Source organism: Protobothrops mucrosquamatus, unplaced genomic scaffold, assembly GCF_001527695.2.
Source record: "Protobothrops mucrosquamatus isolate PMUCROS unplaced genomic scaffold, P.Mucros_1.0 scaffold_168, whole genome shotgun sequence".
NCBI lineage: Eukaryota > Metazoa > Chordata > Lepidosauria > Squamata > Viperidae > Protobothrops > Protobothrops mucrosquamatus.
Window position 1 is genome coordinate 706,779 of NW_015386244.1, and position 67,175 is coordinate 773,953.

A 67,175-nucleotide genomic window follows, 5' to 3' on the forward strand; every position below is an offset into this window, starting at 1 on the left:
CACTTATACAGACACCCCCAAACACCCCATCATCTAACATCCAATAGAGGGGGCTCCAGACCTGAAAGAACAATCAAGTGTTGGTGACTTTCCAAAACACCAGCAGGATGAGAGCCATTTTGATCTCAACGTAGCATGTGGAACAGAGGTGTCACATCAGCATACCAGCACATGCCCTTAACTACCTACACCAATTCATTGTGGACCAGTTGAGGTTTGCAAGTAGTCTTCAAGGGCAGCTCCATGTATAATTGCAATAGTTGAGCCATGAGATTATTACAGCATGAATGATTGAAGGGTGTCCCAGTCCAAAAAAGGATGCATCTGGTACACCAGATAAAACTAGGCCTGGCTGCAGTTGTAACCTGCCCATCTGAAGACCCAAAAATCATATACCATTCTTTAATGGGGAGGTATAATCCCATTCAAAGTCGAAGTTGGAATATCTTCAGAACTAGGTAGCCCCAATACCAACAGCCAATCAGTTTCAGAATCAGATGGTTCCCTCCCCATCCAGGTCCATATAGCCTCCAGGCACTGAGACAGGAATTTGACTGCCTCATTTAACCAATCTGGAATCAAAAAAATCATAATTTGAATATCATCAGTGTACTGTGACATCAAACTGCAATCTCCTTATATCCAGTAGTTTTATATAGATGTTGAAAAGGAGGAGAATGAGTCAACTCTTCTGGCACCCCACAGCAGAGAGAGCCCTAGGGAGTTGACATCATCACTCCAAATAGCTGATCCTGAAGGAAGAGAGTATTGCAAAATGGCACTCCATTCCAATTTCTGGAGCTCATGCACATACCTTGGTCAACAGTATTGAAATCCATGCAGATATCAAAGAGCATACACACCTCTGTTCTTGCTCCACCACATCATATCTACAAATGTAATCAAGACAGTTTCCATACCAAATCCCAGCCTAAAACATGACTGAAATGAGTCTAAATAATGCACTTTTTCCAGGGTTCTCTGCAGCTACAATCTTTTTCCTACGGGAAAGTGGAGACAGAGCAATAATTATAAAACCACTGAGTCCAGGGACAGCCTCTTGAAGTAGGGGCATACCACTACCTCTTTTAAGGCTGGACTAATTAAGACCTACCTGTGTTTACATACTGTATAGGTCATAATTACCTGCCTTTACGAACTCTAGTGTTAGGTGATGCACTGTTGTACATTCTTTCCATGTTTTTTTACTCATATGGGATGAAATAAAGAAGTAAAAAACTCGTTCAGTGGTCAGCTTTCTTGAACCACTTTCTATGGTTTTACTGGTTTTATTGATTATAACATGCTTTGAGATCTTACAAAATAGGGAAAGTTAGAAACATCTTAATTTTGTCGGCAAACAATAAAAAGTAATCCCTCCCACTGTGTTGGAGAACTCCCAGTGAGGCTGACAATAAATATGGAAATATACTCCTAGCCTCTCCCAATCTAGAGCCTCCTACAGAGCCATTATGATGGTTAGCTGTGATTCATTTTCTCTCTTAAATAAAATATCACATGCCTACTGTTAATAGAACTTACATCCAACATTTCTTGAAAATCAGAAAGTATCTGTGGTCTTCATACATTCTACAAATCAGATTCTGACCTTTAAGGCTGCCAAATATTTTTTCCAGTAGATTTTGTTTAATGTCTCTTTGCTATTTCACTGTTTTCTACCATTTCAAAGCCTTTTTTGTTAAACATTGTTCATGTTGACAGTACCCTATAATTAATCACCTGCAGCATAACCAAAATATTTTGAAGATTGTTCTTTAGAGGACTATCAGTAGCAAATGGGTGAAAATGTCTACATGCCACTTGGTAATTATGAGCAATATTCTTCGCATTCTGAGCACCCTCTGGGTAGTAGTAGAGAAACAGCTATCCTTAATTCTTGCCAGAAGTAGATTTACAACAGATAAGGTTCTTTACAAGTATGCTTAGGATTGCTGTTTCTTCCTCATACCAATATATCCTTTTGCATACAACAAAACTTATTTTGCATAATTCATCCACGTGTTGTTTACTGTCACTTCTGCAAACCCCTCTACACCAGGGGTGTCTAACTGCCGGCCCATGGGCCGGACCCGTCATCCGGAAGCCGCGCCCACCCCATTGCCGGCAATGGCAAAAGCATCCCGATACGTTGCGCAATGTCACGTGACGTCGCGAGTTTGACATGTCTGCTATTTATCAGAATGCTTCTACCTTCTTTGAGGACTTCCCATTAGAATCTAGATGCCTTTTCCAGGAGTTATGGGTTACTTGTCTCATATTCCCTGATCTTTGGCCACATTAGCTAATCAATTTCAAGGACTGCAGTTGAAAACATCTGGAAAAAGTCAGTTTGGTATGAGCCACATCCTACACTACCAGCAAATGCAGGTAGTACAAAATCTCTTATTTTTACTTGCTTAGGTATAAATATGGAGACATACATCAATAAACCCATAATGCATAATACCACCTATGGTTGGTTTTGATTCTTGTAGTTCTTTACTACCTATCAAAAGTGTGCCAGAATCTTTAATTACTCAATTTGTTTGTGACATTACATTTCAATTTTTATTCAATATAATTATGTTTACTTTCCAACTGGAAACCTCCCATGTTTCCACAACAATTCTTCCATTTCGTCCTGGCTGTACAATGTCTTAAGTACCAAGAGCTCTTTATCTCTAAGAATCCAAAATTATTCATTTTCTTGAATCCCCATTTGTTTTAGTATGTCATTGATTGTAGTGGGAGATTCACCCACCAGCATAACACTTTTTAAAGTTTACACTGGCATTTTATTACTCTTTTAAGACATTAAATCTGTCAAGTTTCAGACACAATAGAAAAAAAAGCACTCTGGTTTGTAGAAAAATGTGTAAAATGTTGTGTGGATCTGCGGGCTTGCAAGATAACTGAGCACTGATGATGTTACCTAGTTTGGGCAATGAAACATCTGCAAAACAATCAAGCTCAGAGAGCACTAAGGATACCTCAGATAACTGGTTATTTTTAAGTGAATGGCTTGTTAGCTGGCATGTTTTAAATATTTTATAACTAAAGTCACACTTTCAACAAGACATTGGGATAGGAATCAGGAAGTGAATATATTACGGTAGAAATTATTTTTTCCCCAGGTGATCAGGTGGGATGAACAGAGTGTAGAACTGCAGTCTGTTTCCAGATTAGGTATGGATTTCAGACCCAATGCCTCCATGCCTCTGGAAAAACTGGAATTAATTACACAAATTTGGCAGGAAAAATGTAAGCAGCTCTGTGAGTGATCTTTTATTTTCTATTCAGCTAACTCAGTATGTGTTCTTTGCCTCCCTGCCTCATTTGCTCAGTCTATTTACAGATTATTAGCTTTAACATGCAGATATTTGATTTACGTAATATGTTATAACTAGCCTATCTCCTCAAGGATGCCCTTATTTCTTTTTTTAAAAAAAATACTCCATTTCTTGTATTATTATACCTATTCCATAACCGCCTTGTTTGATACTGATAGTTACATTACAAAATAAGTGTCATTTATTTAAAAACTTAAATCACGGGGAAAATGGGTCTTTCATTCTGTCCCCTTGAGATTACACATCAAGGGGCAAAGAACAGATATTAACATGCCAGTACATAATGCTTTGACCTGGGGAAATAGCCATACTCATAGGTCAAAAAATCAGGTAGAAGGGATGGGAAGGTAGAATTGCCAGGAGGAATCTGGGAGGTTTATGCCGTTATCAAGGACAAGACACTCTTCCCTACAATTGAAAGATATCTTATAAACCATCCAAATATTTCACAGGAAATTGAGTAGCTCTTTTGGTTGCAGTCTGTGTTTTCTATTGATCTGACATTCTATTACCTGTTCAACATGTCAGACATGTGAAACTTTAAACAGATATTTAGATATTCTTTTAGAAAATGGATATACAACTCAATTACTCTCTACTTTACATGTAACCAGAAGAGACTGTTTCAGCAGGCGTCCAAAGGGAATGAAAGAAATTGACCCCCAACATTCTATCCAGCAATGATTTATTCTCATTCAAATCTATGTTTATTTTTAAAAATGCACACTGCAACTGCTATTATAAATGACAGCCGTTATCCAAATGTTATTGCTTCAGCTTTTCTACCAAAGAAAATACTACGTGAGACTTGATTTAGGCCAGGGGTGTCAAACTCGCAACGTCATGTGACATGTCACGATATATCGCGACTTTTTTTCCATTTCCGGCAATGAGGTGGGCGCGGTTTTGGCATGACGCATCCAGCCCGTAGGCCGGCAGTTTGACACCCCTGATTTAGGCAAACATTTTCAAAGCATTTATTTAAATTACTAAAGGGGATTTAGTTCAGAATAGTAGATTCCAGATTTCTTAAATTAGAACGTATTCAACCTTTGATTTTCTAAATCTCTGTCTGATGCTGAGTTATGGGAGCTGAACTGTGATGAATGGTCACTTCTAAATCTCTGATCCTGTAATATTACTAAATCTTTGTTCATTCGGTCGGTTGCTAGAAATTCGAAGTATCTATGTATTTAAACAAGGAAGAACTGCCACCATGTCCCTTCCTGTGTTGATTTTTCTTTGTCTTAACTTTCTTTCTATTGTTGCCAAAAAGAGAGAAATGAACAAAGTTTATTTAAGGATTAACATAATTCTCACCAATTCTGGGTCATGGTAGAGCATGGAATGGCTTGGAATACTACTTATTCACAGCCTGTCTTGGCAAATCCTGACACTGGAGAAATACTGAATGTGGATATTGCTATTGTTTCATATAGGAAGCTTGTGGTATGAGGTTTCTCCTTTAAAATGAACATTTCTCTGCTCTTAGAAGCTAAGATTCAAGAAATCTGAGGACCCTGTGGAAAGTATTTCATGGACCATGGGGCTGCAGCCAAAATGGATGTTTTAAATTTTAAAACAATTGTTATTTTAATTTTAGCTATCCAAGTGCTAATCTTATTTATTTAATTGGTGCCAATGTGATATTTCTTCCATTTAATTTAAGCACTGAAATTTCCATATGGAATGTATCTACCTTAATACTCTTCTTCAGATTTTAGTAATTCTTTGACATGCTAAAATTGGATGCAATTTTAAAGAACTCTTGCAATATTTAAATCACTATTATAAACACATAAAAATGGACTGATGTTCTTATGAACTTCCTATACAATCTCACAGACTAAAAACAGACATATTTTATATACGGGAAAACTGCAGACATGGGAACATCTGTTTTGTAACTTGTCAATTACTTGTCAATTACTTGTCTCTCTTGTTTTGCAAAGCAAATGCATTGACACATACTGTACAGTAGTGGCCAAAATTGTGGAAACCTTTTGGGAAAAGTGTACAGTAGAAATGCCATCTTTGGTTAAGTTTCCACCAATTTTTCTTCTAATTTCTTTATAATTGTAGCCTTGTTTACTTAATAATACTATTTTACATCGCTTTCTGGGCAACCAGTCAACTCTTTGCACCATTACTTTAATTTTATTACGTTTTACAAGCTCACTAAATGAAAAAACACAAAAAATCCCAACCAACTTGATAGTGATTACATAACACACTGACAAATGTCCTCCTCTCAGCTTCAACACATGACATCAATAACTGAATCCTACTGTGATCTGATTGGCTCATTGCCAAAACAAGATGACACCTGATTGGCTCTCCAAACACTCATGCTCATTGGCTACAATCAGATGAAGGAAAGCTACCTAAGCAAGTTGTGCTTCCTTTTTCTGGTTATTTGGCTATAATCTTTCATAGAATACAATACAGATAATTGAACAAACTTTGTTGCATTACATTCTTGATTAAATTATCTTTCCATTGATATATAATTTTATGGTACTGCTCCCCCCCAAAAATGGTGTTCTTAGCTATCAAACCTCAAAAATACACTTTTACCAAAAGGTTTCCAAATTTTGGCCACTACCGTAAGCTTGTATCCTAGGAGGATCTGTTGCATCGGGAAAGATCTGTTCACAGGAGATTTTCCTTTTTTTTTTTGCCCATCCATCCTCAGGATAGTCTGTAGAATGATTATGATGATGATGAGAATTTTGTTTCATTTTTGATGCTGAGAGCATAAGCTGTTCACCCAATTCTATATATATTGTTTATTAAGATACTTCATTGGTACTTCTTAATGTTCTTTTTCCTCAGAGTAGGCAATATTTTAACTCTAACAAAATGTTAACTTTTGGAACATCCTACTGGACTTCCACTGTTTTAACTATTATTTGTAGAAAAAAAATGGAGGCACCCAATGGAGACGTTGTGAGAGTCCATCTTCTCTCACTGACATTTGAAGCAGGCACAGGAAGAGCAATGATGCTGATGAGAATGGATCAACCCCTCAAGACGAGTTACTATTTCATAGTCAGGAAGAGCCACAGTGGCGATATTGAGACCCAACAGGCGAGAGATGACTGTTCGGAAATCTGCCAGCTGCAGGAGCAAAGGAAAACAAATAAGGTGAACTATATAGCTGCATGTCTTCTCCCAAGCCAATATGCTGGTTTACAGCAACCTACTTCTGAAATTCCTCTAGATATTCCTGTAATCTGGAAAGATGTCAGGAGTGGCTAGCAGATGAGCGTCTTGAGTGATGTCATCAACCTGTAACTACACTGAACTCACCACAGAGCAAAAATAATGACTTTGTTTGTTTCTCGAGAATTCTCTAAATTACAGGAATTGAAGTCTAACTAGTGAAACCTAATCTAAACACCCCAGTAAGTGTTGTAATTAAGTGGCATATTCTTACCAAACCTAGTGCCTCTGTAGATGATGAGCTACGCATTCTGAGCTTCACAGCAATATACAGGTAGTCCTTGACTTACAACAGTTCATTTAGTGACAATCTGAAGTTAAAACGGCACTGAAAAAAGTGACTAATGCCCATTTTTCACACTTACGACCATCGCAGCGTCCCCATGGTCACATGATCAAATTTCAGATGCTTGGCAACTGACCCATATTTATGACGCTCGCAGTGTCCCGGGGTCATGTGATCCCCTTTTGCAACCTTTAGATAAGCAAAGTCAATGGGGAAGCCAGGTTCACTTAACAACCGTCTTACTAACTTAACAACTGCAGCGATTCACTTAACAGCTGGGGCAAGAACAGGCATAACATGGGTAAAAATTCATTGAACAACTGTCTCACTTAGCAACAGAAATTTTGGGCTCAATTGTGGTTGTAGGTTACCTGTAGTTGCTGTTTATTTCTGTACCTTCCAATCATTGTTGACTCCTGATAACTGCCTGAACTAATCCTAGCAATTTTCTTGGCAAGATTTTGCTCTTGCTTCCTTCTTAAGCCTGAGAGAGAGAGATTGGCCCAAGGTCACCCAGCTGGCTTTGTGCCCAAGATGGAACTAGAACTTATGGTTTCCAAGTTTCTAGCCTGGTGCCTTAACCACTCTATCAAACTGGCTCACATATATATTTACTCACCTGTAAAAAGAAATTATTTTCTCAAAACTGGCTACCCGAGAGAATAAAAATAAAAAAAACCCTAACTGTTAATGTTGCTGAAATCTTTAAATTATTATATTCTGTACTTCAATGCTGGTGTTCAGTTTTATATGCTAAAAAGCAACCAACATAAATTCAACAAATCAATCAGTAAATGTTTTGGAACCCTTCTTCACGACACTTTGTAAACAAAAAACAAAAAAATCTATGGAAGAATGTCGCCCAAGAGAAGCACATTCTCCTTCTCCTGTCTGAAGTTGTGGTGCCTGGGCTTAGATTTAATATTTTCATTAAAGTCAGAGTGACATCAGGTAGATAAATGGATAAATGTTCAATTTAATCTACTTATTAATACAGAAATTAAGACAGGAAGAAGCTGAAAGTAATTGTTTTGTGGCAAACACTGGAGCATATTGTGATTTTTCAAAAAAAAAAATCAAAATAGAGGGGGAAATTTAAAGTTCTGTGTAATTTGCATTGCAGTCACATATTTAATATTACACACCTCACTGCATGATCTGAATTATCTTAAAATACGTTCAAACATTCTTTTGTGGTTCAGTGTGTTTGAAAGGTCACATGCCAAAGGCTTACAATTATTGTTTGTTCTTTAGCCTTGTGCTATTAAAATAGATGACATTTGATGTAACAGATTGCAATATTTTTGTTTTTGAAAGAAAGGCAAGTTTTGAAAAGTAAGTTCATGTGGCATTATGAAGTAAAACTCTACCTATAAACATTAGAGTTACATTCACACAGATCATCAGGCACGTCTGTTTCATAACTGGGCATTTGTGGCTCAAAGGTTCTCATTTGATGATTCTGTATTGTTCCCAGAAAACATTTCTCTTGGGAAAGTGGTAATGAAGACACCTATCGTGGATCTGTGGGTCCTTCCCTTTAGCATGAAATTTCAAAAACATATTGGGCCTAAATTAGATTGTGCAAAAGTATAATAATGGCAAAGTAAGAGAAGATTTAAGAGAAAAACACTCTCCATGCCCTAGTTTTTTGTTTTGCTTAAAATAAAGACTTTTCCAATATAGACCACATAACCGAGGTGGGGAGAGATATACAGAACTTCTCAGTAATTCGTACTTGCACAAGTCTCCAAACAACAAAACACAGCTGACCCCATAGCACAAAGCTGACCCAGAATAATTGAAGCTGTGATTTGGTCAATATCGGTAGTGGAAAAGACCACTGGACTGCAACATTTTATTGCTGTGTCTTAATTAAACATCTTAAACATACGCTCAAAAACCTGTAGGTGATATTCCATTCACATTTCTCTGTGGTACCTGGAGAGTCCCGCCTTAGGAAAAGTCCCACGAAGCTCCCTATATCAACCATAATGGTTTCACTGCAGATTTCTTTAACCTTCTGACATGCCAATGAATCCTATGGGTTGCACTAATGCTTTTGGGAATGCAATGATTCGTATTCTTTTCAAGGCAACTGTACATATAGCCCCACTTGTTCCCCAGGTAACTGGCGCTACACACTAGCATTCTCACATGTAATAATTAGATGAGGCTCTTACTCCCTATACTGTATATCCTCTTCCTTGCTCTTTTCAATTGAAAGAGAACTTATAAAATTGCTTCAAAACCCAAACTGGCACGCTTTCCATCGGAATTACTGCAATTATTGCTCTACATGGAGCTGCCAATGAAGGCCATTTCTTACAGGTGGTGCAGAATGCAGTGCTGTGAATGGCTATGAGCGTACATGGCACAGTAACACCAACTGCTAGGATGTATTTGTGAGCTGCCTTAGCCCCAGTGGATTTTGGGGTCCAATTCAAGATGTTGGCTATTACCCCTAAAGTCCTTCATGGCATAAAGCCATGTTACTTGCAAGGATTACGTATCTCCAATTACTTCTGCCTATCCCTGACAGGGCAGACATGCTCTGAATCCTTTCTATTGAACAGGCCCTGCCCTATGGAACACCTAACCCATCAATATTCAGGAGACCCCCCAACCCTATCATTCTTTCGTAGGGCATTGAAAAGCTGGTTATCCCTCAAGTAGTGGATCAAGATAATTGGTGAGCTTATCTTCAGGGACATGATTGTGTGGTATATGAATCACTCTGAATGCAAGGTGTTGTTTTAATTATTCTAGAAATTTATTATTCCTTTTAATAGATCGTTAGCTGCTCTGTGAGTGGGCAAATATCTAGACTGATGAATGGATAAAGGTGGCAAATAACACTTTATTGGTGATCTTGGCACATACCTGTTTCTCTCTTTTCATGACTTCTTCAAGAGTTGATTTAAGTGCTATTGCTTCTGTACTCACAGACTCCAGCAAGTGTTTAGCCTTTTCTTTATCTTCCTTTGCTGCACGTTCTGTAACATGTAACTCACACTTGACAGAGGTTAATTGCTTCTCAGCTTTGGTCTTCATCTTTTCCAGTTTCTCTTGGGATTTGCTTAGTTCTTCTATGGTTTTGTCTTGCTCCAGTGCTTTGATCTGGAACACAAATTCCAAAGAAGAAAACATGGAAGTGGTCTAAGGGAAATATCATATAAGATGCCAAGAAGCATTTCACTTTTCCCTGAGCCTCAACTACCCAAATAAGGATCACTTGCAAGAAGTGCACACTGGAAGTTGTGTCAAGTATGGGCTATCTCCTAAATTTCAGGTTCTTGAAGAAGGCACATGGCTAATCAATTCAAAATTGCTTTCTATTGTGGAGAAATTGGCATGGACAGGTTAGACATAGATGATGATGATGATGATGATGATGATGATGATGATGATGACGATGATGATGATGATGATGATGATGATGATGATGATCATAATAATAATAATAATAATGATGATGATGATGATGATGTTGGAAGGGATGTCATCTAGTCCAACCCCCTGCTCAGGCAGGAAACCCTATACCATTTCAGACAAATGGCTGCCCAGTCTCTTCTTAAAAACTTCCAGATATTATGAAGTTAAATGCAAATCCATTCACTTTTATCCATACCCCTCTAAATATGGTTTTAATCACACTATTGCAGGCATGTCAAACTCGCGACGTCATGTGACATCGTGTGACGTATTGTGACTTTTTCCCTATTGCCGGCAATGGGTGGGCACGGTTTTGTCATGACACATCCGGCCCGTGGGCTGGCAGTTTGACATGCCTGCACTATTGGCTTTATTACCCACCTTCAGTTCATTCGTGTCAGCAAGCTTAACTTTCAGATCTGTGTTTGTTTCTCTCGCCAAAGAAAGTTCGTTCTGCAATCTGTCTGTTTTCTTTTGTAACTTTCTGAGTGTGAGATTGGCCTCATCCCTTTCTACGGCCAGGGCTGTGCGCATTTGCTTCTCTTCTTCCAGCTGGACGATCTTCTGACGCAAAAGTTTCACATGCAGTTCTTTGTTCTCAAGTTGCTCTTTCTGAGCTTTTACCTACATTTCCAAATTTAAAAAAAGTCACCTGTGATAGTAAATATTTGTTATTTATTACTGTCTAATTCTATTCTTTCTCCAGGGAAAAGCGGAGCCTACTTCTTCCCCTCTCCTTGATGGGATTTGAATGAGACTTAAATGAATACTATGCCAGCCCTAGTTTGGTATTACAATATTGTAAAAAAATGAACCAAGCATTAATACCTCTGCTGTTTAGATATTTTTCTTACCTTCCTCTGCAGGTTTCGGACCATGATCTTATTGTCAGTCAATGTGCCTTTTTCCAGCTTAATCAACTGCTCTGCACGAGCCAGCACTGCGTCCAACCTCATGTCAAATCCAATCTCCACTGCTATGCTGTCCAGGTTCATCTTTTCAGAGAGCAGATCCAGAAACTTAAGATACTTTGGAAAGAAAATATGAGGAGAAAGGCATCCAGTTTGCTCAGAACAAAGCTTGCATTCTTAGCCTCTTACAACTGCTTTAACAGAAATAAAGATTTATTAATGCAATAAAAATGTTACATTTTTATTGTTTCATGTTTTCTTGCCATGCTGCCTTTTACTATTAAAAGGCATATATTTTCAGACATTTGCAAATAATCCAATATGGCTCAAAGGAGTTGCATTTACTCGTAACATGTGAAAACTATTTTAATTAATTCATGCTTTCTAAAAGACTTTTATGGCCAAGACTAAAGAAACCAACACATGTAAGTCTGTTTGATTCTTTTTAATTACAGTAGGCTGGACCCAAAAAAAGATTCTCTTTTCTCTCCATATTCATTCTGTCTCGTTATTGTCCATGTCTTCAGACTTTAAAAGAGAACACCATCTAATAAAACTGGGGCAGGCAGCCCACCAGAGAATGCCAATGTTTAATCTGCATTAAGTGCAGCATGCAAGCTATGCCCTATTGCAGGAGTTTTGGTTTTTGTAAAGTTCTGAATACAGATATCACAGGTTTTCCAAATTTGTGTCACTGTGACTTCTTAAAAGTCACAACAGGGCTTCTTTTTAGCTTCCAGTAGATTTCTGGGTACAACTTAAAGCGCTGGTTTAGCACATAAAGTCCTTTCTTGCCACGCTCCCAGTATTTTCAAACAACTTTGTGCCATCAGAACCCACCATCCGGTACATTTATCTCAAGAGAATTTGTTAATGGCTTTTCATTTTCCTGAAGTTGGGATAGGAGGGCTAAGACCACAAAATTGTCTTCCTCAAGGATGGGTCTTATTCCGTGGAACAACTTCCCTCCAGAGGTTAAGCCTTTGAGCTTTCCAGAAACTGGTCAGAACAAAGCTTTTCTGAAGAGCATTTGGCATTGTCTATTTATCTTTTGACTATCCAGGTGATATTGTTTTTGTATATTGTTGTATGGTTTGCATTTTTATGCTGTCAATGGCTTGGAATCATTAAGGATTATGGCAGTATAAAGGTAGTCCTTGACTTATGGCCATATACTGAGAGACCATTTGAAATTAAACTCCTGCTCATAGCCACTGCAATGCCCCCACAGTCACACGAACAAAATTTGGTTGCTTGGTAATCTGCCTGTCCTTATGCCCAACTGCAGGGATGCTACCTATCTTCCCCTCATCCTACCCTCTAGGTCCCCCAGGCCTTATGTCTGCTTCCCTCTCCACTGGGTCCTTCACTTCATCCCTACTCTCATCATAACTCGGTCACTTATGTTTTTCATAGATCTCCTTTGGGAAGCAGCCATTCCATTGCACAGCATTCCAACATGGAGGCCCCATAGTGCTGTGCTGGAAGTGGACACCATTTTGGGAGAGGCCACAATGAAAACAATGAGTGACCACAATGTGGCCACTCCAAAATGGTGCTCACTCCCAGGACAGCATCATGTAGCCTCCATACTATGTAAGGCAGGGGTGTCAAACTCATAACGTCACATGACGTGTTGCAACATATCGCGACTTTTTTTCCATTGCCAGCAATGGGGTGGGTGTGGTTTTGGCATGACGCATCCGGCCTGCGGGCCGGCAGTTTGACACCCCTGATATAGGGAGTACGAGAGAAAAGACTGCCTACAAAATGGCCAGCACCTGTGCTGCTGTTGCCCATTCCAATTAAGGCTCTCCCTAGCCAGCATAGCAACTGTTAACTATAAAAGCTGAGCATGGAAGCAGCTGGGACTGGACTACTACTATAAGGAGTAGTACTGGAGAAGCAGGAGCTGGAAGTGTAGAAGCGGTGGGGAAGAGTGGAACAGAGAGCAGTTAATACCGGCCTGTGAGTACCAGCCTGTGAATGCTTGTGTGTGCTTATGTGGATGTTGTCTAGGACCTGTGTTGTTGGGTTGGCTCTCTGGTGTCGTGGAGCCCACTGAATTGGGTAAACATAAACCCACGACAGGGAGGTTGAGGGGCAGAGAGCCCGTCTCTCTTTCCTGGATGTGATCTTCATTTGAGCATTTTGTTGGAAACTGGCAAATAATGCTGGAAACCAGCCAAAACTCATTATGACTTGTGGTCATGTGACTGTTGAATGCCACAACCAGTCATAAAGCTGATCTGCACTATAGGCAGTTATTGGGGGGGTAGCCCAACTATTTATGTTGGTTGGGGGTCTTTATGGGCTGTTAAGGCACCCATTCTATGGTCACTGTAACTTTGAACATTTGTAAAAGGACTGGTTGTTAAGTAAGGGCTATCCCTTCTTGACTCTATGAAGAAAACTGAGTGGACATCTCCAGGAAATCAGCAGGAATTAAGCTTAATGAAAGAGGCACAATTTTTTTAAAAAAAACATTTAAGGTACCACAAAACTCTTGTGTTCTAAATGCTATAATGGTTGTATCTCTGGAATTCTTCCATTCTCACTCAGCAAACAAATGAAAACAGTAAAGGTACTAATGTTTTCTAAAGGACATGCAAAAATAACTCTTCCTAGAGAGATGCATGCACCAGGATCTATACACAGTTTGTGAAGTATGCATGTGTTCTAATCTTTAAGCTTCCTCTGATCCATAACGTCTATATTCACAGGATGGAAGACCATGGCTTGAGGCAATTTTTACAGCTACCTTGCTGGCCTTGTAGTGTCCTAAGAAGGGGATGCGACACTGGGCCTCCCAAAGAGATTTTTCACTGAGTCAGTGCCTATTGGAGAGATGAATGTTTCCAAGGCTTTCTCTGATGGGCGAGAGTAATGATTCTTGCCAGCTGTACCAAAAGCTACATCATGAAGCTTCATTATAGTCAGGCTTGGACAGTGCACTCAGAATAGGCACATTTCTATCTAACCTACCACACTGGTCTTCTGTGAGAAGGACAGAAAAATGTGCATTTGCTGTGCTCCATTAAGAAGACACTCAAGTACATAAATAATAGGGTTTGAGACAAAAAGAGGCAAACTATTCCAAGCTTTTTTGCTAGGGCAAAACTCTTTTATCCATACATTATATCAACCCACTTAGGATCATTCAACAGAATGAGCAATGAAACAATTGCTTCACTTTCAGTGGGCTTTATTTGCCTCCAATGACTTTGGTCCAAACTGGCCGTAAGCCATGTCACTGTAGCTTGATCATTGTAAAACTAAAGAAGAAAATTGCAGAAAACTGAATCAATGAAATTTTGACATACTCAAAGTTGGGATCAGGTTTACATGCTGAAGTTAGGCAAACAAGCCCTCATTGATCAGGGAACATAAGTAAAAAAAAGTTTAAAAAAAATCCTAACTGAACAAATATTTTATCTTTTGCAAGGGTCCCATGAAACTCATGGACTTTCTTTAAGCTTCAATAATATAATTAGCTGAATGAGACCTACTTTGGATTCTGTTATTCTCTTTCTGGTAAAGAGCTGTTTTCTCAGTAACATTTTATTTTCATTTAAAATATATTAAGTTCCCCTGCTATATTCTCTCTAGTGCTGGCAACTTCCAGGAAAATTTACCTGGAATACTAATCCCAAAACAGATTGCCTGTTGGGGTCTAAAACCGGCAGTGAAAAATATTTTAGTAAATTATCTCTACAAGATCCAAGATTATTTTCTTAAATATTTTCTCATCTTGTTACTTACCATACTGCCTAAGACTTCAATTTTGTAGTACTGTATGATATAGTCAAAGAACCCTGAATGGATATGTACACATTTTATGTTCAAATCACCATCCTGACCATACTGAAAAATGATTGTTTCAACAAATTTTACTAATGTGAATACATCTATACCAATGTAATGGGATCATACATTTATTTTTGGTAAAATCAGGACTACATCATTAAACTAAGCTTTCTCTGCCTTGCCTTGGTACCCTTCCTATAAACATAAGATATTACTTGTTGTTTCTCATGTTTCCAAGCATCTCGCATCACATCTCCAGACACCACCTCTCCTTCTAGACGCATCAACTGATCATGAAGCATTTCTGATTTATTTTCTGATTTTTTGGCTCTTTGCAACACCTCCTGGTGCAACATTGTCTGAGTCTCCAGCGTCTCAGTAAGTTTGCTTATTTGGGCTTCAAGCTGGGATACCATCTGGGAAACAAAAGGAAACGTAAATCAGAGATTGAGGATGAAACTAATATGTGGCACAAGAAAAATCACCAATTATAAGGAGCAGTAAAATGCTACTCAACAAACAGGAAAAACATGAACACTTAATCAGAAGGACTTAATGCACTGAAATAAACAGTTACCACAGTGTAGCATATATGGACTATGGTCAAATTCACAAAACTCACCTAGCTACAATTTCTTACCCTGGATCAGTTGGAAAAAAAAACACTTTCTCCATTGGTTGAAGTCATATAATATCATACAAAGCTATAAATTGTGGCTTATGAACTGCAAAAGCTAGATTCACACAATATGCTAAGCCAATCGCAAACAAACCACAATTAGAGCAACCTGTGAAGCAGACATTATATTCATATACACCTTGAAAATTCAAATAAATATTCTGCTAATGAAAATGGGTCAATACATACTCACTTAAAGTTTATTGATAAATAATGGTATAAACCTGCCAGATAACCATTGTTACACTAATGCAAGAATATTTACAGGTATGCCAGAATCTGATATTAATTTACATTAAACAACTTTTTTTCTTTCTTTCTGTTCAATCATGTCTGATTCTTGGAGAATGCCTGGACAAGTCCCCACACTTTTCTTGGCAAGATTTGAGAAGAGGTTTGCTATGACCTCCTTTCTAGAGCTGAGAAAAAGTGACTAGAGGGACTAGAATCCTGTTTTCAAAATCTCCTGTTTTCTAGCCTGTTGCCCTAATCCAGTGGTTCTCAACCTGTGGGTCGGGACCCCATTTGGGGTCGATCGACCATTTCACGGGGGTCGCCAAGCAAGGCTGTCCGCCATTTTTTTTGTCCGCCATTTTTTTCCCCTTTTCCGGCGGGTGCCTTACCTCCCTTGGGCTGGGCCAGCTGGTGGTCGGCCTGCTCCGTCTCTGCCGCTTGCCAGCTACGCCTCGGCCGGCACAAGGGGCGGAACCACGCATGCGCGGCGCTCCCGGGCAGGGAAAGTCCTCGACTTACAACCGGTTGGGTAGTCCTCGACTTACGACCGGTTTAGTCCTCGACTTACGACCAGTTTAGTCCTCGACTTACGACCGGTTTAGTCCTCGACTTACGACTGGTTTAGTCCTCGACTTACGACCGGTTGGGGTCGTGGCATTAAAAAGGTTGAGAACCACTGCCCTAACCACTAGACAAAACTGAGTCTCAGAGCAATATTTATTCCATTATTAAACTTCCAGTTATGGAAAACTGAGAAATTAATGCAATGTTAGTTTTTGGTGTACAGTGCTTCCCTTGTAATGTCCCATGCTTTCATTTAATTCTTGAAAATTCTATAAAATTCAGATAAAACCCTTGCCGGTACCACACAGCATATTTTAGGAACTATTTGCTCCGAATGGCTGATACAGTTCGATTTTGGATAAATACCATCTCTTTCTGTATATGAACATGGAAAATCTTTTTTAAAAAAATTATTTCAAAAGACACTGCATATAAAGTACAGAGGTTTCCTAAATGAACGAATGATAAGAAGATGGGTAGGAAAATAGGACACAAGCAAAGGTGAGATTCCAAGCTCTACTGTCTATAGCAGTGGTGGCGAACCTATGGCACGCGTGCCAGAGGTGGCACTCAGAGCCCTCTCTGTGGGCACACAGGCCATGCCGTCCCTCTTCAACCAACCGTCCACTAACTTGCTGAGGTCCCATATGGCCGGATACATCCCAGCACCCATGCACTCGCTGGCCTCTGTGTGCGGGGGCCGATGGTGTCAGGCAGCATCGCCCCTGCCGCTGCCATACCTTGCCCTGTGACAATGGTACCCACACCCTGCCTCGCCTTGCCTTGCCTCACCTCACCCCGCAGGACGAGCCTCCTGCCCACCGCCCCACCTGGCAGAGACCCTCTGGATCTCCCCCAACCCTGCCCGGACCCCACAGGCATTCCTCCCCACGAGCAATATTGAGGTGATCATGCCCATCTTGGCCACTCCCACTCAATCTGCCATGACCACCACAGCCACGCCCACCCACTGGGCCACACCCACCTGGCACCCGGCGATAAATAAGTGGGTTTTGGGTTGCAGTTTGGGCACTTGGTCTCTAAAAGGTTCGCCATCACTGGTCTATAGGGACCTGGAATAAAGACATACTGTACATACAGTAGGTCTCCTAGGGTTTTCCTTCAAAGTTATTGTGTAAGAAGTCAATAAGACCATATTCTGATCAATGCCCACACCCAGAATCATGGGTATGGCTATTGAATACATTGGCTTAATACCTTCTAAGACAGGGGTGTCAAACTGCCGGCCCGTGGGCCGGATGCATCATAGCGAAACCGTGCCCACCCCATTGCCGGGAATGGCAAAAAAAGTCGCAATACATCACGATACGTCACGTGACATTGCGAGTTTGACACCCCCGTTCTAAGATATAAGGCAAACATTTACTTTCTATAGCTATGTAGGGTTGAATCTCAATCAGTTGAAATGTAGTAAAACATTTTAAAATTAAGGTTGACATGGTTGTGATGCCACAGATTTTAAGCCAACAGAAGGTAATAAATAAAACCTAATCTAGTGCAGTCATAGCCAAAACCAAAACAAATCCCATTACACAAAACCATAGAAACAATAACATCTGTCTTAAATATGCTTTATTACTTGTATGAAGCTTCCATAAATCTCCAAATGGATAAAATGAACATTATTGGATTCTATTCATAAGATTGTTCAAAATTAATTGTATTTCTCTGCAGAACTTTATTGCTTATTTTTTTTGTTCCTATTCAGTCCCCCACCCCCTCCCTTGAAAGCTGTTAAATAGTTACCCTGACTAGCAAATGCAGTCCTTGTGTCTGCAAGCTGGCCTCATTTTTGCTAGCATTTATGCAGGCAGTGTTCGCTAAAAGCTTCAGCATTTAAAATTACAAAATCTCAGATACAGATAGATAACGTTACTCAGGATGAGACCCCAAGAAAAAGTCTGTATGGTGATGTTATGAAATGTATGAACAGCAATACAGACAAGCAAATGGAAGAACCGCAGCTAAGAACACCAGCTAAACCTTAGGCACACATCAACCAGCTTCTAAACCTTGGTTTCTCCAGATGCGTTAGGTGAGAGCTCTCATTCTTCCCTGCCAACACAGATGAAACCATCTGTGGAATTCCAGGCCCAAAAAGATGAACGAGGTCATTTGTTCTCAGCAAATAAAAAATAAAAAAAATGGGCAAGGGAAAGAGAAAAGCCTGCCAGTTCTCTACCAAGATGCATAAGCTCCCCACACAGCTGAAAGCATACCAAAAGGACTTCAGATGCCCTGCAGTATATTTATAGCTATTAAAACTGCAATGATTCTTTAGCTTGAGATAAGAGAATTTGTTTTCAACAAAGATACTCATTTCCCAGATGTTCAGCGAGGACAATAGTCCAGGCAAAGGAACAATCCATGCAAGTTTTCATTTTAACTCTCTGAGTACACCGTGCACCGTAACATTTCTTCAGTAATAAGATTGAAAGGAACTGGAAACAGGTGGCTCATCGTAAGTTAGTTCCGACCAAACAAAGTGAAGAACAAATAATTTAAGACATTTTGTCCAAGGGATAGAAATGATTAGCTATAGCACAAACATCAGATTATATTCTCCTTTTGCAAACAACCAGCAAAAGTAAGCCTTGCAAGATGCTGAAGCATAGCCAGATACACGAAATAATTTAATAACAATACGTTTTTATACACAATGATATACATAGGCATGTATATGATGCGTGTGTGCTTGTGTGTGTGTGTACATACACCACATGTGGATGATATTTCTGTGTGTTAAAAAATCCATACATGGTTTTGCTGCATGCTTTTCTAGATTCAGTAAGCCAGGAGTTCAGTAAGCCAGAGCTCACTAAATTTGTGAATACGTCCAAACTAACCGTGTAGAACACAATGTTCTTTCCTCCTGAGGGATAATAGTACAACATGCTCAAGCCCCTTTTGCTGTTGTATAATAGTCTGAGTTCCTGAGCTCCAAATTCAAGCTCTCCTTGCTGGTGGACATCATTCTGGAACAATGTAAATAGGACATTCATCTTTTTCAAATCTATTCTGTGCTAGGAATGTGTCACAGATTTTCAGCAAATGCATTTGACTTTTTTCCCCCCCACCTTTGATTTTATGAAAAACTGCAATTTCCTTTTGCCCATTATATTATAGTACCCTTAAACATTTCTGCCAAATGTATTCAGGTACAGGTGGAGCACTTAACCCCATTGTCAATCCTAGCAATGTGCTCTTCTTTCACTAATGAAGCCCCCAAACCCTCTTTCTGTTGTAACCGAGGCATCCATTCTTCTTCCCATGGGGATGTCACCTCAATGTGTTTTCTTTCTATAATATATGATGTCAAGTGTGTCCTGTTATCGGTGTAGAGGGATTACATAAGCAGCTTGCTGAATTTGAAAGGTTCCATAAGTTTTATCATCCTTTGCATTTCTAACAATACTCTTTGTCACAAGCGGTAGCATAACTAGGGTATTTTCTTTTCATGATTATTTTTCATCTTTCTGCTATAGGCTGCTGAAAGCCATTGGGAGAGGAGTAGCATAAAAATGTCAGAAAAGAAGAGAGAATGCTGAAAGCTTTTACAACATTTCCGCTTTACCCTGATCCTGTCCATATGCAGGATTCTGGTTGGGAATTGTGGGAGTTAAGAGTCCCAAGACAGGCGGCCAAAAGCAGGTTGGCGTAAAGTATTTCTGCCTCTCTCTCCCAACCATACATGTGTATTTCTCTGCAATTGAGTATTTTCAGGACTATTCAGGAAATAGCTGTGGTATTGCAGCATAGACAATTGAGCCAGCTCATTGCAATAAATCACAGAGGCAACTGTTTACTAAACATCAAGCACTCAACTTTATATCCTGAAAGTTTAGTGGGCCTTTTTACTGCACTAATAGCTATACTAAGTTTCCTGACCACAAGCTTGGATTATTTAATTGGAAATTTACTTGTTAAGGAATTCTTATTCTTATTATTATTTTAAAAAGCATTTTATAGCACATTTGGATTATCCAAAGTTATTTAAACTACAATTGGGTCATCATACAGAAAACCAAGAAATTTAAAAAGTGTTCATGAGCAACCTCTACTGGATCTGTGACATAATGTACCCTCAATGTAGAGGAAACTAGACTGTATTGAGGGGCATTTGAGGCATCTTGAAATGGTCCTTGACAATTGAGTCCAAAAGTTCCATTGCTAAGTGAGACATTTGTTAAGTGAATTTTGCCCCATTTTATGACAGTTCTTGCCGCAATTGTTAAGTTGTTGTTAAGTGAATCACTGAAGTTGTTAAGTTAGTAACATAGTTGTTAAGTGAATCTGGCTTCCCCATTGATTTTGCTTGTCAAAAGATTGCAAAAGAGGATCACATGACCCTAGGGCACGGCCACTGTCATAAATATGAGCCAGTTGCCAAGCATCTGAGTTTTGATCACGTGACCATGAGGATGCTGCAACGGTCATAAGTCACTTTTTTCAATGCTATTATTGTAACCTCAAACAGTCACTAAATGAACTGTTGTTAAGTCGAGGATTACCTGTACTAATTTCGCCTGTAAAGAAATATAATCCAAGCAATGCATTTATAAAAAGATTGTATCAACAAATGTGGAGCTGGATTTATTATCCCAGGAGTATCTCAACAGTTGATTAATAAATACCTGCAAGAGATATTTAAATCAGGCCTGTTCTTTGCCATTGTTACTTACTCATAGGACATTCATGTTCAAGCAGAATATTTGACCAGAATGGCTGGAAATCTTTTGGGTTATAGCCCCAGCACATATGACTGTACTAGATTAAAGCTGTTTATTATATACCAAAGAGCTCTATTTTATTCTCAGGCAGTTTAAAATCTGACTCTGAAAGAAGGGTCGGTTTGTTGGTGAGCACTATCACCCAGATTATTTTTCCTTTTCTATAGAATTAGATGCTGAATCAATCATCTTCTAGAGTTGATCATGAAGTAGAAGAGTTATAAAGTATACAATCCAACTAAGATAAAATGGTGCCTTCGGAAAGGATGATCTTCACCCTTTGTTAAAAGGTCGAGTTTCTCATCTTAGGATACTGCTAGATTTGGCTTTAAGTTTAGATCAGAGGTCTTCAAACTTGGCCCTTTTATGACTTGTGGACTTCAACTACCAGAATTCCTCAGCCAGCGTGCCTGGCTGAGGAATTCTGGGAGTTGAAGTCCACAAGTCATAAAAGGGCCAAGTTTGAAGACCCCTGGTTTAGATGCTCCAACAGCTCCTACTCTATCATTTATTACCAGAGGAAAAGATACCGTAATAAAAGGCTTTCCCTCAAATTATATTACCTCTGGATAGTGAAGGTGGTTTTAAGAGTTAACATTAATAAACATTAGAAGGGGATGGGAGGAACACATGGCCACAAACATTGCTGCTCAAAAGCATGAACACTCAATTCATGTTTTATTTCCTTTTTCCTTCCTTCTTCCACCTCATATTTTTTATCAATTGTGTTTTATTCTTACTCTTTTTGTTGAAAGGCAAGGAGGGAAGAAAACATTGCATACATTTGTATTTGCACACTTCTGAGTAAGTTGGAATGATGTAATTTCGTTAGTATAAGCGAGGAGAGGAATTTTCCTTGCATTTCAGAGATGGTGTTTTACAGGCAATTAGTATTAATCGGTAGTTACTGATTGATTATCAGTAAGTTTTGCCTGTGTTGGTGAGTGATGATGATGATTAATCTATAAGTTTATTTAGAGAGAGAAATTGTCTTAAATTTGGGGCATCCTTTCTTTCATGTAAATACAGTAAAATCCAAGACATGAACAGTCAAGCTGAAAAGTGGGAAGGAGAGAGGGGGAACTAAACAACATCAACTAAGATAGCGGATGGAGGTGACAATGTCGCCTTAAGCAAAAAAAAAAAAAAAAAAAAAAAAGGAACCGCAATATATTTATTGTGATATGAAAAGTCTGTAGCAATGATAGTTAAATTACTAACCGGGACGGATATATATATAATACACAACAAATGATCACCTTTTCATTGCCCTTTGTTTGTAATGATTTTAAGGATGGGATTATAGGTACGGGTCTAGAGATTCTTTCCCCCCATTTTATTCCTAGATTTTATTCTGCTTAGAGTTGGTTCAAAGTGGGCAGGATATAATGTAAAATAAATAAATAAAGGTCACCATGTGCTCCTTTTAATAGACTGCAATTTAAAGATGTGCTTTTCTTTAATGGGTTCTGCTTTTTTTCTTGTGATTTCTCCTGCAATCATTAGATACAGAGCAACTGCTATATACCCTATTTTATCAAAATAAAACAACGGTATGTCTTGTCAGTTTAGAACAATCGCATCAAATGTCATTCTGTCACCACTTACAATTAGACAATCCTATCAATTCGTGGATTAATTTGAAGTGAACTAAAATAAAATCTATACACAGGAATAAATTAAGGACGCTGAAGAAAAATAAGACAAGTTAACATACTCTTTTTTTGTTCTCCTCTCTGTGGCACAACTCTCGGATTTTTTCCACAATGTCTTCCTTGGATGGAGTCGCCACCATGGGATTACATCCTAGTAAAGTCCCCATTTTGTCTTTGAATTCATTGTGCAGCTTTTTTTGTTCCCTGGCCTGCTCTAGACAAGTTCTCAGTTCCGATTCTTTTTCCTTGCAATGGACCTTTAGTTGGCTCAATTCTTCCCAAGCCCGTTGGCTGGCTGCCAGTCTGTCTTGGAGGCTTCTGATCTCCTCCTCAAGATTCTGCTTAGCTCCTGCAATGTTGCTTAGGTCCTAAAATAAAAACAAGAATAATATTTACAGAGAAAAACAACGGTTATTTCACAACACATTTCCAGGAGAATAACAGATGCCCAATGTGCACTATTACTAAAACTTGCTTTCAAGAGATGCATGGATAGTTTCTGCTGAAAGAAAATAAATTATGAATCCAGAGATTTGGAACAATCACCTCAATAGGTGCCGTTGGGTAAACCTTCAAAGTCCTGCCATTGACTTCTGCCATGATTTTCTTTCAATATAATGTAGGCTGGACCCAAATAATTTGATAAGTACAAAAGACCTTTTATTTATGGAATGCCATTGTGGATCCAAGTCATGAATGATTCAGCATCAGCAAAGAAAGAGGGGGAATTTTTGATTTGTTTCTTGCCATACTGAGTAAAGTCAATCCACCCAAACCACAAGGCTGAAAGCGCTACTTTTTAACTCCTGCCAAAGTCTTCACATTGCTTTAACTCCCCGAAGGACATTAATTGGCGCAAATGATGCAATTCCTGAGATTTGTAGAATGTCACCATTATGCAAATTGGTGTGAAAGGTGTCGTTTGCTTTGTTTGTTATACAAATGAACTACTAATACGATTTAGTACTAATACGATTTAGTACTAATTACTAAATAATTTATCTTAGACTTAACAAACATTCAGGATTATTAGATAACTTTGAATGATCTGTTACATGAAGGTTTTTACTGTAGTGAATTTAATTCACTTAGATGGCTGCCCGTCTATCCATAGTTATTCTGGATAGTTAACAACAGGTAAAAACACAGCTGACAACTAAAATAAAATACATAACTGGCAGCAAAGTAAAAAAAAATCAAACTACAATTAACATATAACCATTTCACAGGCTCTGACTGACAGATACAGCCAAGGTGGGGGCCAATCTGATCTCGGGGAGGGATGATGTTCCATAGGGCAAGCTCAAAGACAGACATGGCTCTCTTCTTGGATCCCTCCAGATGACCTTCCTTAAATGATGGGGGCCATAATATGCCTCTTCTGCCAGATCTAATGATATGAATAGAAACAATTGGTCAAAAGCACTCTTGGATTTGTTGAAAAGAAAACGTTGGGAACAACTGATGTGGAACAGAAGCTAGAGACTTTTGATTTTGATTGTTTTGTCTCTGCCGGTGTGTGCATGCATGTGTGCGTGCGACCGTGTTTGTGTATATATGTGTGTGTTAGGAGATGACTACTTTCAAAAGCCAAAATGACATTTGAGCTGTGAAGGATCAGAATTATTTATGTAATTGTGCCCATCTTAAATACAGGTGTTTTTAAAAAAAAAACAAAAAAAAACCAAAAACGGTTAAATACATAGTTGTCACCATTCAAACCTATTCTAATTGAGGCCATCACAGCCAATATTATCTGCTTTTCTGCATTTTGGCATGCTTCCATTTAATTTAATTTAATTTCCCTGGTACTTTTCTTAAAAAGATTTGGCAGGAAGGGGAAAATTACTCTGGTGACAAGAAATAAATTACAGTTCTTATGGAAATTAAGGAAACATTTTCAGATTGCAGTATTATTCCAATGTTTCCCCTTTTTGTCACAGGTAAGTACAACATTGCTTCCTCACTCTATAAACTATAGCAACTGCTAACTTATTTTTTTTGGGGGGGGGAATGTTCTGTATTGATACCACACCCAATATGATAGGATCCAGAAAGAGGAAAATATGCTATTCATAAGAACTAAAGTACCTATCAATCTACATTAATTAAAACCTGAATTATTACAACATTTGAAGAACTTTCAAACAACTGACTGGATCTCAAAGTGGCTTTTGAGGAAGGGATGTGATTATTGTTAAGTATGTTACTTATCTCAAGAGAAATAAATAACTGTCTGAACAATAAAGAGAAAGATGGCCAACCCAGAGACCAAATTAAGCATCCATTTGGCTTTTCTTTTTTTCCCCAAAGCCTGATTTATTATGATAACAGTATGATGAGGTGGCAGAATTCACACTGTATCCATTATTCCCTACACTTTGCTAACTCATTCTTGTCTGCATGGAGGATATTTCCCCTGTGCATGCAGGTATTTGTTAAATCTATATTCCATATTTCTTCTTCGTGTTTAAGGCAACTTCCATGGGAAACGACACTCATTTTATTCCCACAACAGCAATGCTGCATGAGGTAGACGGGGGTCAGGCACGAAAGAGCTGGTCCACATGTGAAGGTCGAACTAAACAGATGTATTGCTACTCATGCCTATGCACAGGAATCTTTTCAACGAATGGTTAGCATTTGCTTGGAAATTAGGTAAGGGTCAACAGAATTCAAGGATGAGGTGGATTTAATCTGCTTGTGGCTACATAGGAATTCTAGGCTGCTCCCTCTTTTAACTCTGCCCCAAGGTTCTGCTACTCCTTCTTCTTCAGTAGGGCAGAGACAGAATAATTGGCCCAAAGTCACATCGAATTTCCATAGTTCCATGAATTTAAACTTGAGGCCAAATACAACTTCCCCACACAGGAACTATCCTCCTTCCTTTACTGAAGACTTTGTGGTAGGTGTGTTTTTTTCTGAATAAATCCAGGCAACGTTAAACTCGTACATTCTTATCCAGATTTCCAGAAGTTCTTTTTGCATGCTCTCTCACTCTGTATCTCCATGAACCAGGTTATCCCTACATCAGATCTAGAAAAGTGGTTACCAGTCCATGCATAGTTGCTAAAATGTAACATTACTTTAAACAAAATAGAATAAAAATAAAATAAATCTCATAAATGAGCTGAACAGACTGAACCTGGAAAGAAAATATATGAGAAATATAAAAAACAGGATCTTTCTGTATGTAGCTAGGCTGCTTTTATTTTTAGAAACAACAGATTCCATAAAATCAGTATGGTAGATAAGCAGAAAAGGGTCTTGCTCCAAATAAATGGGCAAAAGAGAAGCAGCTAAATCCCATAGTTAGACTCTTCTCACAATCTTTTGTTTGTAGGGGGGGGGCTTCTTGATTGGCCATGTATGTTAAAGAAATTGATCATCTGAAAAATATTTTTTCTTTTAGAATTAAAATGCATTGAGGGAGCTGGTTGGCATGTTTTTTAATTTGAAATACTTAAGGCAAACAGAATGATTACAAACAGCCAGCATGGATTTAATGACAATGAACTAAGCATTCCAGAATATGCTGGTTTTCTTCTTTGATAAAGCATTACAACATAGTTCTTGGCATTGTAATTTGAAAAACTTACAAGGGGGAAATTAATTAAGGAGCAACGTGATAAGATTGAAAGAAATACCATATGAAGCTGAAGGAGTTTTATGTTTATTGCAAAGATAAATGTTTTTTCAAACATTTTAAAACTTTGCAAGGGGAAAAAAAGCAGCAAAACTAATGCATCAGATCAACAGGGGAGTTAAACAGAAGACCTGATTAAAAAATGGAAAGTCTTGATTAAGAGTTCTAAAGCACCAAAATAATATAAGAATTCTAATTCTATCCATTTTGTAGATGAAGAAATCCTTAGCATCTTTGTAAAAAAGTTGAGTTGATTGGCCCATAAATCTGAGCACTGTTGTATCTTCTTTACTGAACTGATTGGAGGACTATTGAAACACTCACTGTACTACTTTGTAAATCACTTTGTGAATAAAGTCTCACTTTTTTTTCTGACTTGGATGCTAAAATTGATAAAAAGCCAATAGAAATGTCACTTGTAACCCTATGTCTCATTATTAAAGATGTTTTCAAGTGTCTATAAGTTTCAGATATGGACAGAATTCTTCCAGCTACCAGATCTATTACATGTACAATGTTAATTATGTACAAAGTGTGTTACTTGCTTAAAAAGGATATTCTACCATAGGCTAGCTTTGTTGTTATAAGACAGTGATGGTGAACCTTTTAGAGACCGAGTGCCCAAACTGCAACCCAAAACCCACCTATGCATCGTCGGTTGCCAGGTGGGTGTGGCGCATTGGCTGGGTGTGGCCAATTGGGGTGTGTGTGGCCCATTGGGTGGAACGTGGCTGCGGTGATAACAGCAGATTGGGTGGGACTAAAAAGTTCAATCAATCAATTCCAACTTTGCAAGATCTTTTTTTTCCCCGTTAGAAGTTGAAATTGATTGATTGATTGAACCTTTTTTTTTTTTTGCACACAGCAACGGAGGCCTAAAGCAAAAAGGTTTTATAAAACCCAGCTGAAGGCCAAGGACTGGGGTGACGGCGTGCATGCCCACAGAGAGGGCTCTGAGTGCCGCCTCTGGCACCCGTGCCATAGGTTCGCCACCACTGTTATAAGATGTAGTTGTGACACCAGTCTGCATTTTGAGACATAATAAAAATATAAAAGTGTCTTTTTAAAGCATTCCTTTAGAAAAAAATGTTCTCTGTTTATATAATGTATAAGAATTCCAAACTCTTAATTTATGCATCTAGGTGGTATATATTAATACTAACAAAAAAAATCAAAAATCAAAAAATGTAAAATCAGTATAACAAATCATAACTGTATATTGATAGCTAACACTGGAAATAAATATTCCCCAACACAATAGAACAGGCTCAGTTATCACCCCAGCCCGATTAATCTAACACAGTTTACCAAGTCATATCATTTCTGTCCACAAAAACATACATTTTTATCTTATAACAAAACAGAAAGTACAGTTCATCAATAAGCAAATGACAGTTGTGTGAGGAGAAACTCACACATTGTATATTAACATCTGTTTAAGTTTCCAATGCCTCATAAAAGGTTAATGGCAAAACCAAAATAAAACAAAATGTTCACGTTTGTAGTAAAGTCACTGCCGTCTTTTCCATTGTGGTTTTATCCATCTGGCGCCCAGACACACTTGTCAGATGCTGTATATGTACAAAACCTATAGTCCAAAAGGCCACACTTTAAAAGAATTCTTAAGTGCTCGACAGTTCCTGTAAACAGGGGTATCAACTATCCTGATCACTTTTCAGGACTTGTGCTGAAAAGCAAAACTGAAGAAGAGAAAGCCTTTTCTACCTCTGCTCTATCTACACAACAGCATCAATCCAAATCCAACTATCAGGAAGGGGATTTCATAAATGAAATAATTAGCAACATTGTCTCCCCAAAAAGAAAGGTATCTTTGAGTTCTTTAGGTTTAATTCCCAATACTTTACATGTTTCTGTATTCCGTTGAGTTCAGATGATATTTTAAAGGCTTTGGCAAAATCTAAATTCATTGGAATGTTCAGCTCCTACAGAAGCTCCGTCTTAACCAAAGATAAAAGTATCAAGGTTTCATTAACAATCCTTTGATTGAATTCCGGTTCTGGTTTGTGGCGCTGGCGGACACACCGTGAGATTGCTCTCCCCGCCGTCCGGTTTTCCTTCTTCGGAAGACCCTGGAAAGGGTCGAAAGTCGCCCTGGAGGGGCGACCACCATTGGGGAGGACTTCTCCAGATCGTGGAGGGGCGGCAACCTCTCTGTTTGATCTGCGGCAACTCCTCAGGACCGAGGAAGAAAAGAGCGGCCATTAACATGGCCGCTCATTTAGTCACACCAGCCGAAAGTCAAACTTACATCTAAGCACAACGAAGCATCGTGGAAGATTCGGGTGAGACCCTTCCTTTCCTCCTTGTTACCCTAATTACCTTCCTGTGAAAACCTTTTTAAACCTCTTCCCCGTTGTCAATGCAGTGGTGTTTCTATACTTGGGAATTTAAACGTTGAGGGAAAGAAAAGAACAAATAATTTTAATAACTAAATAACTGGAATTTTGACTTTTGGATACCTTCGGAACTTTAAAAGATTCAACTACTGAGACTTATTATTTCTCTAATCATTAACTTTGGAAAATATCCTCTTTTTTCGGCTAACTGGCGTCTAGGAAAAGATTTTGTAGTCGAAGGGGGACATCTTGTGGCGAAAACTGACATAGCAAATGGAATCTTTCTTTTTTCTTTTTTTTTCAATTGTGAGGCTTGTTGACTCTTTTGATTTGGCTTTCATACTAGCAAAAAAAGATAAGATTGGGAAACAGCTGGGTGGTGAAAACAGCTTTAAAAGCATGGAGGTGGACATTGGCTAATCTTTACTAAACATAGCCTCCACTAAAAGACTATCGCTAATCACCATGGAAACGGAGGGAATCCACCCACAGCTTAATTACAAACTTATACTTCAAAAAATCCTTGAAGCCACTGAGCTAATAAAATCTCAAGTGAAAGCTGAAGATATTTTCACAAAACTACAGATTGAACCCCAGACCCCAACTGTTCAACTTATAAGCCAAAAAACAATAGAAGAGGAGCAATTTAACATCAAAGAGGACCCTACTCAACAGCATGTACAACTTATTGAGAACTTTGATAAACAGATACTGATGTCAACTAAAATACCTGTAACTCCAAAAGCAACAGGATCTGATCTACAGACCTACCAGATTGGGAACCTAGACAATTTGGATGACCAAACAACAACTACAACATTGGATATGGCTCTTTGCTTCACCCAGAAAAAAGAAGACCAGACTGAATTGATGACAAGCATTTCAAATATCGAGATTTGAACTATTATGTAATAACTACAAAGGGGCCAGTTCAGTTGAAAAACTGATAATTGGATGCTCTCCATTGATTCAACCAACATGCGTGAGAATGAAGGGAGACACATTGGAGGATTTAAGGGCACTGGTATGGAAGCCTGCCTGGCATAAAAAGAAAGCCAGAGTTAGATTTAAAAATGGGATTTAAAAATTCATTGGAGGGCTAAGCAGCTTCGTTGTAGAGATTTTGACTGATCTTAGAGATATCGACTGATTTAATATTTAGGATTTAGATTAATAAGGGAAATTAAAATAACCTGATAGATTATAGTCTTAATGGTTATAGGGAAATGGATTTGTGATAATGAGAGATACGTTATTAGTATATGAGTATTAGGATGAGAAATAGAATATATTGATGAATAAAGAAGAATTTAAATTTTGGAATAATAGTTGTATTTTAGTCATGAGAATTAGTTTATAATGAAATGAGGGAAACTAAACCTATCCGAATTATAAATATTGGTTATAAAAGACTAAATTGGAATATAATAATTGGAATTAAATAAAACCTAAAAACAGGATTTGGATATGTATAAATAAAATGTTATTGATAAATGTATAGATTGATTGAATTTTAATTAGAAATGTACTAATATGAATGTGATATAATATTTAAGGGAAATAGAGAGGGAATCTTTATTGATGTAAACTGAGATATCTATGTATTACTTTGTTATTGGATTATTGATTACCCTATCACCACGCTGCTTCCTAATTACTTGGTTATTAAAATTTGAAAAATTAATAAAATTTGTTATTAAAAAAAAAATCCTTTGATTGATGCCTTGACTTTGCTATGGACACAACTTTTTAAAAACTGGTACAGTATGTGACTCCAATCTTTGGGGGGGGGGGAAAGTCCTTTGGGGAAATGTCATCCCTTGTGCATGACAAGGATCAGAGGCTACCTTGCAATCCAGTGCAGCCATCAGTTTTCGGTCGCAATGAGAATATCAACCTCCTGGAAGACCCCTGGCTAAGTTTTTCATAAGGTCAATATTCCCATATACAAACAACAAAAATCAGGATAGTCAGGCAGTGTCCATGAAATACCTAGTCCCTCTGCCAATCTTAGCAAGAATGGCCATGAAGGCACAGACTCCCATCCTTGAGTGCTGCCTTCACAGCCTACATTTACAATGCCTGACAATGGGGCTGAGTGGTGTTGCTGCTTACACACATTACAACACGGAAAGGTTTCAGGGCAGTGGTTGGATAAGAGGAGGAAACCATGCAGTGAGCCACCTGGAGTGCAACAGATTGCCATCTTCTGAAGGCTCCTTCATGGGACTTATATGTCTGCTTGCTGGGTCTTCTGTTGGCTCAAGGTGGAAAGTATTATACTAAAACATCCTTAATCCAACAGTAGCCTTCTTCAGCAGAAGGCCAACCATGAGATGGAGGTTTTATTATGAGGATACGTCTTCAATGAAACACTGAGTGTTTTGCACATACGAATGAACCTATTATATGTGATTTTTTTAATTTACATTACTTTGAAGTCAAAGTTGCCTCCAACTTCCATTGCTTTTACTGAACAGTTGTGATTTGTAATTTTACAAATTCAACTGCAGAAAGAATTGACAGCATAGGATAAACATTTCAGAAAATTTAGGAAAAACTTTTCACGTGAATGCCAAATTATCCAGTTAGACCTCAGCTCCCTCACAAGGGATTGGATAGTTGGATCTGAAGGGAGCTAAAATGTAAAATGTCAGGAGGACATCAATTTGTCTAACTTTGGCTTAAAACCTTTCTACTGGTAACCGTCCCCCAATACTGAAAAGCAGCTATCTGATGGATGACACAAAGAAAAGGAAAAAAAATGGAGTTAAAGTTGATCCACATCACCAATGCTGTAGTCCCAATTTGAATAAGAGGCTCCTGTACATTTCAATAATTGTGAAAAAAAAAAAAAAAAGATAGTTCTGATCCCAGACCGCTAGTACTCCTATCTAGGCAAGACCTCAGAAAACATTTTGGAATAGACTTTACAAGGAATTCACACCCACTGTTATGCAGACTGAGTGCACAAACAATTAAACAACACCTCACATATAAAGAAAGCCCCAAGGTCACAAAGATGCACTAAAAGACATACATCACTTAGCTTTTCCATGTCTTGAGAGCAAGCTGCTGCTTTTTTTTGCTCCTTGTTCACTTCTGAGACAAGCCTCATGATGGTTTCTCTGTTGGCTTTCAGTTCCATCTCATGAATTGTTACGGTCTCTCTGAAGGTATCTATTTGTTCTTTTAGCGTGTCGTTTTCTTTACGCATTCCGCGGATCTGGAAGCACCAAAGTGAGATATGGTGTTCAAACGGGTAATTTAATGTTGTTTTCAGTGTCACTAAATCATCAGTTAAATAGTTTTGCTTCGGAGTATTTCAGTTGTACCATTAAAAGGGAGATTTGAAATTGAGCATTTTAGTGTCTGCTCTGTGGCCACATGTTAATACTTTCACCTTGATGGTAGAATTTAATCTAGACTTCCTTGTATAGAGATGCAGGAGAATCCCTATTAGTTTATAAAATAGATGCTTTGCTTGCTATTAGGACCTGGGGAATCATTTTCACTTGCATTTATGTTGCTGTTGCAAATTTAGTTCATTTTTACACCACATTTTCCAGTCTCCAACTCCCAACATTATTTCTCCCTCAATATTCCATTTCGTCCAGACTGTTTTTATGACCATTTTTGCATTTTTCATTTTCCATGTTCCAGTTGTGCAACTTCCATTATAGGTATGATATCACTCTCACCAGTGGGACTGGTTTTAATGATAAGAAACATTCTTCTCTGGCTTCCAGAGGAGGAAGTGAGATCTACAAGCAGGAAATCACAGATCCCCCTCCACCACAGGCTATTTGTCAGTGCATATGGACACAAGCGCACAGCTGTGACTAACCCACAATCTTTATTGGGAAGCCTATATTCCTTGAACAGCTGTTCATATAATTACCAGATCCAAAATAAAGTAAAGCAAAGCAAGATGAGAAGACAGTACTTTGTGTGCACCCTAAGAACACAAAGAATAAACCACCTGGGAATCTTACTTCTACTGTTACAGCCCTACACCGCAGTATATACCATTTGATTGCCTGATAACGCAACAGATACCACAGTCCATTCATTAATATCTTCCCTCCAAGGAAAAGAAACTGCTTTTGGGGGGAAACTTACAATGCCTAAGATACCAAAGTGGTTCTAATGCAGATCTGGTTAGAATTTTCTACCTCTTGTAATTAAAACGTGGAGAAAATAGTTTAAAATAACAAATCAGAGATTAGAAACCAATAGCTTGCACCCACAGGTGAACGACAACTTTTCTGGCAACCGGTGTATGAGAAGTGTGTACCAACAAGTGAGAGCAACAGGCTTCATCCCTCTTGCATGAAGACCACAGGAATCAAGTGGTCTTCGTGCAAGAGGTAACAAAACTCATCTCTTCCTCCTCTTATGAAGAAGACAGTTTTCTAAGTATCCTCTTGAGAGTGGACTCAAGGGTAAAATAAAATGTATCTATTAAGATACATTTTAGGCTAGACAACTGCAGAATTATAACTCAGACACAAAAGGTAATCTAGATTTTGTCTGGTAGAAGAGTAAAACTAGTGTCTGAATCATTCCTTTTATCATTCCTTGCAGTCTAGATCAAAAGTAGGCATTAAGCTACACTGAACATGCCATGGGACACCTCAGCGGGCTAAGGCAGGGCTCAGAAAATATTGATCTGTTGTATAAGCCACAATTGACTAGGGTCACCCATTGTGTTAAGCTACAAACTCTGGTTTGCAAACCACAATGGCTGGTTTTTACAGCATGCTAAGCCACAAAACCTCATTAAGGCTTTATGGCATTATGCGGGGACCCAGTTATTGTCTTCATTTCTTGTCTTATTGCCATAATTACATCCTTCTTTTTTTTAGTACATTTTTGAAACCAAAGCTGTCTGCTAGCTAGATTTTTTTTCCAGACTCACCACTTGTAATGGTTTATTTATGATAATTATAATAGTAATGCTACTATTGACTAAAGTATTAGTATTTTATCATAATATTTTAATTTGTGCTTTATCTGATTTTCTTACAGCTGTTATATTGAATGTAATCCACTGAAAATGAGAGTCTTAACATGATGCCTTCTGCCCACTTAATATTTCCTATGATTACAATGTATGAGCTGTGTGTTTTTTTCCTGGTTGTCTTAGATTTGTTCACTAACTATAAAATCTTACTGATGTGTTAAAAGCTTTACTGAACGCCCAGGTGGAAGAGTAACTATTATTAAATATGTTAAAGAGAAGGTGTGCAATAGTGGTGAATGGTTGCTTTTATTTATTTATTTGATTTATTTTGTTATTATTAAATGTATATATCATCCATCTTGCTGTTTGGGGCAACTCTAGGCAGTTTGCTTTTAGACTGGCCCCTGCTGTCCCTAGTTTCTGGTTTCATCAATCCTGAAGACACTGATTTGGGATGTCAAGAAACAATAAAACAGCTCTCTGTGATTTAACACTCCCTCTCTCTGATGCATTGTCAACAACTGGATAAAAATAAAGACATGTTCAGTAGACTTCCAAAAAAATTTCCCAAAAAGTACAAGTAGTTAAGACAAAACGTTCTGTGGGTCCACAGAAATTCTGATCTGGGTGGAAGTCTACAGTCAATTTCAAAAGAGATTGTCCCCAAAGATGAAGCAAACTAGAGCTACCAGATCTTGGCTGCAAAACTCCAGACCACAGCATAGATAGCAGCAAACAGTTCAGTGTTCTATATTTCTCTGCTGCCATCACATAGTTATTTGACTTTCTGCAACCAAGATCTGGCACAAAAGGGAAACGGGCTGAAGATACTTCTGCTCATATTAAAAATTTGAGCTCCCAAGTGCCTTTTACTTGCTTGGTTGAATTTGTGAGCTGCAGCCTTATTTAAAGAAGAAAAAAAAGCTGGCTGCAGTTAACATAAATTGGTTACATCCAGACCAGATTACTATTTATTTTGAAGAGCTGAAAACAAATTAAAGCTGTAGACTGGTACATAACTCAGAATGTATATGGGAACTATCTGGGTTGATCATATAATACCAATTTTGCATTATTTACAAGGCTAATTCAAAACACAGGTTCTAGCTTTTAAGGTCCTGAATCGGGTGAGAATGTGTTTTTATTCCCTGGGCATATACTGTACACACCTGCCCAGATAGTAAGAATGGCTCCATCAGGAAAGGTATTTTACAGGTAGTCCTTGACTTACGACCACAATTGATCCCAAAACTTCTGTTGCTAAGCAAGAGAGTTAAATGAATTTTGCCCCGTTTTGTGGTTGTCTTGGCTCATTTGTTAAGTGAATCAGTGTGGCTGTTAGTAACACAGATGTTAAGTGAATCTGGCTTCCTCCTGGACTTTGCTTGTCAGAAGATCACAAAAGAAGATCACATGACCCTGGGATGCTGCAACTGTCATAAAATGCATGCCGGTTGCCAAGCACTTAAATTTTGTCACCTGACCTTGGGGATGCTGCACGGTTGTAAGTGTGAAAAAGTAAGTCACTTTTTTCAGTGCTATTGTAACTTTGAACAATCACTAAATAAATAGCTGTAAGTCGAGGACTACCTGTATTGCTCTTTGGATTCAGAATGAAGGCTTACAAATCACTTCCAGAAAGAAAGGTTGCTAAGAGAACAGGCAATTGACAGCTAGCGAGAGGGGAGAGGAGAGGACTACTCTGACAATATGTCTACAATTGTGCATGGAAGAAGGGTTAGATTGGTGTAACTCTTGAAAGAAAAAGACTTGTAAGCTATATACCAGTGGTGGCGAACCTTTTAGAGACCGAGTGCCTAAACTGCAATCCAAAACCCACTTATGCATCGCCGGGTGCCAGGTGGGGGTGGCCACCGAGTGGGCATGGCCACCAAGCTGTCAGCTCGTGCTTGCTCGCTGTCCGCTCCGAATCGTGCTCACTCTCAAGCTGTCTGCAGCAAATGCTGCTTCTGCAGAAAGTTGCTTCTTTTATAGCCTCTCGCCTATTCCCAAACTGCACATGCGCAAAAGGAGGAGGGAGCAGCTCAGCCCAGCAATGGCTCGCATGCCACCAGAGACGGCTCCGCGTGCCGCCTGTGGCATGCGTGCCATAGGTTCGCCACCATGGCTATATACCAGTGGTGGCGAACCTATGGCACGGGTGCCAGAGGCGGCACTCAGAGCCCTCTCTGTGGGCATGCACGCCGTCGCCCCAGTCCTAGGCATTCAGCTGGGTTTTATAAAACCTTTTCGCTTTAGGCCTCCGCCGCCGTGTGCAAAAAAAAAAAGGTCCAATCAATCAGTCAATTTCAACTTCTCGTGGGGAAAAAAAAGATCTTGCAAAGTTGGAATTGATTGATTGAACTTTTTAGTCCCACCCAGCCTGCCGTTAGCACCGCAGCCACACTCACCCAATGGGCCACAACCACCCAATTGGCCACACCCAGCCAATGGGCCACACCCACCCGGCACCCGGCGATGCATAAGTGGTTTTGGGTTGCAGTTTGGGCACTCGGTCCCTAAAAGGTTTGCCATCACTGCTATATACTATCTGTTCATGAAAATTTATTTTTGAATACAGTTCTACTACCTTACCAAGAAAGCAGCAGACAGACAAGCAATGTAACATCAAAACTCAGTAAGTGATCTCTACACTTATTATTTGGGGATAGTGGCAGGCAGATAGTGGCTGGAATAATCTTGGATTAAATTATGCCATATTCATCTGAATTATACCTGAGATGGGACTTGTTCAGTACCAGAGGTAGGCCCTTTATGGCTTAGCCTCACTTTACATTAACTGCAGCACAAATATGTCCCGTAATTATTTCCATAGGACCTGTCCTCATGATGCAGACTTTGCCTCATCCCCAGCACTTCCCCAGTGCTTCCATTTACCTAAGCCCACTCCACCACGCTTACAGGAGAGCAATCAGTGTGAAGCTTTTTCCTGCTGGCCGCTGACACAGATGGAAGGGGACATGAAGCCAAGGGAATCTCTTGATTGCTGCTTATAAAGTATAAGGACAAGATCATTCACAAGCTTTATTACTGGGGTAAATTAAAGCTCAGGTGTCAGGATAGGAGAGTGCAAATTATGCAGATATATTGTTCTGCTCACTTGAGGACTGGAAGAATGCACATCAACACTGCTAGGACTATAAAACTCTCTTCCCTAATAACACTTTCTCTCTGGCAGCTTTAAGCTGCCCCTGAAGATTTCATTTTTATCCTTCCTAGCTTTTTATTATATTTCTGCTGGCCCCATGATGTTTTCAGGTTAATACTGCGTTTTATTAAAACAACATTTATAACATTTTTATAGTAAGGGCCCACATGAGAGGCTACAATACAGCCCAGAGTGGAAATAGATTTAATAAAAAGTCCCGGAAGGAAGATCTGACATCCTATTTAATTCACAAGACTCCACTCGTATAATAGATGTCTGTAGGTGCTTTGCTACTATTTCTGCAGCTTAATTTGAAGAGGCACATTTTATTATTATATAATTTTTAAAAGAAAACCTTGGAGAGCAGACGTTCTGGTGATTCTTCGTTTCCTCTTATGTCCACCTCCAGAAGATGACAAAGTTGTGCAATGAGTTCATTTTGTTCTCTGCTGATCTTAGATGCATAGGATTTGCTTTCTTCAGATTTATTCAAATATTTTCTAATTAGGATTCAAAACAAAGCAGAAATAATTTTATAAGTAAGAAAAATATAACGTTATCGTGGTTTATATTAACTGCGATTAACACGATACCATTATGTCAGACCAAGAATACATAATTTCATTAACTTAGCTAAGCAAATATTTCCACATATTGCTGCGGATTTGATTAATCATATCCTCAACTGTGAATATGTAAGAGAATAGATAGTAGAATAAGAACCAGTTTGGTGTAGTAGTTAAAGCATCAGACTAGGAACCAAGAGACTGTGAGTTTCCAAGAAAACTGCAGGGATTAGTTTGGGCAGTTGTCAGGAGTCAAGATCAAATTCATACAGAGAGAGGGGGGAAGGAGGGAGGGGGGGGGAGAGAGAGATTATACTTCCTTTTTCCCCCCTTCTATTCTAAAAAAACTTGTGTGTTGTTCAAGGCTGATCTTCCTCTTCTGTTCTGGTCTGGGGAATAGTCTCTCCCTGGAAGGGGTCCTAGTCAAAATGAATCTCTGTTTACAAGAAAATACTATTTTCAAATTAGGAAATATATTCCATGGGACTCAGAGAACACCAATAAACAGTAATGAATTTTCTTTCTAAACAAAAATCATAATAAAAGTGCAAAAATGCTGTACATATACAGAAAAGCATCCTTTTATAAATGTTGATATAAAATATATGCGGCGTATCCATATAATCAATTATATGTAACTTAGAATATGATAAGTTTCATTCATATAGTATTTATTATTAACTAATTAATTGTACTGTCAGGATTGTTATACATACCATCAATAAATAGGATTGAAAAACAGTAAGGTATCATGAGTGAGAGCCTAGAACAGTGGTGGCGAACCTATAGCACGGGTGCCAGAGGTGGCACCCAGAGCCCTCTCTGTGGGCACACACGCTGTCGTCCCAGCCCCGCCACCCCCCGTGGGCCCCTCCTCACCAGCAGCCCCCCCAGAGGAGAGTCGCTCCTGGTGCAGCCGGTACAAAGCAGCACAGCCAAGGACATGGCAGCCAGGCAAAGACTCCGCCCTCATGCTCCATCGCGTGCAGATGATGCTGCAGGGCGCGGACAGAGGGCGTGGCCGCCATGACACTGCTGGGCCACCTGGGCGATCTGCTGTGGTGGGCCATGGAGGTGGTGGGTGGCCCTGCGGGCAGGAGACACGGGGACGGGGCAGGGGCGAGGTGGTTTTTGGGCACTCGGTCTCCAAAAGGTTCGCCATCACTGGCCTAGGATCTACAATACTATTTCAGTTAACATCTGCAGAATCTTCTCCCAAATGCAACCAAAATAAAATTATACCAACCGATATTATAGAGCTCAAAGAAAGCTGATGATCAAGCCTGCCCACCATTAAAACAAGTTAATGAACATAAAAGTGCTGCATACAGTAACTGTTCCTCTAAGAAGAAATTGTTCCCTAGAGCCTTGAATGCTTTCTCTATGCATTCTTCCTGTCCATGGAAAAATACCCCTTCCTCTCCCAGCCCCCATTTCACTCGATAGCTTTACCAAGCAAAGATTTCTGCAATTGAAAATGTCCTGTCCAAATAAGAGCAAAGTCTGCTATCAAAAACCCACTTATATCGGGCGTGCTCCTGAAGGTCAGACTGATGAAAGCAGACTCAAGTAGAGAAATTTCTTGAGTTCTAAGCAGCAACACTGGAATGAAGGAGAAAACTGGCCTAAGAACCACTTCATCATTATGAAAAATACACAAGTGGAAATTAGCAGAAAGTGGTTCCAACTATGCAGCTTATCTAAGAGAAATTTCAGCAAGCTGTAAAGCCATCTTTAATCCTAACGGTTTATGAGATCATTAGTCATAGATTTAAAAAGTTCCTCCTAAGTTCAAAAGAGCCCAGTTGAGGTTCCATCTAAGGAAGCTATGCATATGCTTTTCATATGGATAAAAAATACATCTTTTCCCTTGCACACTTCAACACTGTAGCTTCTGCCAGGCAATTTACATTATTGATGCTCAGACTACAGATAGTCCTCGACTTACAACTGTTTGTTTAGTGACTGTTCAAAGTTACAACAGTACTGAAAAAGGTGACATGATGGATTTTCCCATTTACGATCATTGTAGCATCCACATGGTCACATAATCAAAATTTAGATGCTTGACAACTGACTCATATTTATGACAGTGTCCCGAGGTCATGTGATCATTTTCTGCGACCTTCGGACAAGCGAAGTCAACGGGGAAGCCAGATTCCCTTAACAACCATGTTACTAACTTGACAACAGCAGGAATTCTCTTGGCTACTGTTGCAAGAAAGGTTGTAAAACAGGGCAAAACTCATTTAGTAACTGCTTCACTTAACAACAGAAATTTGGGGCTTACTTGTGTTGTAAGTTGAGGTAGCAGTCAGCTTATATGTATATGTATGTGTATATGTATACAAACACACATACATACACACACACACACACACACACATACAAACACACAAACCACGTTGCTCCAAAGTAACATTTGGAGGGAAAAGTCCTCCAAATATGGACCATAAACTGGGTGTCTCTATGTAAGGGAAGATGGAGGACATCCCTCAGGGCTGATAAACATGGCTGATGTAGAAGGAAACATTCTCTGATTTAGAAGGTAGCTTCAGCATGGAATAAGATAAGCAATTTTCAAAATGAGATCCATGACAACTGTATGTCTAAACTCTTGACTGATGGAAGATTAGGGGGGGAATTAAATAGTATTGTATGGCCTTCAGAGAAAAAGAAGAATTACAACAGACCAGTTGATTTGGTTGGTAAATGCTTGGCAGAGCAATAGAAGGGACTAGGAAAACACCCTGGATGTGATATCTACTCAGACAAGAGACCACCAAAAATCCTGTAGTTTAAATAAGCCAAAAGTCCAGCTGGCCTGCTATTGTAGCAAGAGTCAGTATTTCTTCCCTCAAGCAAGAAGAATGTACAGCTGGCTGTTGGATTGCAGTTCTCCCTCCTGTTCCTAAGGAAAGGGATATGTTGATTTGGAAGGTCATCAATACAAGCCTTGTTACTGAGTACAAATGCTTGGTGAATCCAGGAATCTATCTTCCTGCCTCCAGAGTCTCCCAGCTGAAACAGCCTGGGAGACAAAGTTTCTGGTGAGGTGGGTCATAATGGACAAAATATTCAGGATTATGTAGCCATCAACCTGCTTGTCCTTCACCACAAGAACAATGCTGCTCCAATATGTCCTAACATCTGTTGGCAGTTTCATTCTAAGTATTTTCACAAATCCAAGAAACTGGAAAGGCCATACCATAATGTTTTTACAGCTACTAGCAATTCTGATACGAGGGTGACAGGGAGAGGAGAAACTTTACATAACAGATGAGGGAGTCAGGGAAAGCAACATCCAAAAGTGGTGGATAGAAAAATATGAATGTGTGAGATTTTCACAATTGGGCCATGGTGACGCGGAGAGAGGAAGCACTCCATTCTGGCTAGTTGAAGTTGGAGAGGGAACAGACACCAAGTATTTCCAGACATGTTTTGAGACAGGGAGAAAGGAATGGAAGGCAAGATGATGGAGTGTCAAACCGAGAGCCAGGAGTTCTTACACTAGTTATAAACACAACTGGCAACTTCAAGGCCACCAAGCACTGTCCCAAGAGTCCATTAATTTATGGGAAGGGGGAAGAACTAGGGGTTTCAACTTTCATAGATACAAGAGGAACTGGCAAATTGACAGTAGACAATCAAGTATTTTGCTTGGCTCAGGTCTTGTCTGCAGTAATAATTCTTATCTAAATAAGCCATGTTTTTGAAACATCTGCCAAATCAAGTAGCAGAGATCTGTGATTTACTCCAGAAACTTACTTGATTGGAGAAATCTGGCAGCTGGAGAACAAATTCCAGTGAATGACCCTTTGAATTTGTATCTTCTACCCACTGATTTTAAATGATTTGCAGGTAAATGTGTGCGAAGTCTAGGAGAAAGTTGCTTATTGCTCCATGGTCTGCTTTGGCATCATACAGAGTTGTATATCTTAGTGCATTTCCAAACATAAGCAGAGGAGGGAGGAGCAGAGACTTTGACTATAATTCTTGAATTTCACCTTGTTATCCAGTGGTTTAATCCTATAAGGAATTAAAAGACTGAAAGAATCTGGACTTGTGTTCTATATTCTAGATGGGAGTACGGCCGTAACAATCTGCTGTCTCAATGTGCACTATATTCAAAAACTCATTGAAAGTTTCCATAAAGGAAGAACTTGCTAATCTGGCTAATAAATAGAGGTTTATCTCACAGTTCCTCAGCCAAATACAACTTTTGGTCAGAATGTTAGAAGCCATTGTGCCAAATTAAATAATATCAAGCAAAGAATCAGCCATAAAGGATTTTGCATAAGAAATCTTTGTGAGCGCACTGGTTTAGGCTGCAGACTGGTAGATTTTTCTGCCCATACGTAAGCCAGTTTGAAGTTGATGCCACACAGGTTCTCCTTGAAGTCTTGAATTTTCTGCAAAAAGCAGAAGATTCCTAAAGTTTAAAAGACCCTAGATAAAACTGTTTGGGACTTCCTCCTCTTTCTAGAGGGATGACTGCAAAAAACACAAGAATAACTCCAGAACATCTATCAATACAACTTGAAAGCTCCATGACTTTGTTACACAGGAAGTAGGCCATGTTAGCCAGCCTATATATTCATTTGTTCTGAGCAAGCATTGCCCATTTAGGTTTCGACCCTTTTGTCAAATCATCCAGGAAAAGGGATATCTCACTCCTCAGGGAACTTCCTTAACTCTTGGTTAAGCATCTGGATTATTATTTTTTCCATCTCAAGCTTGCTTTGCACACATAAGGACTGTAACTCAGTGCAGCAAAGTTACAAATGGCAGGGAAAAGGTTAAGACTGATTAGAGGTTGATTCTTTCCTTTTGTATGGCCACCAAACTGTAATGCAATTTTAAATCAGAGTTAACGAGACTTCCTGAGCATGAAAATAATGATCGGGAAGATCCCTGACTTGTTACAGATTTGTATTTTTCTGGTCACCCTTAGATTTCTTAAGAGGTGACTTTTGGACTTGCTAGGTGTAGAACAAAAAGGGACCCACCATTCAGAAGGAAAGCCCGGAGTCTCTTCTCTCTCTCTCTCTCTCTCTCTCTCTCTCTCTCTCTCTCTCTCTCTCTCTCTCTCTCTCTCTCTCTGTGTGTGTGTGTGTGTGTGTGTGTGTGTGAGAGAGAGAGAGAGAGAGAGAGAGAGAGAGAGAGAGAGAGAGAGAGAGAGAGAGAGAGAGAGAGAGAGAGAGAGAGAGAGAGAGAGAGAGAGAGAGAGATACACCTAGATTTACTAGAAGGTTCTTGTACTTCTCTGAGTCTTCCTGGACAACTATATACTTGATAGGTCTTCTGGTGTGACCTTCCTCCTGGAACCCATCACATATTACTTTCACCCCTTTTCTCATGTTTAAAAACATATACCCAGTTCATGCTTTCTTCTCATGGGATGGTGCTGGAACTCTTTTCCACTTTATCCATCCATCCATCCATCCATCCATCCATCTATCTATCTGTTTCATTTTTATGCCACCCATCTCCCCTATGTCTCTGGGTGACTTGCAGATTTAAAATTTATTATAATAAAAATTTAAAATTATACAAAAGAAACCAGGCGTAAGAGACAGATGGCATGGGGATGAGGTCTGCTTACCCTATAAACCCCACGTTAATTGGCAAAACCAAGTTTAATACCCTTCTGAAAGGCCAAAAAGGTGGGAGCAGTTCTAATCTCTGGTGGTAAAGTGTTTCACAGGGATGGGGCCACCACAGAAAAGGCTTTTCTCCTTGACCCTCCCTGTCAGAATTCCTTAGCAGATGGGGTCCGTAGTTGGCCTCTTTTGTTGGTGACTGTGGTGTGGGATAGCCCCATTGCGGTGAGACAGCTCCTCAGATACCTTGGACCCATACCATGTCGGGCTTTAAAGGTAATAACCAAAACCTTGAATTGGGATCCAGAAGCAAACTGGTAACCAATGCAACTCACGCAACAGCGGTGTTATATGTGCTGCCCTTACTGCTCTCACTATGCTCAATCAGGTCTACAAGGATTAATGAGGTGTGATTTCATATCCAATAACTTCCCTAGTTGGGAAGGGGAGAATAAAAGGTATTTCATATTCAGGAAGATCACTGCCTCTATGGGTTGGAACAGTTTTTCTGCATAGCATAATGAGATCGCTATCCCTAGTTAGCCAGACAAGGAATAGCCCATCAGACTATCTCCTTGTGAGATACTTAGTCCCCTAACTGGATGTGTTAGAGAGAGAGAGAGAGTGTCAGGCCTGGAATCGCCGCCCTGCCCCGCTGCGCCCGATCGGAGGACAGACGCACCCTCACCCTCTGGCATCCCGTCCCCACGTTCTGCTCCCGTCCGCTGGCCCCTCGCCGGACCCGGCCGTCAGGGCGACTGCATCAGGACGTCATCGGGCGGCGCCGAGTTGCGGTCTGCCGGGCGAGCGGCTGAACGGGCGANCCACTGGAGGAACTGGCTGACTATGGGGGAGGTATTAGGCGGGGCGGGCCCGGGATGGGCGGGGCGGAGGGGTATAAAGCACGCTGCGGGAAAGCAGTTCTCAGAGCTAACTTTACTTCAACATTGAATAAACGTGTTGTTGGTTCACCGTTCCTGTCTGCTGGCGTTTGATTTGGATACAAGCCAGGACGGTCTAACAGAGAGAGAGAGAGAGACAGAGAGAGAGACAGAGAGAGAGACAGAGAGAGAGACAGAGAGAGAGACAGAGACAGAGACAGAGAAAGAGAAAGAGAAAGAGAGAGGGAGAGAGAGGACACTAAGTTAACAAAAGGAAGAGAGAGAGAGCAGAGGACACTAAGTTAACAAAAGGAAGAGAGAGATAGAGAGACAGAGAAAGAGACAGAGAGAGACAGAGAGAGAGAAAGAGACAGAGACAGAGAGAGAGAGAGAGACAGAGAGAGGAGAGGACACTAAGTTAACAAAAGGAAGAGACAGAGAGAGAGAGAGAGGGAGGGAGAGAGAGAGGAGAGGACACTAAGTTAACAAAAGGAAGAGACAGAGAGAGAGAGAGACAGAGAGAGAGAGACAGAGAGAGAGAGAGGAGAGGACACTTAGTTAACAAAAAAAGAGACAGGGACAGAGTGAGAGAGAGAGACAGAGAGAGAGACACAGAGAGAGAGAGACAGAGAGAGACAGAGACAGAGAGAGAGACAGAGAGAGAAAGAGAGAGGGAGAGAGGAGAGGACACTAAGTTAACAAAAGGAAGAGAGAGAGAGACAGAGAGAGAGAGACAGAGACAGAGACAGAGACAGAGAGAGAGAGGAGAGGACACTAAGTTAACAAAAGGAAGAGACAGAGAGAGAGACAGAGAGAGAGAGAGAGGAGTGGACACTATGTTAACAAAAGGAAGAGAGAGAGAGAGAGAGAGAGAGAGAGAGAGAGAGAGAGAGAGAGAGAGAGGACACTAAGTTAACAAAAGGAAGAGACAGAGAGAGAGACAGAGAGAGAGGGAGGAGAGGACTCTTAGTTAACAAAAGGAAGAGACAAAGAGAGAGACAGAGAGAGACAGAGAGAGAGACAGAGAGAGACAGAGGGAGAGAGAGACGGAGAGAGAGACAGAGAGAGAGAGGACACTAAGTTAACAAAAGGAAGAGAATAAATGAATTAAATACTATTGCAAATTCTTACAAGTTCATGACCCAACCATTTTCTCCAATAGGTCGGGCTAGTCTAAAGATTCAGGAGAATTTGGATAATTTCAATTGCATTGCTAGAGCAGTATTTCTCAAACACTTGACAACTTTAAGATGTGGACTTCGACTTCAAGAACTCCTCGCCCAGCGTGGGATAGACCCTACTGTCTGCTGCAGAGGCAGGTGTCATTCCAAAAAATTAAAACGCCCTATGTGGGATTCTCAAGCATGCAAATTAATGAGGTGTGAGAAAAGACCGAACCACTGCAAGGAGGAGTCAGTTACATACTGACCTCAACGCAGCAATAAGGAAATGGGAGTTCCCTACTCTCCCCAAATCCCTTTTTATTTTCCCACTCCATCTAAGTTTCTCATGACTGTAAATAGTTCCAAATTTTCCATTTAAAAAGCCCCGAGAACAGGATAATAGGAGAGTATTCAAAGAAGTTAAATAAAAGTCTCCAAACCTAAATCTTGTACCTTACATCAGAAATGTAACTAATACTTAACAGGTGCTCATGACACAACATACGGTGCCTTGAAAAAGACTTTTATATCACAGTAAAATACTTCCTTTCCTCAGTAACGAGATATCTCCCACTGCCATCAGAGAAACAAAGCAAATCCAAATGGCTTTTTTTTTTTAATGACCTGGGTTGAAACTCAAGTTTCAGTTTGTTTCATTTAGCTAAAATTTCTCTTGTGCAATTCTGAAGGCCTGAGGAGTTACAAATATACAATACAAATATAAAATACACGCAATACTTTCTCGGAAGAAAGTTCAAATAGCATCCTACCTACCTCTACACACACACACACACACACACACACACATTTCCAATTTATTTTAAAGAAAAGTAGAAACATTCAAACTTAGTCCACATATAAACGAGCTCAACTATTTGAGCCCAGCACCCTCACTTAACAATCATAACTAGTACTGTTTTATACTGCTACGTGGCAATTATTTTATATTAAAAGGTAGTGTCTCCTGCTGTTCTTACCTGATCTGCTCTTCTTGTTCATGGATTTTCTCCTTTAGCTCCAAGTTCTCCTGGAGAATAGCCTGTGATTTTAGCTCTGCCTGATGTTTGGAAACGGCAATTGTGCCTGATTCCTTCTCAAGTTCTTGGAATTTGTGTTGCATGGAAGAAAGGAGAGAAGACTGGCGAGCATCATTCTCCCTATAGCCCCCAATTTCGGCTTTGAATTCTTGTATAGCTACTTCCTGCGAGGCTGTTCTGGATTTAAGTTCTAGAATCTATAAATAAAAATAGGTAATAAAATATAATAGGCATAAAAATATTACTTGATTGTATTTTTCTTGCAAAGGCAGATTTAATAGCATTATAACACGTGCATCCCATGTATTGCTCAAGCAATGGAATTTTCACTTAAATATTTCAAATGTGATTAAAGAGCACAATTATCAGACTGAATAGATAATATGTAGAAGGACAAGCGAGGAGATCAACCCTGACTGCTCTTTAGAAGGCCAGATCCTGAAGTTGAAACTCAAGTACTTTGGTCACCTAATGAGAAGGAAGGACTCACTGGAGAAGGGCCTAATGCTGGGAAAGATTGAGGGCAATAGAAGAAGAGGACGACAGAGAATGAGGCGGCTGGATGGAGTCACTGAAGCAGTAGACGTGAGCTTAAATGGACTCCAGAAGATGGTAGAAGACAGGAAGTCCTGGAGGAACATTGTCCATGGGGTCGCGATGGGTCGGACACGACTTCGCAACTAACAACAACAAGAAGAAGGACAAGCAATCTGAATAACTATTTTCTTATAAAAGTAGCTCTTCATAGTAAATAGATTCTGATAGAAACCTTAGTGGAAAACTAAGTGTCTTCTTTGTGAATCTACTCAAACCTTAAAGTCTTTTTCAGGACTCAGGACTATTCTCAAAGCTCCCACAAAATCTGGGACCGAAGAAAAACGTATTGTGAATGCCAGAATGCATTGGAGCACATAGGATTTCATATTTTTTTTCATGGTTATTAGAATTTATTATTATTGGAGGGGGAGTTGGTTTTTTGTTGGAATGGTTCCTTTAATGCTTTTTTTTTATTGTCAGTCATTAGAAACTTTGGAAATGGGTGGTAAATCAATTAATTAAATAATTAAGATGGATAAGCATCAGGAAGAAAAAGGAAGACATTGTAACTTTTTGGAAATAGGTAAAAACAAATTGTCTTCACCTCTACTTTAGTCACAGTGCAGCCAGCACCACTGCTGAGAAGCATCACCACACCATGGCCAGCCACTCCAGAACCCCAGTTCAGAACCCCAGTTCAGAACCCCAGTTACCCTCTTGGCCTCCACAGAGTCTACCACACCCGGCTGACGTCTGCCATCTTCCTCCTGCTGCTGACTAGACATGCCTGGCCTGCTTTCTGTAATGCAGTGCTGGTCGTGCTAGGCCTTCTTCATGAGGCCATGCACACTATTCTCCAAATCACACGTACTGTCCTCCAAACAGCGCATCATATTCTCGTGATCCTTCAGAAAACATTTGGAAAGCTTCTGAAGTCTTCCAAAGCATCACAAGAACAGGATGCACTATTTGGGGAGTGGCAGGCGCCTCATGAGGTCATCTTCTCCAGGTCTCACAAGGAAACCACGATGTGCAACCTTGAGAAGAAAACCTCAGGCAGCTGGCAACTGCCTTGCGAAAGGCCAGGCTGGACATGCTTGGTCAGCAGTGGAAGTAAGTAGACCACACAGGTCACCTACGGTGACAAGGGCCACGGAGTGCGGGAGGCCAAACGAGTCAAGGTGATTACATAACTGTGGGGGTGCTGCAAAAGCCACCATGCCAGGACCTGGGTCGTAAATCACTTTTTTCAGTTCATTCACAACTTCAAATGATTGCTCAACCATAAGCTGAGGCTTATCTCTTATTGGACTGTCTAGATTAGGGCCAAGAATTAGTGATAAGGGGGGTTGTTTTTTGAAAGTATAATGAAAATGAATTAAATATATAACTGTGACATGTGTGTGTGTGTGTGTGTGTGTGTAATAAAAAAAAAGTCCAGTTCAGAAATGGATTTAAAAAGGGAACTTCAAACAAAGATATAACAAACTCCTTGTATTTCACCACATAAGCAATTAAACATTATTCTGGGCAATAAATGAATATATTGTTTACAGAAATTAACAGAATTGGCAAAGGCGGGAGTTTGAAAAGCTTGAAAACAAATAATAAACATTTGCCTTATGTTGAAAGTTACATTTTCTCTTTGAAATTTTGGGAGCTGCTAACAGAATGAAATAAAAAATGATAATTGCTTTTGACTCTCACATTAATTAAATGAATTAAGGGTCTGCCAAGAACAACTGCCTACATAATGCACAATTAATGACTCATGCAGTAAATCTAGGAATTAGTATAATGTTCAAAATATTCACACAGACAAAAATCATACAAACAAAAAACCTAGACAATGAACCAATCCTTGGCAGCACTTGTTCTTGCAGAAATAGTCTAGGTCTTTTTTTCTTTTTTTAAAAAAAGAGCAAACTTAAGAAACTTCAGAACTCTTTTCTTATGCAGTATTACTTTTGTGATGGCTAGGATTCCACTCCTCAACATGATGGGCACATTAATGTGTCCTTCCATGTATCTAGGTATAATAAGGCCAAGAGAAGTTGTGAAGATATTATTTGCATAAGATTGGGCTGTGGCACAAGAACATTACAGTACAAGGCTCGTCTATCAAAAAAGGACCAAATGGAAGAAGAGTCGCTGTTGAAACTGTACTAACACTCCAAACCAAAACAAATGTATCTGAAAGTAAGGACTAGCTCAAATGTCACAATGTATACCGTAAAGCTTTTGAAGGACTGGAAATTTGAAGGACTGGAAATTTGTTTTAAGCTGATTACTGAGAATGCTGAATTCATTTCTGTGAAACAGGGGTCCCCAACCCCCGGTCCATGGAGACAAGTACTGGGCCACAGCATGCCAGCAACCGGTCCGCACAAACAAGCAAAGCCCCATCCATGAGATGTAGGCAGCACACAAAACCATGCCCCCCCCCCGGCCCGTGGAAAAACCTTTCTTCACGGAACCAGTCCCTGGTGCCCAAAAGGTTGGGGAGCTCTGCTTTAAAATACTGTTTTAATGCCTGCTGCTTAATGTTCCTATACTTTTCAGAGCAGGGTATCTTTCTGTCCAGCCAGAAATCTCAGAAATATTCTAAGTAGAAAATTCACTCACACATACAAAAACTAATAATATTAATTTTGGGATCATCCTATTCATTTTTAAAATCAAGCCGTCACAGCTGTATGTTTTAAAAACTGTATTGGAAATTATTTAGTAAAACCATGCAAATAAAACAAACCTCATTATGCAACCTTTGTTTAGCTGTATGCCACAATTAGTAGGAAAATATGTTGGTGGCACCTGGTGAAGCATTTTGTCATGTTCTTTCCTTGAGTACGGGTGAGCTACCAAAGAAAAATCCATTGCAAATCTGCCATTGGAAGAGGCTAATGGTACACATTTATTAAATTTATATGCCACCCATCTCACTATTGAAGCAGGTTATAAAATATATATAAGAAGCAAAGAAGGGAAAGGAACTATAAACTTCACAGATGCAGAACATGCAAGATATTTCTGAGTGTTACACAAGTCAAATTCAAAACACTTATGAGAAAGAGAAAATCAGTGGACTATTGTGATAGAGGAACAAGAAATAACTGTCCTAGTCTATGCTGAACAGACTCCACGTGGAATGTGTCCAATTTTGGGAACTGCAATCTAAAAGGGTCATGGACAAACTGGAGCAGGTTTAGAAGGGGGAAGCCAAGATGGTGAAGGAAGTGAAAACCCATTCTTGTGGAACTGGACTTTTTTTTTTTAGCCTGCAGAAGAGGACAAGGGGACAGAAGATAAGACTTCAAATATCTAAAAGGTTGTCACATAAAAAGAGGAATGTTCTGGAGGATAGGTCTATAACCAATGGTTTGAGACTATAGAGAAGCAGATCCAGGCTGGTTACTAAGAACTTCCTGACATTAAGAAATTGTGGGATAGGTTGCCTCATGAAGTGGTAAAGCCCCTTTCATTGGAGGGGGAATGAATAGAGACTGGTCAGGCACTTGCCCAAAAATATTTTTAAAAGATCCTGCACCAAGCAGGGGAATGGAGTAGTTGACCTCTTCGATCCTCACATATCTATGGTTCTAGAATACCTGATGGAAAATTTGGAAGTGTTAAAAAGAACCTTTAAACACAGGCAGGTTGTAATAGCTAGAATGCATAAGTACTGTACCAAAGAAGAGAGCTTTAATTAAACATTTAATTGCATGTACCATGCAGTAAACATACTCTGTTATTAACCAATATTTTCATGCAGGAGAAAACATTTGTTTCAAAACATACCTCTGCTTGGGCACATTCGTACTTCACTAGGAGTGCGGCAAGCTCACTGCTGGCTGTTTCTGCTGCGTTCCGATAATGGACTAGCTGCTCTCGAGTGTCAGGAACATCCAGTAGCAAATAATTATGAGTTCTCTGCTTTACAAAAAAACAAGGGTTAATGGAAAACAATCAGAATTCTTATTACTTGTTTTATTGCTTTTCTCAGTTCTTTAAAAGGCATTGTTTTAAATCAGTTTAGTTTTAAATTCAGATAACTTTAAATTTGATCTTCATTCCAATCTGGGTGGGGAAGGAAAACTATCTTGGAAGATAACTGGCACAAGACAATAGAGCGCAATGGATTTAATTTGCTTGGATATTTATTAACTTTTATATTCTTGACTAATATTCTTTTTTTTTACAGTAGTTCTACTACAGTGGGATGATCATGGCTCTCATCTGTGGTAGAGTCCATATTGTATGGAAGACTTCTGTTTTCCTCAGGGTCAATAAAATGCTGGTTTACTTCAGGAACCCAGCACTGAAATCTATATGAATTTCTGGGACACCACCTAGAATTTGAGCTGATGATCCGCGGTTATGACACACAACTTCTTTTCTCTCTTTTTCCTTCAAGTACTCTCATAGAGGTGGTAGAAAACTTGAGTAGGTGTCTGAAGACCAATAAGCTGAAGCTTTCTCCAGAAAAGACTGGGATACTGTAAATAAGGTAAGCGGAGAGACAGGAATCGCCCACTGAGTTTCCCAGTTGAGTAGAGGTTTGAGCCTGAATCTCATCAGTCCTGGATCAACACTAGCAATCTCTGATTCAACCAACAGTTGTATCCAACTTTAGAAAATATATAAACATAAAAGGGAGCCATCTATAATCTAGCTCAGGGGTAGGCAACCCCGGCTCTTTTCTGACTCATGGACTTCAACTCCCAGAATTCCTGAAGTCCATGAGTCATAAAAGAGCTGAGGTTGTCTACCCCTGATCTAGCTATAACTATTGTTACTTCTTCACTTATCGCTTTGCATAGTTTTTAACACTGAAACTGAACAAGTTACCATTGCTTATGCATCCATTCCAAAGGATGCTCCAGGGGCTTGATTGTGGCAATCAGTTCTTACACTGCTGACATGGATGTCAGTTCCCAAGGCTGGGATCAGATGGAGCCCCTACAAGATGGCTGTGCCATACTCTTTGAAGAACTGGACAAGAGTTTGGTATCTTAATATTGTCTATACACAGCTGCCTTATTTGAAAGTATTGTTAACTTGTTCTTTCCTTCTAGTATTGTTAATCAGAATTCCTCTTCACTGTTTTCAATATTGACTGGGAGGGAGGGGAAGGTTTGATCAGGCTGCAGCCTAATGTTTATAGGCTTCAGAAGTGAATATGTCAACACTCGCAGCTTTGGTGATCACTAAGGTTGGAAGAATTATTTTAAAGCAATACATATAATGTATGTTCCAGTCAGAATTGTACAGCCTGCTGCTGAGCTTTATTTCTTATTACTATGACTTATATTAGGGCTGTGCAATGCTTCAGATCTGAAGGAGAAAAGATGCTCTGGAGTGTACAGAGAAGCTTATGGAGCACCTGACAACAATCCGTTAGAGCAACTGCATCTTTTTTCTTTGAATCAGAAACTACTGCATCACCCTAATTTAAATGACTTCCCTGACTCCGTGAGTGAGTCACAAATCAAAGGCAACATAAAACTAAGACACAGATGATTATTGCTGTGGGGTTATTTATTACTGTTCAACAGTAAAAATTAAGTGAAAAAATACATGCTTTATTTTTTTCAACTGTAACATATGGAAGTTAGCTTATACTTCAAAATATACAACATATGTGCTCAGACTCATCCTTTTTATGCTGATTGCGATCAGGGTTTTGGCTAGTATTTCAATGTGTGTACCATTCTCCCACTTTGCTCTTCAGTGTCAGAATCCTGAATATTGTTTCTATTCTGAGAACAGCTGGCAGCACTTATCCCAGAAAGCCCAATTACCTTAAATAAAGCAAGGATTTATGAAAAGAGGAAAGTGAGAAGAATCAACATTGTGTGCTCTAAATGAGTTTTTAACATGATGTCTGCCCAGCTGTTACACTTGTCTATTTACCTTTAGCTTAAAATGTTTTCAGAAGAGAATTTGATTTATTTATTCATTTAACTTTAACAAGAAAGCATAAACAGTGCAACTCTGACTTAATGCAAAGGGATGGGATTGGGGAGGATTCATCTTTAAGTGCTGTTCAAAGCGCAAAGCTGAGAATTTAACTTTTCATTGTAATATTTGATTGTTGTTCCCGAGCTGGGAATGCAGCCTTTTTAAGAGCCTAGTTGTAGAAGTTGGAAAGTTAGTAGCATCACCCAGTCTCCATAGCCAGGATTCAATGAGGCAATTAGCCTTTTAGTCAGCCAATGCGCAAAGAGCAACTTTTTCCTGACCGGGTTAGATTGTGCAAATGTTACTGAATAGATACTGCCTGAATTTTGATTGGAACGGCTTTTCAGGAAGGAGCATTGAAGAAATGGTTTCAATTTCATTGCTTTATGCCAAGTATACCTTTAGGTGTGTAAATCTTCCAGGTAACACAAAGCTGTGACTACCATTTCCCTGACTTGACCCTCATCCCTTCCCTAATTGCAGGAAACTAGTCATATTGCTGACGGCCAAAGAGGAGAGAGCACTGTTGTTGCAACAATCATACCCATTCACATGTAACCTATCTAAGAAGTGTGGTTTTGTTTGAAAGAGTTGTGGTATTTTTCTACCCATTATCCAAAGGAGCTTAAATCAAATTTCAGTTCCGTTCGTAATTCATTCAAACCGCTGTTTGAAACACATGCTTAATATATTGTTCAGTATTCTGCCTTTGATACCGTTCTGTTCTGTGGTTTTTAAGGCAGAATAGAAGAAGTGATTGTATTAGGACCATAACCCTGGTTTCTCCTTCTGTTGACCATTGTGCCACCTGCTGTTTAAATTATTCAGCATCTCTGATCATTCCTTCGCTATAAATAAAAATCTCGAATCACTATAAAAAAGCATGAAAAAGGAATGTAACCAAAAAAATATAGACATATCAAGAAAGACGGATATTTTTAAATGTACATAAAATGAAACAAATTTTGGTTTAAATTAAACAATACATTAAAGCCTTAGAAAATGATATACCTAAGAATAATTAATGTTTGTATAACACTGAAAGTTTTAATTTTTTAAAAAAAAACCTTTAAGTTTTCTATAATTTGTATTGTGGTTTTATTTTATGTCTATGCCCTTAGTTATGATTAATGAATAGGCTCATTACCATTACTACTATAATATGTGCTGATTAATATAAACAGTCTGTATGTGCTATATGTATTATTATTGTGTCATTTTTCCTAAAGAAATATAAATTCTTTTGAAATTTGTTTCACATAGTTTTTCCTAACACATGCATTTTGCATACAGCTTTAAATTTTCCTTAATACTTCTTTACCCACTGTGCTTAATATATCCTTTTTATATTCAGCTTTAATACATAGTTCCCACCCACTTCACCTCCCAATAAAGATTTGTACAACATTTTTGAGTCATGAACAACAAACTTATGATTTATGCTGAAAGAATGTCTGTACTGGTAGATCATCTACTTTTTCTTTTACATGGTCCACTACAGTTTTTAAGGACCATCACACAAGCCTGAGGCTGGCAGTATAGCAGCAAAAGACAACTTGGTACATGTGTCCTTTTGAGATGGGACACTTCTTCTTTTGCTGGATATGGTATTTTTAAAAAGAAAAAAATATATTGAATTAAATCTTGCACGACTACCAGATCAAATGGGATGTTCCCATCTGAACCTTGTAAGACTTTGGACAAGAACTTGAAAATCCTGTTAAATGTTGGCAATCAACTGAGATTCTGGTCATATTAAAAAGAATCTTTGTGTCCGGATTTTATTTTAATTTATATGCCCCCCTCTCTTAGAAACTGGCTGTAGACATTAGAGATCATCTGTTGGATTTTGACAGACTACAAGTGGTCCGTGGGCCATAAGGAACCAATGATGAAAAGAAATTCTATGGTTTTCTTTTGCATTGTCTCCCAAAAATGAGCTTCAAGATATGATGCTTTGGGACATTTACACATGGTCATCAACTCACAAGCACAATTTAGCCCCAAAACTTCTGTTGTTAAGCGAGACATTTGTTAAGGGAGTTTTGCCACATTTTACGACCTTTCTTGTCAAAGTTGTTAAATGAATCATTGCAGCTGTTAAGTTAGTGACATGGTTGTTAAGTGAATCTGGCTTCCCCATTGACTTTGCTTGTCAGAAGGCCACAAGAGGTGATCACATAATCCTGGAACACTGCAACCGTCATAAATGTGAGTCAGTTGCCAAGCATCTGAATTTTGATCATGCAATCATGGGGATGCTGCAATGGTTGTGTAAAAAATGATCATAAGTCACTTTTTCAGTGTCATTGTAATTTTGAACAGTCATGAAATGAACTGATGTAAGTTGAGGACTAGCTGTATTAGAAATGATTCCAGGATGTTTTCTTGGTTGGCTCCTATGCCTTTAAGAGTTTTACAATAAGCAATCATAAAGTCCTTAGTTTTGAGGGCAGTGCTGATAATGATTTAATGTTAGTTGCTTCTGGAGGCATCACTAAACCACAAATACCACAATAAAAATACAATTCTAATAAAGATTTTTTTTTTCAAAAATAAGAAATGTTATTTCAACTAATGAGATTCTCCCACGTTTAGCCCTAGGAAAAATCCTTTTTGCTGAATGTTTTTTTCTTTTTCAAACAACAAAAGGCAATGAATCAAAACATTATATGGTTTATAAGGACAGAAAGCTATGGAGAGATGGAATGCATGTGGTTAGGATAAACCAGATTTAACCATATTCCATTTTCTTACCTCGTGCCTTCAATTTATTTGGGTTAATATTGGTTATTCCTTTTCTGCATTTTGCATAAAATTGCTTATCACAAAAGGGAATACTTTGTTGCATGCATGTTGAATTTCTGTTTAACATTCTGTTAAAACTTAAAAGTGCACTGAGGAAATTAAACAAGTTACATCAGCGTACCTTAACCTCAACATCTTGAAGCTGTGTGGATTTCAACCCAGAATTATCCAGCCATCATGCTGGTTTGGGGAATTCTGGAAGTTGAAGTCCACAAAGCTTCAAGTTGCTGAGGTTGAGAAACACTGAGCTACATTGTTGAAGTGATTCATGAAACAGTCAGCACATTTTTCCCTATCATCTGAATATTACCTAGTCTCATAAACATTATCCATATTAACTGCTTTATTGTACAACTTTCAATGCCAGAATTAGTAATCATCTTCCACAGCATTCCTACATAGGCATTATATTTATTCTGAGCCTGTGGCACCATGATATAAACTATGTCACATATAATCAGTTGAAGTTGTTCAATGCCTTCATAAGTTGAAATAAGGCCAAATAAATAAACATGTTTCTATATCTGGTATACTATTTTTAAAATATGGAAGTTACCACTTGTCAACATTCAACATGTATTTTTTCCTATAAAAATAGAGAAAAATGCAATATTTAGATAAAGGGAATAAACTTTTCAACTATGTTGACTATCCCTACTCCACTTTTATTCAGAGCTATATAGAAGTATTTGCAAATAGTGGATGCATTATCCTACACTTAACATCCTGATTTTAGGGCCCTGACCTGGAAGGATCCCATGAGGAAGCTATGCAAAAATCTTTCTCTGAACTTTAGATCAAAGCATGGGTGAAGGAAAGATAAAGAGCAGAAAACCAGAAATCTTAGATACACGTACTCCCTTTGCTATGTTTAATAAGAAACAGCTCAGTCCTTGAATGTCGAAAGATAAAAACTGTACCGAAATATAATTGAAATTATAACTGTTAGGGCATTATGTAAGGTATCACAGCTGTTGAAATAGTGTCCTATGAAATGAATGTTTAATCTAAAAGTATTGATGTACAATGAAACTTCAAGGAGGAATGTAGGCAACTCCTTTTTCATTATTTCCAATCTTTTCATTAGAACAGCTTTCCCCAACCTTGTGTTACCTGATACTTTGGACCATATCTCTCATAAATCCCCAATCAATATCTCCAAAGGTCCCATGGTTGGAGACAGCACAATTTGGGATTGTTGTTATTGTCTAAATTATTGAAACTTAAATGAAGCAAATTATACTAAAGAGTAGCTAAGCAACTTCCTCATTCTATGGAGATTCTCCATCATCCAGGTCATGATTGTCCCAAAGAAGAAGCAACTGAACTTTCTTTGTTTTTTCTTTTAAAGTGTTTCGCTTCTCAACCAAGAAGCTTCTTCAGTTCAGAACTGAAAAAGCTTCTTGGATGAGAATTGAAATGTTTTCAAAGAAAAGAAACCAAGAAAGTCCAGTAGCTTTTTGGAAAAGCACCTTTGGGACAGCTTCCTCGTTCCTTCTTATGGATGGATAATACCAGTGCTTTTTTTGTAAAAAAAAAAAAAAAAGGTGCCGAAACTCACACATGTCATACAACCCGCCTTGCCTACCCTACAAGGTTCCATCCAAAAAAGGTGCCGGAACTCAGTTCTGGGCGTTCTATGACAAAAATAGCCCTGGATAATACAGTGGCTAAACCTAGAAGTAAAAATTCTAAGGCAGTGGTGGCAAACCTATGGCACATGTACCAGAGGCGGCACTCAGAGCCCTCTCTGTGGGCATGCGTGCCCCCTCACCAGCAGCCCCCCCAGAGAGTTGCCCCTAGGTGCGGCCCGTGCGGAGCAGCACAGCCAAGGACATGGCAGCTGGGCAGGGACATCACACACAGATGATGCTGCAGGGCGCAGATGGAGGGTGTGGCCACCATGGTGCTGTAGGGCCGCCTGGGCGAACTGCTGTGGTGGGTCATGGAGGTGGCCGGTGGCCCTGGGGGCGGGCAGGGACAGGCGGGGGCAGGCAGGTTTTTGGGTACTCGGTCTCTAAAAGGTTCACCATCACTGTTCTAGGGCCACGTCTGGCCTCTGAGTGCCCTGGATGTAGTTCACAGACTTCCAAAATTGATCATGAGAATCTTTTTAATGTGACAAGGAAAAATAAAAAATAAAATGATTTGAGAGTTAATTGTAACAAAGAGCCAATTGGTTCACTGGTTAAGGTATCTTGCTAGAAACCAGGAAACTGTGAGTTCTAGTCTCGCCTTAAGCATGAAAGCCAGTCGGATGACTTGGGGCCAGTCACTTTTTCTCAGCCCAACCCACCCTCAAGATTGTCGTTGTGGGGAAAATAGGAGGAGGAAGGAATATTATGTATGTTTGCCATCTTATAAAGTAATAAAGGTGGGATAAACTAATACATAAATAAAATAATGGAGTTGGGCAGCTTATAAATTTAATATACTTAAATTATTTCCTCACATAGCAGCTAATACAATCTGGAGATGCAATATAAAACTTGTAGTATGTAAATCTTTACAATAATAATAAATATATGTTACATACTAAAGCTTTTCTTATTATCTCAAAGCTATGATTGGATGGGACCAATTATGTCAAATGTTACGTGACTATTTGCCAGCAATAGAGTCCAACAACATTTTATTTTTTTTTAGAATATAACTGATATTTTCATTGACTTCCCACCCACTTTGTATTTGTTGGCTGCTGGATTCCTTAATTAACATATTGACCAGTGGAGGGATTCAAATATGTGAACAACTGGTTCTCTGTGTGGATGCCGCTTCCGGAAGTCCATTCTGGGCCAAAAAAATAGCTACTGGTTCTGCCAAAGTGGTGCAAACTGGCTGAATCCCACCACTGTGTTTGACCAAACTAAACTTTGATAGCTTACCCACCCTCCAGTTTAAGTCTTTCAATGCAGAATCTGATTTATTACTGGGCAACCTCACTTTTTAAGTATATTTTTTATTTGAAGTACATATATGACATGATTATACATACTAAGATTTAACACTAATATGTAGCACATAGTTTTCATTTCTTGATATAATGCTAGGGATTTCTGAAAAAACATTCTGAGTCTACAGATTGAAGTTTGACAAATATTCTTAGATCTGAGTAAGATTACTTTCCTGGGAGCTGCCAATATTGAGAAACTTCTTGAGCCATGAGATGATTAAAAGAAGATCAAAAAGTTCTACAAATCAAAGAAAGCTAAGTAACTATTCCTTAAGGTTGGAAGGGATTGGGGAAAATACAGAAACATTATAGGTTGGACAAGGCATAAATAATCATAAAGTGTTTGCAGGTTTCTTCCCAAGAAAGAGGAATGTGGATGGAAGACTTATGGAAATATTTAATCACTTGTAATACAATGTGTAAATCAGAAAAATACAGTCTGGCATTGCAACACCTTCCATACACTTCAAAGAAAAAAAAATATTATGCTGCTGTACTGAGTCCAGTGCAACAATGAACTAGCTCTGTGAATATTTATTATCATAAAGCAATAGACTAAATTAGATAATTATCACTATAGGTGAAAATATTCTCTCTCCCACCCATTTATTGGCCAAAGCAGGCTTCTTAATATGGTTACCCTTCAAATGTGCCAGACTACAACTCCTATGATCCACTAGTCATAATGGAAAATGGATGGAACTTGGGTTCAACATAGCTCTCTTTTCCAGGCATATGTGTAACCCAGAGAGCCCTCTAAGGCATGAATTCGAATATTAACTAGATGTCAAACTTTTTTATCTGCTGAAGAATTTCTGTGGGTAAGACATTCCCTATTCTGCTGAATGGTGTGGCTTTTTGTAAAAGGCTGTTTATGTAACCCACGTTCTATCATTCTGACATGATTGATTAATGCTACTTGTATAACAGTAGCAGTTAAGATCGATCATCAAGAGGTAATTGTCTAATTGTAAAAATATAAACTAAGTCGGATTTTATCGAATGTTACTTTCACCAGAAGTTTTTTTTTAAAAAAAAACTATACTGCACTGTTATTCTTAGCAGCTAAAATCTGGGAAATAAGCCATGTGCTACTTTGTATCTCAACAAAATGCGGGCTATACATTTTACAAACAGATAAATGTGTCTCAGATTCATGTTTTTCCTTATCCGGTTTCAAAAAAAAAAAAAGAGTAAGAAGGGACACCGGTTGGATTTCAGGCTTCTGAGTGGCAAATTAAAATCCAGAACTTTGGGGATTTTTGGGGGTGGGTGGAGAGAGATCAGGAAAGGGCTGAGCAGCTTGCGCTGCTCGATGCAACACCATGCCTACATAGGAAGAATTACCAGTGGGTTTTCCGCGCAACGAATGTATATTAGGGGCGGGGAATCTCTATTGCGGTGGTTCTCAACCTGTGGGTCAGGACCCCATTTGGGGTCGATCGACCATTTCACGGGGGTCGCCAAGCAAGGCTGTCCGCCATTTTTTTTGTCCACCATTTTTTTTGTCCGCCTTTTTTTCCCCTTTTCCGACGGGTGCCTTACCTCCCTTGGGCTGGGCCAGCTGGTGGTCGGCCTGCTCCGTCTCTGCCACTTGCCAGCTACGCCTCGGCCGGTGCAGGGGGCGGAACCACGCATGCATGGCGCTCCCAGGCAGGGAAAGTCCTCGGACTTACGACCGGTTTAGTCCTCGACTTACGACCGGTTGGAGTCGTGGCATTAAAAAGGTTGAGAACCACTGCTCGGCCAAACCACCTCGCAGATGTTGATGAAAATTCTCAGCCAACCAGACAGAGCTGTCGGGAAGTTGAATCTGGGCAACTGGACTTCTTTCCCTTACGGGTTCGAAACGCGGCGCTGCTTAGTAGCGGCGCTGCTTACACTCGCGCTGCTTTATTTCGAACCCACAAGAAAAGAAGTGCAGTCGCCCCAACTCGACTTCCAGACGCGCCGCAGGGGTGGCTACGGGGAAGGCAAGCCCGAGGAGCATACCTCCGCTTCCGAAGAGGCTGAAACGCTGGCGGGCGAGCGCAGCAACGGTGCGTTGCTGGTCACGTCGATGAGCCTGGAGCAGGCAGAGCCCGCGCGGGGACTGCTAGCGCTTCTCATGCTCCCGCCGACCGAGTGCGCGCGAGGCTGCTTTGACTTCGGCGTTCGGAAATAACCCCAGCCAGGCGCGTCCCTTAAGCGCCAGGTTTGCTTGGCTACCTGGGTTTCTATGTCAACCGCCTCGTGGGTAACACAGCTGAGGCTGTAGATTAGACCGGCTACGCCCGCTCGGTTATTCTCGCGAGACGTGTTCAGAATAGCGGGATCCTAAAGTTTGGTTTTATTAGGTGTTGGGCGAGCTTCCCCCCCACCATCCAGCTTGGGGTAGGGCAGGGGTAGGCAACCTCGGCTCTTTTATGACTCATGGACTTCAATTCCCAGAATTCCTGAGCCAGCTATGCTGGCTCAGGAATTCTGGGAGTTGAAGTCCACGAGTCATAAAAGAGCCAAGGTTGCCTACCCCTGGGGGAATCATTCGATTCATCGTTCGTAGCGCCGTCCATCTCGCAAATGCGACTCGGGAAGGCTAAGGCCCCATTAAAAAATCACGAAAAACGAGATCAGCCAAACTTACAAGAAAATGGGAAGGGAAGGTTCCTTTAGGAAACCGAAAAAAGATGATCAGGAATAGTGTTCACCATTCAAAAGCTGCATTTTTTAAAAATAATCCTTTATTCTTTAATAAAGTATTATTCTAGAGAAGGCATTCTAGAGAGAATCTATTTGGTTTATGCTGACAATTTTTTTATTTTTACACCTTAAAAAATTGTCTGATTTTAAATAAAGTACATATATATATAGCATACTGCATTTTTTTTTTGTAGAAATGGCATTACTCCCTCCATTCTTTTTAAAAAATATTTAAATATCCCAGAATGGAGGGGAGGGGGAACAATTTTTTTTCAGCTGTATTTGGACTGGGCCCTTTGTGATTTTCAGAGGGTTTTACCAAAAAGCCTTTTTGACTGAACCTGGTCAATTAAATGCATTTAACAAAAAGCAAAAAGAGTAAGATCTGTTTGTTTTGTGGTATGAAATCAAACCATCTGGTGAAACTGTTCCTTGCCTTCCCCCCCCCCCCCATTAAGCTCAGCACTCCCCTCATGTGTAGATATAAAAAAAGACAATGAATAAAGTATTTTGCTTTACAGCATGCTAATTTTTACTACTTAAAAAAGAGCCTTTAAAACAGTAGCGCCCAACCTTGGCAACTGTAAGACTTGTGGACTTCAATTCCCAGAATTCCCCAGGCAGCTCTATGGGGAATTATAGGAGTTGAAGTCCACAATTTTTAAAGTTGCCAAATTTGGACTCTCCTGCTTTAAAGGAAATTGGGACAGGGAGCTAAATAGTGACCCATGCAGAGTTCCCTGGCAACACTTGTCAAATTAATTCATTTTTGGACTGTCTTGCCAACAGAATGTAACTGATCTGTCCTTTATTCCCTTTTGCTACATTAATCCTGAGAAGCATTTCATTTGAGGAACTTTTCTATTCCCAGGAGATTTTCAATGTGTTACCTCCTAATCTTTTAAAATCATTAGTTTTTAATATGTTACATACTGTACTGATGGGTTGCTTTTATAGTAAAAGTATATCAGCCGCTTGGCTTAATTGTCCCTTATACATTACTGAGATTTGATACATATTAGTAGTCTCAATTCACACTACTTTTTCACCATTGTATACACTAATTCACAAGGCTGATTTCAGAATGTTTTGGAATATATATTTCATAGATCCTTTTTCTTGCATGTAGCTGCTGAATTTAATAATATTGGCTTTTTACAGTTGAAAATTAGGGTAGCTCAAAATATTTTTGGGGAGATTTTTGAATTCTTGAATGGATTTTCAAGAAATATTATTTTCCTATCCTGGAAATGTAATAAATTTGATTTTAGTGTGTCTTAGTCTCTCCACTGGTAGTTCTTTTTGGGTTATATATTATTACTATGGTGCACCAGTCAGCTGAAGGATCTTAAGGTTTAAAAACATAATCATGTTGAATCATATTCCCAAACATTAGAATATTGGGATATATTGCTTTTGGATTGTTGCAAAAATATGTGATTATGTGTTCCTGGGAAGAAACACTCATATCAGATTGAAAGGTTAGTTTAGTGAGCTCTCAGCCTTTGAACTGATGCTTTATTGATGGAAAGGCAAGATCAGGCAAAACTATTCTATAGTTTAGGTTTAATTTGTTGGTTAGAAATTATTTCTATTTATTGTAAAAAAAGTAGAGAGCTATGTTGTTCATTCTTTTTATGTTAAGTCCCCCCCATTTTAATATGCATTATTTAGTGCTCTTTTAAAGATATAATTGAATAGTTTGGAATGAAACCATATAAGTTTTCAATTGTTATTTTTTCTACTTCGTATAAAATTCAATACAATGTCTCATAATCCATCGAATAAAAAAGCAAGTTTTAAAAAAACAACTTTCAGTTCAGATTTTTTTCACATGCTGTATTTTTAAACATCCTTCTATTTGACAGCATATTAGGAGTGCTTAATAGTTGTGTTCAAAATTCATTCTTCTTTGTCCTCTTCAATATAAGCTACTTTCCAAAGTGCCTGAAGGCAGGACAAGAAGCAATGGATGGAAACTAATCAAGGAGAGAAGCAACCTAGAACTAAGGAGAAACTTCCTGACAGTTCGAACAATTAATCAGTGGAACAACCTGCCTCCAGAAGTGGTGAATGCTCCAACACTGGAAGTTTTTAAGAGACTGGACAGCCATTTGTCTGAAATGGTATAGGGTTTCCTGCCTGAGCAGGGGGTTGGACTAGATGACCTCCAAGGTCCCTTCCAACTTTTTTATTATTATTATTATTATTATTATTATTATTATTATTATTATTATTATTATTATTATTATTATTATTATTATTATTATTATTATCCTAAGTTACATTTTATCAATACTTTTTTGTGCATAGAACAAAAATGGGCATTTCTAAAGCTATTCTAATTCAAGTTATTTGTTTCTGAAATATTCAGCTTCTTTGCTCTTTGTTCACTTCTACAATTCAGTAGAATGAATTGTAAATGAGAATTTATGACTTAGCTGTCTATGTAGGAGACATTAACAGTATGAAATCGTTTTCTGTAACAAAACCTCTGTGTTTATTTATATGCTCCATGATTACTTATGTGAAAAATACATCAAAAAAGATCTTAGGAACAATCTAGTTATAAAAAAACAGCATCTATTTGTGATTTTAATTACACAAGTCAAATGTGAAAGCAGCCTAAGAAATGCATTACTGCTGTAGGTCATCTTCCTTAAAAATCATTTTTCAGCTTATAAAGTCTACTGGTAAAAGTTTGTAAAATCCAGAGCACTTAGTAAAAAAAAATCTTAGATAAGCTTTTAATCCTTTTTGTGGAAACTTAGAAAGCAGTTTCAGTTTTCTACTTTGGCAAATTTCCACTACAGATTACTATTTTTTAATTATTTATTAGTAGAGGGAGTGTGGGATTTTCATGACCCTGTTAGATATATTTCAGCTGACTTTTTAAAGTCTGCTAATTTCCTTTCCCAAAGGAGAACTATCCATCCTATTAATAAAGTCAGAACAATGAAACAAAAGCTTTGTTCCTCTTGTGGACCACTTTGCCTTGTGTATGACGATTGCCAGAACTTTGGAGAGGATGTTACAAGCAGATTTAAAATGTTTCTGATGACTAGTAAACATTCCAGCATCCAGAATTTATTACTTTCTCTCAAAACTTATGAAGAATCCTGTTTACATAAATATTTAAAATAAATTAAAGAAAAATAAAAGGTCACAATTACAGAGAACAATAAAAGAGAATTTTTCAGAATTCTGGTTATTAACAAATGAATATAATGCTGTCATGCTGTATCTTCAGATCTTATCTTGTTCCAAGAGGCATACACCAGTGTTTCTAATTTAGGTGACAAAGTAAACAAAACATGGACAGAGTTGGGAAAAAAAATTAAGTGCGCCTGTTGACCAAAAGTTCAGGCACACAACTGTATTAACATGCTGTTCATTCGTGGGTAAGCCAGAATCTTGAAAAATTTACTTTGCAAATATTTACCTCTTTTTCATATTTGTTGTATTCAAATCTGTTCTAATATGGGTCCTTGTGCATGTTTGCAAATAATAATGTTCCTCAAAAATTATGCTTTCCAATTCCATGCAAACATAACCATAGATTTTGTTCTGAAAGTTGTTGTTGAGTCAAAGGAAAGCATTATTTTCTGCAGAAAATATGTAATTCCTTTTATTATTATTTTCTAGTGAACACAAAGAATTTTAGCATTTACTAAAGTGCTAGAGTAAATTTCATGGATTCAATCTGAAGGAGCACAACACTGAAGAGAGCCAGATTTTATTACAACAACAATCATTGGGTGCCACCTTTACAAGAGGGGACACTGAATGATGGAAAAGCAAAGATTTTTGTAGACATTGAGGGCCATAAGGAGGGAAATCCCAGGGACCTGATTTGCTAGCCCTTTTGGGGAAGCTAGGCAGAATCTTGTCAATATATTTGGCATTCTATTTCAGGAAGGCAGCAGAGTTGGAGAAGTCCATTGATGAAGGAGATGGAATGTTGAGGTGATGAGATGGAAGGTTGAGTTTCTCTATGTTGCAATTGCCTTGTAAAGCTGCCCTTTGGCTGGGGTGAGGAATGTCTATTGTTTGGTTTAAATGGCATTGCACAGGGCTTTGTCTTGAGGCAAGAAGGATCAATTTGGGTCTGACAGAATTAAATAAAGTAATGGACTAGGTTTAACTCTACTTATGTCTAAAAGGCAGAGAGAGAAAATATTTATTTAGATTTATTTTTTCCACTATACCAGTGATGGCGAACCTTTTAGAGACCGAGTGCCCAAAAACTGCCCCTGCCCCTGCCCCTGCTCCACCCCCGCTCTGCCCCCAATCCCCCATCCCGCCTGCCCACAGGACCACTCACCGCCTCCAGGGCCCGCCGCAGATCGCCCAGGCAGCCCAGCAGCCCTATGGCAGCCACACCCTCTGCCCGAGCCCTGCAGCATGAACTGCATGATGGGGTATGAGGGCAGAGTCTTGTCTATGCTGCCTGGCTGCATGTCCTTGGCTGCGCTGCTCCATGTGGGCCACGCTTGAGGGCGACTCTCCTTCAGGGGGCTGCTGGAAAGGGGGTCGCGGGGGAGGCGAGGCTGGGGCAATGGCACGTGTGCCCACAGAGAGGGCTCCGAGTGCCGCCTCTGGCACCCGTGCCATAGGTTCACCATCACTGCACTATACTAAACATAGAATTTATACTCAGATAATTGAAAAGACATAGATTGCTTCTATGGACTTCTGCAAAGTTGTAGCCTATTAAAGATGCAAAATAATTCCACCACAATTTCACTAGAAATTAATTTTATGCTTTTGTGTTCATTAAACTTTGCAGCAGCATGAATACCAAAACCGTATCGGGTTTTGGGAGCATGCACACGCTGTTTACAAGCTTGTGGGTGCTCCGGTCCTCAGGGCTCTACTCGGCTTCCAGGGATCTTAGATCCTCGGGCCCGGGATCACCAGCTGATGTTATGCAACGCCAGGTCCGTGGTAAACAAGGCCCCCCTCATCCAAGATCTTATCCAAGAGGGGGGTGCGGACCTGGCAGGTCCTGGCAGGTATCACCGAGACCTGGCTGGGCACGGAAGGGGGAGTGCCCCTTGTTGATATTTGCCCGCCGGGTTTCCAGGTATTCCATCAGCCGAGGACCCGGGGTAGGGGCGGTGGGGTAGCGGTCATTATAAGGGAGAGCCTATGCCCGAGGGAGACCACTGTGCCTCAGATAGACGGTGGAGAGTCCCTCCTTGTGAAGTGGGGACAAGGGGTACAAGTGGGCCTGTTGATCATATACCTGGCCCCCTGCTATGTATCAACGCCCCTGCCTGAGCTGGCTGACGTAATAGCCGGGGTGGCAGTTGAGACCCCCAGACTTATAGTCATGGGGGATTTCAATCTGCCATCGGCGGGCGAAACGTCGGCGGCAGCTCGGGAGTTCCTGGCTTCCATGACGGCCTTGGACCTGACCCAATTAATTCATGCCCCCACCCACACGGGAGGACACACACTGGATCTAATTTTTGTCTCTGGCCAGTGGCAGAATGATCTGGAAATGGGGGAGATAGTTATAGAGCCCCTGGCATTGTCAGATCATTCACTCCTTAGGATGGACTTCCGGACCGCTCCCCCCCGCCGCAGGGAGACGGAACCGCATAGATGGTTCCGTCCCAGGCGCCTGATGGACCCGGAGAGGTTCCTGATGGAGCTTGGGCCATATCCGGAGGATCTAGTTCACGACTCGGCTGAAAATCTGGCGGCGGCCTGGGATGTGGCCGCTGCCGCAGCACTGGACCGAGTCATGCCTTTGCGGCCTCTGACCCGACGCAGATCTCAATTGGCTCCCTGGTTCACCGAGGAGCTGAGAGAGATGAAGCGCCGGAAAAGACGCCTAGAGAGCAGTTGGAGGGCTAGCCGAACCGAATCCGACCGAGCACAGGCAAGGATGCATGTTAGATCCTACCTAGTGGCAATGAGGGTGGCGAGGTCTAATTACTACTC

General features: G+C 39.5%; 1 protein-coding gene across 2 annotated transcripts; it reads right to left on the reverse strand.

Moving 5' to 3' along the window:
• Positions 1-5,930: 5,930 nt before the first annotated feature.
• Positions 5,931-60,740, reverse strand: CCDC170 (coiled-coil domain containing 170). Of its 2 annotated transcripts, none has more exons than XM_015821920.1 (11): positions 60,537-60,740; positions 50,621-50,755; positions 46,226-46,482; positions 37,391-37,535; positions 31,941-32,126; positions 22,960-23,265; positions 15,230-15,430; positions 11,151-11,324; positions 10,678-10,920; positions 9,745-9,981; positions 5,931-6,470 (listed from the first exon to the last, which is right to left on the reverse strand). In XM_015821920.1, exons 1-11 carry the CDS (start codon positions 60,651-60,653, stop codon positions 6,318-6,320), a joined length of 2,154 nt encoding a protein of 717 aa, XP_015677406.1. In that variant the 5' UTR covers positions 60,654-60,740; the 3' UTR covers positions 5,931-6,317. The 2 variants fall into 2 exon arrangements, with proteins under 2 accessions (XP_015677406.1, XP_029141053.1); XM_029285220.1 differs by having other exon boundaries at positions 50,621-50,752; positions 60,537-60,687.
• Positions 60,741-67,175: the final 6,435 nt, after the last annotated feature.

What these genes read in the sequence shown, in the direction of transcription:
- CCDC170 (XM_015821920.1), bottom strand. Translation starts at nt 60,653, where the DNA reads ATGAGAAGCGCTAGCAGTCCCCGCGCGGGCTCTGCCTGCTCCAGGCTC. An exon ending in CAGAACGTCTGCTCTCCAAG is followed by an intron (nt 32,127 to 37,390) that starts GTTTTCTTTTAA and finishes TGGTGCTTCCAG; the next exon opens with ATCCGCGGAATGCGTAAAGA. An exon ending in ACATGGAAAAGCTAAGTGAT is followed by an intron (nt 23,266 to 31,940) that starts GTATGTCTTTTA and finishes TTTTTATTTTAG; the next exon opens with GACCTAAGCAACATTGCAGG.